Here is a 54732-nt window from a genome sequence, read left to right on the forward strand (position 1 = left end):
GTCTTTTATCGCAGATTTTTGATTCTATTGATTATAATCCTGATTTTCAAGATAATCAAAAACTTTTTTGATAAGTGAGAAATTTGAAATAAACTCTGATGTGATAAATAGTAAGATTTCGAGTATTTTTATATCCCTAAAACTAATAAATAAGACTCATCTGTCTGGAAAAAAGAATGATTCTTTCTTTTAATGGGTCTTCTCCTTTTCTTTCTTTGACACTTTCTTTATTTTCATATGAGTCATTTGAAGAAGAAAATCTCTTTTTGAGAGAAAGGGATGAAAAGGATTTTGATATTTCAACCAATTTTTCAGAAATATCTGCGTATGGATATACAAAAGTTATGGTATAATATAAAACAAATACTTATTTACTTATTCACCATCCATATTTTTTTGCCATATTTTTTTTGCAAAAAAAGGACATAAAATGAATGAGTAAAATATTCTTTTTCTGAAAAAAAGGAGGAAAAAAATGAAAAAAGAATTACTATGTTTGTTTCTATTCGGTTTATGGAATCATTTTGTTCTATTTTTTATTATGTTTTGCTCATTTTGGTTTGAAGATTTTCTATCGTGGAATTTGATTCTTTCACGAACAATTTCGAATTGTACATTTTTTTCTATGTGTTCTATCAACACAACATAGGTAGAAAAGAAAAAAAGCCCGCTATCGGAGTTGAACCGATGACCATCGCATTACAAATGCGATGCTCTAACCTCTGAGCTAAGTGGGCTCACATAAGAAAAAAACTGTTGAAATTCAAAAAATCTCAGATCTGAATTTTGAATTTCGATATTCTTTTCATATGTAAGTGAAACTATATAATTCATAGCTTTTTAGTTTGAAATCCCCTTTTTCAAGAAAAAAATAGTAAATAGTTTATTCATTATGATATGTTTATCATATGTTTCAATATAATGAAATTCAACTGAAGATTCTATATCTAACATATATTAAAATATGTTATATAAAATTTGAAAAGATTGGTCTTAATAAAAAATAAAAAAATAAAGAAGAATAGATAAAGATACAATCTGAGATTCGATTCAATCAATTTTTGAGTTTCATTTGAAAAAAAAAAAATGAATAAATTGAAAAAAAAAGATAAATATAGAACTCTCGACTATTTAATAATCAATGTATAGAACTTTAGACTGTTGAAAATCAATAATTAATTAATAAAATTATTTCTGACTAAAAAACTAAAAAAAATTTAAGAAATGAAAAAAAATAATTGATTTGAAACAAAAAGGAGTTATACTTATATATAAGTATTAAGTAATATATAAATGAATTTAATGAATTATCCGTTATAATTATCCGTGAAATTTCAACACCAAAGAATGAGCCTCAACTTTCAATCAATGAATATAGAGTCAAATCAAAGAATATTAATTCTTGGATCCTTTAATTCAATTTTATAAAGAGAATAGGTTTTTCTAATTTTTCAATTAGATTAAAAAAATGAAATACTCATACAAATCAAATAAAAAATGAAATAGAAAAACAAGGTCAATTTATGAGAAGTACGGAAACGATTATCCTTATAGCTATTCTTGCTATTCTATTAATAGGTTTAATCGTATTATTTTTTTACTATGAATTGTCTCCAGAGATGGAACAAAATGACAAAAACTTTGCTTCAGAAGAAGAGTTAAAAGAAGCAAAGGAGTTACAAATGAAAAATAATTTTTCAGAAGAAGAATCTCAATCAGATTATTCAGATTGTGATAAATATTATTTTATGGACGTTGTCCGTTATCCTTTTGGTGATTTCGATAGGAAATTAGCACACATCGTCGACCAAGTTGACGATTATACGTTTCAGGCCCGCTTCTGCGAGACTGATTCGATAGTGACGTGCTATCTATCTGATAAACTGTTGGATAATAATATCCAACCCTTGGTGGGGGGTCTGGTAAGATTGGAATACTTGGAATACTACACTGGTCTTAGATCAAGGATATATTATATCATTCAAGTGATAAATTCTAAGATCAGAGAAGGACCCCCATGGGTATGGTACATGGTTCGCGCCGAAATAATCGAGGAGGATGAAGAAATGTACGGAGACGAGAGGCTACTCTACGCCATGCTAGAGTCTGAACAACTCGTCCTTTGTAAAGTCAAGGATTATTTTCTCGATACTTTTTTTTATCCTGGAGATATCGTCCTACTTGAAGTAAACGAAACAAATAGGTCGTTTTATTATATTTTTGAAATTATGGATCCTTAGGAATTTTTTTTTTTTTTTATAGAATTTATGAAATCACAAGAAGCAAAATAGTATCATACCTGATATAAGAGAATCTGTGGATAAAATATTACAAATGCAGATAAAAGAGTGATTGAAGAGATCTATTTGATTTTTAAAGAATTATGATTAGTCCATTTGCGTCCCTATTTGAACAGTTTCTATGGATAAAAGAAATGTGTCGCAGTACCGACATAGTTAATATATAATCTCAGTAACCACGACAAAATGAATAATCATCGGTATGTGGTTAACGAATGACGGCAACACAAGCGTATATGGTTGCATAAAACTGTTGAAATTAATGTTTTTGGAAAAAGAAAAAAGTATTAAATGGGTAAATTAATTAAATGGTTAGATGAATGTATTTGGGATTTAGATAGATTAATTGTTTAATTTTTCAAGGAATGTTGGAGAGTGCAATCCATACACTCGATATTTGTGTTGTGTTAAATTATATATATCTTTTTGGATTTTTGTAAAAGGTCAACATATAGCCTATAAATGAGAGGTATGTCCATTTGTAAGAGTATCTTAACCTAATAGCATGAAAATTGATTGAAAATAATTCTTCTCTTCTCTTTCTCTATTTCACTAAATACTAAACAAAATAACATAAGCCTTAAATAGGCCAACAAAAACACATTCTAGTACGTACTGGAAAAATATATATATAATAGTGAAATGGATGACAACAATTAATTTCACACGACGACAATATCATCAATTTGCTACATTGTCCTTTACTAAGGTTAAAGTAGAATGGTCCTGCTGACCAGTGAATAGTAAGAGTGAGACTTATATGGTGCACGGTACACCTGAATTTTACAGACCGCGCTGTGGAGAAAACTGTATCAGATATTTTTCTATAAAAATGACAAGGCAAGGTCCACATATATTTTCCATGCAGTATTTCCGGAGCTGCTGCCCTTTCACGATTGAAAGGAACAAATTGAGATTGTCAGAAGTGGAAGCAAGGTTTTCTTTGTAAATTAGTTAATTTTGTAATCACATATTTTTTACTACTAAGAAAGATCCAGGCAATAGATATCTTTGTACTTAATAATGTTGGGAGGAGCAATTTGAATCATCACTTGTGATAAACAGAGATCATTTGATATCATTCAGGTCATATATTTTATAAAATATCATTAAATTTGATGTATCTTCACTGTGTAATAAATTATTTAAATTTTAATGGTTCTTGATGCATCATTAAATAATACTTAAATTAATTACATGAAATTATTTAAATTTTAATGGCTCTATATGTTATATAACATATGTATTAATTTAGGTGCTTGATAATTGTACCCCAACCAAAATCTCCGAGCGCGTCCCCCAAGTAGTTTAACAGAAAAAACTTTCAATCTTATCTAACTTTCATTTCCAGCGTTAATATCCAAACATATAAAGCTATGTTTATATCATTTTATAATGCTACTCACAAACATTTAAACCTCTATCTGCAAGCATTGAAATTCTAAATCTGTATAATTTTAACTCCTAACTATTTTTGTTTTCAAGCCAAAAACAGAAATATTCCTTTCACCCATTTTTTTTATTTTCTTTCTGATTATTGTCATCCATTTTCTCGACGATCCGTGATCAATTTTGCGAATCTAAAAATATGAATATTTTTTTACCCGATTTTCTCTTTCAAATGAGATCCATGAAAAATAACTTTCGAGTTATATTTGTGTCGTAATTTTTTTTACCACTTTAAATCTCTGTGACTTTCAGTTTTTTTTTTAATTTTACTTCAAAATAATTTAAACCTCTGTTTACAAGCATATAAATCTCATTAATAACACTTTAAATCTCTAGAATATAACATATAAATCACATGTACAAAGAATTTAAACCTCAACAATAATACTTCAAAGCATATAAATGCCAACAATAACACTACATTTACAAATCTCATGTACAAAGCATATAAACCTCATGTACAAAGCCTTAAAAATTTTAATGGCTATAGAGTGAGTTTTAGGAAGATTTAAAAACTTGAAAATTTAAAGTGCTGATGAGTTTTACTTTAAAAAAAATAAATGACTTTAAAATTACTCAAAAGTATTTTTTCATGAACAAAGCATATAAACGTTCGTATTTTTAGATTCGTAAAATTCATCACAGATCGTCGGGAAAATAAATTATAATAATCAGAGAAAAAAAAAGTGGGTCAAAAAAAATATTTCTTTTTTTGACTTGAAGACAAAAGTAGTTGAGAGTTAAAACTATGTAGAAATGCTTTCAGACAAATGTTTATATGCTTGCAAATAACATTTTAAAATGTTATAAACATAGCTATATATGTTTGGATATTAGCGCTAGAAATAAAAGTAAGACAATATTGAAATATTTTTTCTGTTAAACTACTTCGGGAACAAGCTCGGGTATGATGATTCGGAATACTAGAACATTTCTCACAAAAGGCAACACCTTTCGTGATTCCAACTAGAATAAGCCCTAGCATTTTCTCCATTCCAAATAAAAATTTAGTTATTTATTTAGTAATTAAAGTTGAAATTTAAATTGAAGATTTAATGAATGACATGTAGCTGCAACAAGTTGACAGTATGCAAGTCGTCTATCTTAGTTATTTATTTAGTTATTTGATATCCAAGTCGTCTATCTTAGATATTGTTCATTGTTATTTGTATGCGATTGTGTCGTCCTTTTTAATCCAAATAAATTGTTGGAATATACACCATGACAAGTTAACGTGTGTCATAGAAGATCATAATAATATTGGTGAACAAGATAGAAGATTATTAAAGATTTGTTTACCTTCAATGTAATATTTAGGAAAAGAAAAAATGTTATTATGGAAATAGGTTTCTGTTAGGAAATATTCATTTAAAGCAGCTAAGATTAGCCATGAGATTTATATATATAATGGAGTGCTCGCCATAAAATGTGATATACAAAAACACTTTGTAATTTTATTCTGAATTAATAAAACAATGGGAGGGAAGGGAGCTTAGTGAGAGTGATTGTGTTCGTATTTTCTATTATACAATTCTAATATTTTTGTGATAAATCATTGTCCCGAGGCTATAGTCCGACCATCATAAGGAGGCTAATCATTACACTGGTTATCTTTAGGATGGAATATGATACCCCATATTTGTGCTACAATATGTAGGGAGTTGACAGACACATTCTCATCAAAGTTTCTCAGTCGGTGAACCATCATGACAAGAGAGCACGGTATACTACTAAATTGAGGATTCTTATATGCACAGTAAACCGTATGGTCATCGATCTTTAATGATGACCTTGTAACCAATTTTTTTGCGGGTATATATATTGTTTACTGTTTGTGTCAAGATTGAACCGGATTTGAATATTTAGACAGTACTCTCGTTGTATTCAGTCCGACTGTAAATCTAATTTTTGACATACTCGAAAGCAACCACAGCTAGTATATATGTAGGCACACTGTACTATATACACTCAGCTCTAGTATAATTATTTTTTCTAAACGGACACTCAGCCCAAGTATAATTATACTCGATTTTATTGGCAATAAAGAATATATAAACATAAATAATTAAAATCATCATCTGTTGACATCTGTTCAGATATTACGAATATTGCAGGGTACACGTGCAAAAATGAACAATAAAAGAATCGAGTCCGTACAACTTTCAGCGGGGCAGGATACATTGTATTTAATTCAGAGCCATAGACGATCATGTTTGCATTAAATGGGAGATGTTCACGTTTGGCAGTGTGTACCTTTCGTTTTCTCTATACAGTCAGAACATCGTACTTTTTCTTTTCTTTTTCCCCAATTTGTACAGTATCTGGGATACTGTTTGATAATGAAATGTGAGATTGAGTCACGTGAACACTGGTCTCCATGTTTTTCCTATTTTGTTTTGTCGGTTCATAAAAAAAAAAAAAAGTGATCAAATAAACTACAGGGCAGGTCGTTTGCGTTTGATCCTTATCCAGAATGGATTGTACCTCCTGAGAGGCTATTAGTCATGGTTTGTATTCATTTTTCCACTGTTGTGGACAGTGATCAAACAAATAATGGTACCCCATATTTGTGCTACCAACGAGTTTCATGGGTCCAGAAAATTTTTATCAGGTCTTGTACACACTATAATTTTGTAATTCGACCTTTTGTTTTAACCCCATGAAAACCCTCTCCTAGAGTAGAATTTAGCCTTTATAACATGTACCCATAATTTATTGTTGGATATATCCAGCCGGATTCACACCTGTTGTCCCTTGGTTCAGGCAGTACAATTTCTTGTATAACTGTGATATGAAATCACGTGGTCATAAAAAAAAGATTTCAAGCGCACAATTCTATTGTTCTAGGAGATTTTTGGGTACCAGATTTATCCATATTCAATTATCTATTCACTTTCATGATAACTACATATTCTCGGCAGGTGGTTTACGTATACTTGTGTGTCCATCTGTCTCCAACTTGCACTGTAGCTAGCATTTCAAATATTGCTGAATAGGTGTGTTTTGTAACACATATATCAAATAATTACTTATTGTGCCCAGGATAAGATCATAACGTAATTTGATATCAATAATTTTAGATCTAGCATTTATATGAAAATGACCAGTCTTTGCATGGTTTGTTAACGCGGGAGCAATGTGTCTTGGTTTTCTCTTTAATAATTGAAATTTAGGACCACTTCATGGATTTTATGAATATATGGGCCATATCTTAGTTTCAATGATTATCAAAATAAACATTTGAGTACCAACCTTATTCTATTGGATTATCGAGATGAATTGAAGTTGAAAAGAGGTTCCAATTAAAGTATTTAATTTCCTAAATTAACCTAACTTAACCTTCTTTAATTCAATTACCTATTCTATTATCATGGTAGCTATATATTATCTGCAGGTGTTGTACTTGTGTGTGTACATTTCAGTCCATCTTGCACCGTTCCTAGCACCCTATCTAGTATTTCAAATATTGCCGAATAGGTATGTTCTATAAGATAAATATCAAATAATTATTTATTATTTGTACCCAAAGTAGTATCATAACGTAATTTGAGGTCAATAATTTTACAAACTAGATCTAACATATATACCAATGCCAAGTCTTTGCATGGTTTGTTCACATGAGATCAATGTCAAAAAAATTTATCACGTGCCATTGGCAAATAAGCCGAAGGCAATTAATTTTTTTTGAACATAATTCATACTCGTGATACAATACTATTGACAAATCGGAGGCAAATTAACTTCTAGTGACAAAAAATCTTATTAATTGTGTAACACCACAAATTTGTCCTCTTCGTATTATTTGTTACTGTTATTATTTTGGATATGATCAATAAATTTTGGTAATACATAAATACAAAATAATTTGTCTCACGGTATAAATGTTGTACAACACCAACAAATTTTGTGTTACGTGCAGAGTTTTGTGTGATGGTTAAGTTATAAGTGGATTATTTATGAACAAATATTTATATTTTCTTATATTTTCTATTTCAAATTTTCATAATTATCTGCAGGTGATTTTCTTTCGAATAATTGACATTTAGGACCCCATATTAGATCTTATGAATATGGACCATATCTTGGTTTCTGATTATCAAAACACTATATTTTTTAGGTTTTTAATTAACAAATAAGAACATTTACAATTGGATTGATGTCTCTTGGTTTTCTTTTGAATAATTGACATTGAGGACCACTTCTTGTATCTTATGATATGGGCCATATCTTGGTTTCGATGATCATTATAGCACTATCTTTTTTTGGTTTATAATTAACTAGTAATAATATTTACAAGTTCTAGTAGCAAAACTTGTATAATCATTTTAAATAAGTTTAAAACTTGGGCATTAGCAGTAACAATTAATTCATAACAACTCAAAATAACACCTCGCAAGCAGCAGGCTATGGCTGTACCAGTTATATTGTCTAGGACTGTTACTGACTGTCATGAACCATCAGTTTGATATGCTTCTGTATTTTGGCCATAACTTCTACATACGGCACTACAACACAAATACAGTCTTCTAACAGATATAAATGACTTTATTAACAAATTTCCTACCACTAGAGACCGACATGATAGATGAACTGGTCAATGTTCTATCGGTACAAGAAGGTTTTACTTTATATAGAATAATTTATTTATGTAATTTGCCATAATAACCAAAAACATGCATACAGAAAACAATATACAGTATTTGTTTCAACCAACATACAAACAATATAAATTAAATAACATACAACATACAAAAATATATACAACTTCATCATAAACATAAGCAAGAGAACAATGTACTATCCAATTACTTAAATATTCCTTTGTTGTCTTTGTTCAACATAAAAAAAAAAAACATACAATAGGGTGGTGCCTATGTTCAAAACCAAACAACATAAATAGTTCACAACACTAGAAACTAACAAAATTAATTAATAATAATCATAATGAGGGGTCCTTGGTTGATCTGGACCGTAATCCTTGTAAACTAGCACATCTTTTGATTTAGTAAATTAAGTGGGCTATTCGCCTGGTACTAAAAAGACAAACAAGTCGTTTGTATAATTGAGAATGATATATGAACCACAACAGTTAAGTCCTTTGTTTTTTATTTACATTGGAATGTGTGTGCCAATGTTCAGGTGTATGCTACACCTTCTAACTTATAATAGCGCACACTTCTTCTCTCTTGGCCCCGTTTTGCTCTTGAATGTTGCAACCATGAAAATCTACTCTTCTACATTAGATCATATTTTTACAAGCTCAACTATGATACCAAGTTGCGATCCGCACGACCAGCCTGGGGGCATTGAACTTATCGAACAGTTAACAAAAAATGCCCACCTAATCCAAGAGATGGTTTTGGATGAGATACTAAAAAGAAATTAAGAAACTGAATATTTGCACGATTTTATGAAAGGAGAGAGAGAGAGATTTTTTCAGGGACCAAGTGCCAATAGTAGACTATGACAAGGTGAAGCCTTACATAGTGAGAATAGCAAATGGAGAAAATTCTAATATTATCTCTGCAAAGCCAATTGTAGAGCTTCTTACATGGTATTTTTTTTAATTAATTGAGCTGATAATATACTATTAAAGAGTTTAGACAATATTTTGTTCCTTACATTAGCATTATTTATTTTCATTTTTTTATGATTTATTAATTTGGAGAACACTTATTTTGATGTGGAAAATTAGATATATATACCACACACAAACGTCGCTTTTGTTGTTCTTAACAAATTATGTCAGTTTTGTTATAACAATATATTATTGTTATATCTTTTTGCAGCTCTGGTACATCTGGAGGGCAATCTAAGCTGATGCCATCAACCCAAGAAGAGTTGGATAGAAAAACATTTATGTACAATATTTTGATTCCTGTAATCAACAAGTGAGTTGCAATTTTTTCATATACTCCTGTGCGAGCACAAGTGTTTGTGTGTCTGGGTTGTGGGGGAACGTGTGTGTGTGTGAGTGTACAGAGAGATGGAGAAAGTGAGAGAGACAGAGAGGTGAATTTTTACATAGCGCTTAAAATGTGCACCATATTAAAATGTCCTTGAAGGCCAAATTTTACATTATTTTTGGAAAAGTCCTAAAATGATAGTATTTTGTTTTCAAAATATGTGAAATTTTCTCTCCAAGTACTTTTAAATACATGAAGAAACATGCTGAGTAGTTCATATCAACTATGTGAACTTTGAAATCTGAAATCGCAAAAATGAATTCAAAAACAAGCTAATAGTACTTAAGCCTTGATCATACACAATTTACTTTTGTACACTCATATATTATGTGGTTCCTCTAATATTCGTACGGCCCTCTGAGCTTTGACAATTTTGTAATATAAGAAATTGTCTACTAAATTGCAAACCATACGATATATAATCATTCATCCAAAAATCCTCAACAATAAATAAACAAGGGGTTGCGAATCTGGTGATTTTTTATTTTTCAAAACAGTGGCTGTTGGGTTTATTCTTCTTTGAAAGATGACAAGAAAAAAAAAATCGGCAACTCATGAGCTATATAATTCGTGTTTTGCAGATATGTCAAAGGACTAGAAGAAGGAAAAGGCATGTATCTCTATTCTATTATTAAGCACGTTGAGTGTCCGATCCGCCAACGGCTACGATTGAAAGATGAAACTTCGGATTTGATCTCAGCTCTCCAATTACATATTTTGTCTTCTTTTGATTAAATGCATCTATTTTATGTATAGAAGTCTAAATTTAGTTAAAAACATACCCACCACATATGCTGCCACACGATACGTTATAATTAAAATTGAATAAATTCTGAAATTTAGCGATATATTTATCTGTTTCCTTTTTTTGTTTCCATATTTCTCATTTTCAATTGAGAAGACTCCACCTTCCATTTTCTTATTTATTGCTTCATTACTTCTTCGTTTCTATACGGATCACAATGTAAATCATTTTTTTTTATTTGCTTATTTCTCTTTCTTTGTTTCTATACATATTGGTGTGGGCAATTTAGAATATATTTCCAATATAGAATATATCAATATGTGTGTGTGTGTTCTAAATTGAAAACAAAGAAGAATATAAATTGGAACGTGTGTGTGAATATATATTTTTTTTATAATATGTGTGTGTGTGTATATATCCTATACATGCACACGATAACACTTTTTATTTATGTTTTTTGATATCATATTTGTTACGTTAAGAAAATTTTTATAATAGAAAAATAATAATAATAATGAGAATGTTTAAAAAAAAAATATATATATATATATATATTTTGTTGTAGAACTAGGAGTTGAAGATTAAAACTGTCACACCCCGCGGCCACGGGTCGTAACAGTCCCCCGCCGTAAGCATACAACGCCGTGTATGCTTACAAGGCTACTCACATTTCAAACCAAACAACAAGCAATTCAAACAAGTTTCTAATATATATATCAGAGTACACAGTCTGGTCAGCATATAATACAACAAAAGTATCTCATCCGGATACCAACCACGAGGCCTACCCTAAATCTATACAACAAAAGATATCTAGGGTCATATACTGGTAAGCTACTAAGGCTTACTACTCTCGTGCCTCTCCGGAATCAGTCACACCAATACCTGTAAAATAACGGGGAAGGTGGGGGTGAGAATAAATTCTCAGTGCGAATTTGCCACATTTGAATTATTGGACTTGCAATCAAACTCTATATTCAATAATGAAACCCAAACAACAACAATGCAAACAGTTATATAAGAAAACATAAATAACAGAATGCCACTACTCGACAACAGTTAATCAACCTGAAACACAGTTTACGGAATTTCCAAGATGAATCTCAAACACAACATATATTTTGGCTTAACTCGATTCCTAACTCAGTTCAGTAGGGCTTGTAGCAATTACAGATGTTCTTTCGAGCTGAACCTTTATCAAACCCACATCTGTAGGGTTGCTGACACCTACAGATGGCCAACCGCTGGACCCTTTATCTGACACCCATCTGCAACCGCTTGGCTTAACAGTTTATTAAGGTCTGGTTCAAATCATGTAAAGAAAATCCACTTTAGAATCGTTTCCAATATTCGTCATATTCAATCGACCGTTCAAATGCATTAACACGTAGGAAAATGCTACCGAGCCATAGACGTTACACAAGTCAACCACGATTTCCAATCACACATCTCATAACATAATCACCCTCCCTCGTCCCAACCGGTACTGGGAATATCGAGGGCCGTTCACCTAAGGCCATTTAGGATCCTGGGAATCCAAGTCAGCATACAGCCCGACTTGGCAAATTCATTGGATCCAAGTGCTTAACTTCGTAAATCCATTCACATACATTCACATATTCAATCCAATCGTGGTGACTTTCAATCAAAATCAGATCATGATAGATCGATACTACCTATAACCATACCAGCATGCAAATCATTCAATTCAGATCAATTCGAGTTTAATTTGATTGGGCGATGCAGATGCTCTACACAATTCAGTGATGCAATCAATGATATTCAACATGACAAACGAATACACAGTTTAATTCCTGAAAATAAAGTATCAAACAAGTCCAAGAATCCCGCACCTTAGTATGACGAGCGTACCGCTTAATTTAAGGATCGGACGTCTCGTATGGTCTCGCAAGTTCTTGCTCGACCGAGCCTACACCTATATCATACGTATACTTGGTTTAATTCGGGTTCAGTGGTCTATACGTTTACTTAGGGCTTGTACAGTCCTAAATCAGTTCTCATGGTTTGGTATCGATTCTTTTCGGTTCCTTCTTTCTTACCAAAATCTCACCAAACGGTACACAATTCCTTCTAGGCCCTCTAGCCTTATACTATTTCACTTTGGTAACCATCAATCACCGCTTTACTACTTTGGTTCTCGGTTCATTTCAATTTACCGTTTGGTTAACCCTAATTTGGTCAAAATCTCAAATCAGTCGTTAAATGTTCTAGAAATTCACGATCAGGAGGCAACCCTACCGATTACAAGTCTAATTGGTCGGGTTAAGCAAATCAAATCACGATTAGGCCAACTTTCAATTTTGGCACGAAACCCTAGAAATCAGATTTCATAAATCGGAAGAAATCGGGAAAAAGAATGACAAACAAACTAGTAAGAAGTGTAGAGGAACTAGTCCTCGAGCAATTCGAGCACAAATCTCGGGTTTAAAACGAGAATCCGAGAAATCGAGAAAATTCGAGGTTTCGAAAGCAAAAAGGAGAGAAAGAAATACCAAATAGAAGGGTTCTGAGAGATCCTCGGCTGCTTTCTCGGTTCCAAACTCGATTTCTCGCAACAATCGGGAGTCTGAACGAAACGGAAACTCACGGGATCTTTTCCTTCTCTCTTGGACGAATTTCACTTAGAAATGGGGAATGGTGGAAGAGAGAGAGAGAGAGAAGGTTTAATTTGGGTTTTAGGGTTAAAATTACCCTGAATGCGGATTAGCCAATCCGCACTGCGGGTTACCTAATCCGCACTCGAGACTTAGTCGGTTGTCAGCCGAATCCAGGAAAAGTCCGAGCCTACTGCGGATGAACCTGATCCGCACTGCGGTTCACCCTCATCCGCACTCACTACTTAGCCGATTTCAGGAAAATTCAGTGCAATACAGAAATTCATGAGTGCGGCTAAACTCATACGCACTGCGGATCCCTCACCCGCACTCACTACTTAGTCATTTTTTTGGCAAAATTCCAGAAAAAGCCTGAGCCACTGCGGATGGCTTCCACCCGCACTGCGGTCAACCTAATCCGCACTGGGGCTATAAAATTCTGAAATCTCGAAATTTCGACGCGGTTTCAATTCACAATTAACTTACTTATTTAGGGGAACCTTAATTAAGGTTTAAACTTCCATTTTATTAACACAATTAACTTGATTCTTTCTCTTAATTCATTTCAATTTAATTGTAAAAATTTCGTAACGTAACAAAAACAATTATAACATAACATTAGTCTGAAATTTCGAAACAGTCAGACTTAATCAAATCTTGAAATTTATACCTTACATAAATTAAAGATTTATTAAGAAATATGGAGATTTTTATATACATATCTATATATGTATATTCTTCTTTTAGTAATATCAAACAAGTGGAGGGTCTATTTTGAAAAATGTCCAAAATGCATGTAAACAATTCAACCCTCTCTCTCCCTTCGTTGCTCCCTTGTGTGTTTGCTGCCAAAAGAAAGAGAAGGAGAGATCATCTCTTCTCTCTCAAAAATCGACCAAGAAACCTTGAGAAATTGAAGAAAAAAATGGAAATTGTTGAGAATCTCTCATTCTAGTGGCCATCTAGCTTCCCCATTGGTACTCCCTTTCTCTCCTCTCTCATCAAAAATCTGAATTTTATCTCTATTGCTAGGGTTTTGCTCAAATCTGAAATGTTTGTATAAATGATGAGTAATCTATCTCCATTATGCTTCTAGGTTGTTAATTTAGTGATTCTCTTCTCAATTCTATCTTAATCTTGATTTTCTATCTAGGGTTTGGTTCAAATCCGAAAATTAGAGAAATATTTTGATTTGTCTAGTCTAATCCAACAAACAAAGGTATTGATTGGTAAGTTCTTCTCTCACTCTCTTAATATCTGAAATTAATTTGGTGTTGATCTCTTTTCTTTGTTCCCTCTTTTGTGTATGGTGATAGTTAAACAAAGTCATAATATTTTTGAGGAAGTGCTAATATTGTCTCTGAAAGGCTTAATATTTATTGAGTATGGTGATAGTTAAACAAAGTCATAATATTTTTGAGGAAGTGCTAATATTGTCTCTGAAAGGCTTAATATTTATTGAGTATGGTGATAATTAAACAAAGTCATAATATTTTGATGAAGTGCTAATATTGTCTTCGAAAGGCTTAATATTTATTGAGAAAGGCTTGATCACTTATTCCAAAATGGATTATCTTAAGGAAAGTATATAGAAAATAATATCACTCAAGTAAGCATATCAATCGTCGAACAAATATTGAATTAAGTATATATGTTAATATAGGTGTAGGCTCGGTTGAGCAAGATTTTGCGGGATCTTTCGAGACGTCCGAACTATAAGTGCGAGATACGCTTTTCATAATCAGGTGCGGGGTTTCTGGACTTGTTTGATATTTTATATTCAGAATTAAACTGTGTTTCGATTGACATGTTGATTATTGATTGAATTGCATTATCGGATTGTGTTGCATATGCATTGCATTGCCCAAATAAGTGAAACTTGAATTGTTTTATCTGATTGATTTGCATGCTGGTATGGTTATTAATTGTGTTGATCTGAATGATCTGATTTTGGAATTAAAGTCACCGTGCTTCATATCACCATTGGTTGGTGGATATGGTATTATTGTTATCCACCGTGATGACGTTACCCAGGGGGTGAAATCGAATTTGTCAAAGTCTCTGCAGAGACTTTGATGCCCAGTGTTCTAAAGCTTTAGATCGTCTGGCCCTCGGCAGTTCCCAGTACCGGTTGGGACGAGGGGTAAGTGAGTTTGTATTATGATTGTGGTTATATGTGACTTGTGCATCAGAGGCATTACCCAGGGGGTAATGCATTTGGATGGTCAATTTGCTTTATATGGATTTTCTGGATGTGAATTGAAACCAGACTTTTAATTAAACGGTTAGGCCTGTAATTACAGATGAGTGTCATGAGAAAAGGTTTTACCTGGCGCAGCCGTCTGTAGGTGTCTGTAACCCTACAGATGAGAGGGAACGAATTGGGGTCCAGATTGGTGGAACATTTGTAGTTACTACCAGATATTCTGAAACCGAGTTAAACCAAATATTGTGTGATTGAATTTCATCTTGACAATTCTGAATTGTGATTTCATTTGGATGTATGTTGTTGGATTTATGCATTCTTGTTTATATATGGTTATAAACTGATAGGAGCTTTATTTGTGTTTTATTTTTGAATATAATCTGTGATTGCAAGTCCAGGAACGATTTGTGGCAATTTATCGCACTGAGAATTTATTTCTCATCCCCTCTTTTGGGTAAATTTTTCAGGTGCTGGTTCGGCTGATCCGGGAGAGGCACGAGGTCGGTAGGCCCTGGTTTCACCGCTGCCTAGCTTGTCTGGTATTGTGACATTAGAGATTATGTATATAGTTATGTTTTGGTTATATATATATATTCTCTATGTCATTTTGTGATGCGTATCCATCGAGATACGGGTTTTGTATACTGTAACCTGACCAGCTGGGATTTGTGATCTGTTTATGTTATTTATTGGTTTTGTTTGTGCGTTATGTTTTACTTTCTATCATATCGTAATTGCCTAGTAGGTATACGGGCAACCGTATGCCTACGGCAGGAGCATCTGTCATGCCTCGTGGGCCTCGGGGTGTGACAATATTATATGTTGATTTTGAATTGTTGTACGATATTTGATATTAGATTCGAATCAAGCTATTATTTGATATCATTGGTACTTAAAAATATAAAATCATCACATCATCAAATTGTTATTAGAGATCACGATTAAAGTTAATTAAAAATACATAATCATATAAATTTTCTATTAACATGTGTTTTAATTTTTAGATAATTATTATTTTCATTGATATATTTGATTCTTATAATATGTTCCCGTTGCAACGCACAGGTATGATACTGGTATATATCCTATACATACACACGATAACACTTTTTATTTATATTTGTTGATATCATATTATATGTCGATATTGAATTGTTGTACGATAATTGATTTTAGATTTGAATCGAGCTATTATTTGATATCATTGGAACTTAAAAATAAAGAATCATCACATCATCAAATTCTTATTAGAGATCACAATTGAAGTTAATTAAAAATACATAATCATATAAATTTTCTATTAACATGTGTCTTAATTTTTAAATAATTATTATTTTCATTGATATATTTTTTTTCTTATAATATTTCTCCGTTGCAACGCACGGGTATGATACTAGTCTTCTTTTTATTAAGCCAGAGATCACCACCCCATCTGGCCTTACTTGTAGACCTGTCCTCACAAGTTACTATAAAAGCCGGCATTTTCGCGAGCGCCCCTTCAACCTCTACAACAAGTATACAAGCCTTGATGCAGCCATCCTCTGCTCTGATTGCTGTCAGAGTATGTACACTCAGCTTCTCTGTGGTTTGATACAACGGGATGAAGTACTTCGTGTTGGTGCCATTTTTGCATCGGCTTTCCAGCCGACACCATCTGTTGCACTTGTTAATCAGAGCCAAGTGGAGAGCTCTCAGGGGTGTAACACTTCATCCCAACCAGCACCATATGTTGCACTTAGTAGTCAGGTAGGGACATCTCAACCAGCACTATCTGGAAGCTGCTAAAGAAGAGTCGGAACTATATTAGCAACATCATTGCTCAGGATGCGAAGTGAGAAATTATGTAGAAGTGTAATGTGAGAAATTATGTGTAAAAGGATATTGTTAGAAATTATTTTTTTGTATAAGATGTAATATTTAGCAATTTTATTTGAAAAAGTGAGAAATTATGTAGAAGTGTAATGTGAGAAATTATGTGTAAAAGGGTATTGTGAGAAATATATATATATATTTTTTTTGTATAAGATCTAATATTTAGCAATTTTATGTGAAAAATTATGTCATGTTTTGAGAAGGGGTAATTTGAAGTTATTTTGTGAACAAATTATGTCATGTCTTGTCATTGCCAAAATTATATATATATATATTTTATCATAGTTGTTGATTTATTTGCAAGTTTTAATGTTTTCGAATGAATTATATGTTAGTGGTCTTTTTCTCATAGTTGCATGCATAATGTTGGTATTTGATACTGCAATAATTGGATTATATTATGTTGAATTAAAACATGATGACTGCAATTTAAAAACCAAATGATTGGATCATCTATTTGACAACCATCATCATTTGCTACAAGTTCATGCCTCACAAATTGTTTATTGTTGTGCTACCAAAGTATTTTTTTTGTTGAGAATTTACAAGTAAATTTATTATGGCAATCAAGCAAAAGCAAACAAAAAGATACAAATATTCCACCTTTTAAATCATATTTTAATTAAATGAAAGTTTTTCATCAATTCAAATGATATTCCATCACATATCATTACATTTAGATCACATGTCATTTAAACAATACCACCAAAATTGAAAAAAAAAAACAAAAACAAATATGATGTCACTAACATCAACTCCTACAACACTAACTTTGCAAGCCAGCCTCCAGCTACTTAATTTGCTCAATCCAAACTTACAGCAATATGATGACACCATTCTATTTCAGTGAGAAACCTATGCAAACAACATTATTACATTAGAATTTGTAGTACTGATTTCTAAAGTAATTTCAATAGAAATTTATACCACTGATACATTCAAAACTCAGAAATTTATACCACTATGTAAACAATTTTATCCCAATTGATTACATTAAAAATTTAACATGAAAGGATTTGTAATATGGGTTATCAAAAGAAAAGCATAAAAAAGGTAATAATTACACAAATGCATTCCTTATTTTATCATTATTCTCATTTTATAGTAGCAATAACATTCATAACATTAAAAAGGTAATAATGAACATACAATATACTGACTTCCGCTATTCAAAGGGATCACAATAATAGAACCGGAAAGAAAACAAAGTACCTGTACCAGTAATGATAGGTTTTTCTTTATGAAATCCAGAATGTCAAAATTGAACACCTAAAGGTATTAAGGTGATTTGAGACCTTCTCGTCATCATCCTAGAATATTTATGACTGAAAATAAAGAAACTGTGCTATATATTGGGTGCTCAGTCAAAAATAGGTGGCTCAAAACAAACCCAAATGAAAAAGATCAAAACCAAAAAGAAGCACCACAAGGTATAGGACAATATGCAATTCAGATTGGGCATTTAGATCATTTGAGTTACAACAAATTCTTTGGTTGGCTGGTCAGAAAAAGAGTATTGATTGCACATAACTGCTACTGTTACCACACCACCTTCTTTGAATAATACCCCTTCTATGTGCTGCTTTTAATTTGGTGAGAAATTTCTAATTTGAGTTTCGATGCGAGAATTGGATCAATGATTTCAGAGGGGAAACCTCATCTGTGAAAGCTATGGAAAGAGACTTAAAAAAGTTAGAGAGAACGAGGGAGAGGAAGAGAGTGCTTACCGAAAATGGAGAGCTTTGAAAGGGCAAAGGAGGCGGCTGGAGGCGCTCCTTTCTTTCATGCACTGGCCAGCAGCCACTGTGCCTCAAATCTAGTAGCCAACGACTGGAGGAAGGAGGAGGCAAGGCGATGCAAGAAGGAAGGAGGCGATGGGAGGAAGGAAGTGTTGAAAATTAATTCAAAATTATTTTTACATAATCTCTGCATAGGTTTAGTTTAGTTAGAAGCAGTTTTTAGACGTATGAAAACTGCAATGACTATTTAGGCATTGGTTATTTTAAGCATAGTTATTTTAGGATTAGTTAGAATAGTGGTTAGTTATTTTTAGCATGTTGTGTAGTGGGTGCTTAATTTAGGGAAGTTGTGGGTGGTTATTTTAGGAACATTGTATTGCTTTAAATACTGCAGAACTCTATATAATTGAGTAAGAGAGAAAGGAAATAAAGCATTGTTTCTATTCAGAAAAATATTCTTCTCTCTTCAATCCTTTGCATACTGGCACAAAGCAGTGCAGTATTGCTGAGTTTATCCCAACAAAATGGTATCAGAGCCGATGGTTCGGTGGGCAAGCAATTGAAGGCAGAGTCAATTTGCAAGCGATGGTAGAGTCAATTGGTGCGCAACCTTGGAGAATTGCAGCAGCAACAATTGCTAAAGAAGCATTGACAACCTTGAAGATGACATTTCAAGGAAGTTCTCGAGTTGTGACAATCAAACGACAAATCCTACACGGAGATTTGTTGCATATGAAAATAGAAGAATCGATGCAGATTTTTCTAGTGAAGAGTCACATTCGTTGTCAACCAAATTCAAGCATATGGAGACAACACCTTAGAGCAAACCATGGTGGAAAAGGTGCTGAGAAGCGTAGCACCAAAATTTGATCACGTGGTGGCAGCAATTGAAGAATTAAAGGATCTTTTAACCTATCCTTTGATGAACTGATGGGATCACTGCAGACCCATGAAGCAAAGTTCAGATCAAAGGAGAAAGGAGATGAAAGGGCATTCTACAGAAAGGGGGAGTCCTCTCAAGGCAGAGGTGGACGTGGCCATTGTAGATTTGGCAAGTTCTTGTTTCAGCACGACATAGAAGATGTCAAGTGCTTCCACTACAAAAGATACGGCTATGTACAAGCCGATTGTTTCAGAAAACAAAGGGAAGAACAGCAAGCATTCTATAAAGAAGAAAAGAAAGAGCAACCCATGCTTTTCATGGCATATACAGCAGGTAGAAGGCAAAGATCCACAATCTTTGAAGAAATGGCAGAAAATGAAAAACTAGCATCAAGCATTGCAAGAAGAAATACTAGCAGCAAGAACAATGGAGATCAAGAGTGCAAGTTCAGAAGAACATAAGGCTGAAATTCTGATTAAGGCATTGGCAAGAGGAATGTTTGAAGAATTCAAAGCATTGGCATAATCAATTTTGAATTAAGGAGGAGTGTTGAAAATTAATTCAAAATTATTTTTAGATAATCTCTGCATAGGTTTATTTTAGTTAGAAGCAGCTTTAGACGTATGAAAACTGCAATGACTATTTAGGCATTGGTTATTTTAAGCATAGTTATTTTAGGATTAGTTAGAATAGTGGTTAGTTATTTTTAGCATGTTGTCTAGTGGGTGCTTAATTTAGGAAAGTTGTGGGTGGTTATTTTAGGAACATTGTATTGTTTTAAATACTGCAGAACTCTATGTAATTGAGTAAGACAGAAAGGCAATGTATACATATGGAGGAAGGGTATAATTGGAAATACAGAAATACGTATTTCAAAATAGTATTTTTCAGTTAATTTTTAATCAAAATAGTATAAAAATTGAGTATAAATGGCATTTTTACAATTTCAATGTTTTATAGTGGCATTCTCACAATTTTAAAGTTTATAGTGGCATTTTCACATTTTGAAGATTTTGTAGTGGAAATCTCACAATTTTGCCTATATTATATGTTGAAGTACTTGTGTATGTATATATTAATTGTTGGTTCAGAGATGGATATGGAATGAGCGCATACATGTTTATCTTTGTTTTGCTAATTGTGTTTTAAAAATGGCTAGGCTAGCCTGTAATATGAAAATTAATTGTAAAAAATAATAATAATTATGTACACATCACCATCGACCCAGAAATTAATGACCCGCTAGAATTTTAGGATTTGCCAACGTCAACATAGACAAAACAAATGGTGCAAGACACTATTGTAATCGGCTATTGAAATTGAGTAGATAGTGTTAATCACATTTGCAGTCGGTTAGTGAAACGAAAGTGATAGCGTTGAGTTCCACCAAAATATTTTTTTTTTCTCCACAGCGTTGTCTGCATCCTGCTGGTGTACCTTGCACCATAAGTCTCAATCTAACTATTCACTGGTGTCCCCATGCTTACCCTGGCCAGGACCATTATACTTTAACCTTAGTAAAGGACAATATAGCTAATTAATGATGTTGTCGTTGTGTCAGATTAATTATTGCCATCCATTTGACTATTATATACTTCTAAACTTGGCAGCAAGGTTACGATTTTGCCATCCATTTGACTATTATATATTTCTAAACTTGACAGCAAGGCAATTCTGTTACGATTTTGTCCGTTAAACTCACACACCAGTTAAAGTTAAATAGTAATTATAGAGAAGAGTTCACAAGATAACAATCAACTAAAATTTTCTATTCAAATTTTGTTGACTTTCAATCAACAATCCGTACATACAAATTTAAAGTAAACAAGAATTAAAAGTTGTCTTAAAATAAAGAAATGCTATTAATTTAAACTTTATTAAATCAAGAAATTAAGTCTTAACTCCAATCACAAAAATCCGCGCAATCAAACTATTAAATTTCTTAATTGCTTCAAGATATTGAAGACCGCCCACGCATGCACACTCTTAGATTAACATCCAATTTAATTATGCAGGCTCTTAGCTAGTTTTCAAGACTGACCGCCAATACAAATATCCATACAATCAATAAAATTTTAGTTCAACAAAAGTCTTAAATTTAATAAAAGTCCATGTCATTAAATTATGTGGATCAAATTTTAAGGTACATATATAACTCTTTGATTGGCTTGAATCTGGTGTAGCCATTGTTTACGTCCAAATCTGAATTGGACATTTGTTCAATACGCACCACTTCAAAAATCGAATACTAGAATCTGTGTTTTATGCGTGTATATTTGCTCACATCGCCGTGATTTGTTAATCACCGACGATGATTCATTTTCTCGTGGTTTGTGAGATTGTTAACTATGTTATTACCATGATACATTTGTTTTATGCATGCAAATTTTCCAAATGAGGACTCAAATTGACTAAAGCACACTCAGACAATTTGGTATCCAACATGAAGCTCACTTTTTTGCGGTTATTTACTGTAGCATCATGTTATTTGAAAACATATTTGTTAAGAACTAATTTATTTCTAATAATATATGGGGTATAGTGTAAAATATCATCATGTTATCTTTGACTCAAAAGGTTTCTTATAAATTTGGCTTCAGCGTGATTCGATCCTCGTTACTTGGCTGAATGCCAAAAGGCTTTGCCACTGTGCTACATAAGTTTTTGCGATAAACGCTAGTATCTATCATATATAACATATACTTAAGGTTAAGCCTTAGTTTTTTTTAACAAATATGTTGAAGTTATGATTATGATTAATTATATTATAACTAGATAATAAAAACTAGTATATATAATAGATGTATCATATCCTATATTTTTCAAAATTGCCCTATCGCCGTATCCATGTCGTATCCGATATGATATCCATACCCGTATCCATGCAATATAGGCATAAACTAATAAATTTTTTATGTGCCTTTATAATCATAGTAGCAGTTTTAATGGAAAAATAAATTAGTCAACGGCGGTTTTACATGGAAAAACTGCGAAAATATTCTATACATTTTGAGAACTTTCTCGAGAGATAAATTCAAATGTTACAGTCGGTATGAAATATTATTCCCAAAAGCTCATGTTTTAAACTCATAATCAGGCCATATTTAGTTGTAGAGTAAGAGTTGAGTTAATCCGAAGTAAGTTACTTAACCTCTCCAAGTAGATTAATTTACTCTACATTTACTCCAAATAGAGTAAAGCCAACTATCATAGACATAGATTCATTTTTTAACATCTTACTCCTTCATATTAATTAATTTAATCTATAACTGAAACTACTGAACAAAATGTAAAATATAACTAGTAGGATGGAGTAAGCAATTTTATTCCCATGAAGGTGATACTCCATAACCTTACATGACCCGTAGGCATTGAAACATTTACTTCCATGTCTGCGTTCATGAAAAATAATTAAAAATAGCTAAACAAAATAATTCTTCTCTTCTCTTTCTCTATTTCACTAAATACGAAACAAAATAACATAAGCCTTAAATAGACCAACAAAAACACTTTCTAGTACGTACTGGAAAAAAATATATATAATAGTGAAATGGATGACAACAATTAATTTCACACGACGACAATATCATCAATTTGCTACATTGTCCTTTACTAAGGTTAAAGTAGAATGGTCCTGCTGACCAGTGAATAGTAAGAGTGAGACTTATATGGTGCACGGTACACCTGCATTTTACAGGCCGCGCTGTGGAGAAAACAGTATCAGATATTTTTCTATAAAAATGACAAGGCAAGGTCCACATATATTTTCCATGCAATAATTCCGGAGCTGCTGCCCTTTCACGATTGAAAGGAACAAATTGAGATTGTCAGAAGTGGAAGCAAGGTTTTCTTTGTAAATTAGTTAATTTTGTAATCACATATTTTTTACAACTAAGAAAGATCCAGGCAATAGATATGTTTGTACTTAATAATGTTGGGAGGAGCAATTTGAATCATCACTTGTGATAACTAATTATAAACAGAGATCATTTGATATCATTCAGGTCATATATTTTATAAAATATCATTAAATTTGATGTATCTTCACTGTGTAATAAATTATTTAAATTTTAATGGTTCTTGATGCATCATTAAATAATACTTAAATTAATTACATGAAATTATTTAAATTTTAATGGCTCTATATGTTATATAACATATGTATTAATTTAGGTGCTTGATAATTGTATCCCAACCAAAATCTCCGAGCGCGTCCCCCAAGTAGTTAAACAGAAAAAACTTTCAATCTTATCTAACTTTCATTTCCAGCGTTAATATCCAAACATATAAAGCTATGTTTATATCATTTTACAATGCTACTCACAAACATTTAAACCTCTATCTGCAAGCATTGAAATTCTAAATCTGTATAATTTTAACTCCTAACTATTTTTGTTTTCAAGCCAAAAACAGAAATATTCCTTTCACCCATTTTTTTTATTTTCTTTCAGATTATTCTCATCCATTTTCTCGACGATCCTTGATCAATTTTGTGAATCTAAAAATATGAATGTTTCTTACCCGATTTTCTCTTTCAAATGAGATCCATGAAGAATAACTTTCGAGTTATATTTGTGTCGTAATTTTTTTTACCACTTTAAATCTCTGTGACTTTCAGTTTTTTTTTTTAATTTTACTTCAAAATAATTTAAACCTCTGTTTACAAGCATATAACTCTCATTAATAACACTTTAAATCTCTAGAATAGAACATATAAATCACATGTACAAAGAATTTAAATCTCAACAATAATACTTCAAAGCATATAAATGTCAACAATAACACTACATTTACAAATCTCATGTACAAAGCATATAAACCTCATGTACAAAGCCTTAAAAATTTTAATGGCTATAGAGTGAGTTTTAGGAAGATTTAAAAACTTGAAAATTTAAAGTACTGATTAGTTTTACTTTAAAATAAATAAATGACTTTAAAATTACTGAAAAGTATTTTTTCATGAACAAAGCATATAAACGTTCGTATTTTTAGATTCGTAAAATTCATCACAGATCGTCGGGAAAATAAATTATAATAATCAGAGAAAAAAAAAGTGGGTGAAAAAAAATATTTCTTTTTTTGACTTGAAGACAAAAGTAGTTGAGAGTTAAAACTATGTAGAAATGCTTTCAGACAAATGTTTATATGCTTGTGAATAACATTTTAAAATGTTATAATCATAGCTATATATGTTTGGATATTAGCGCTGGAAATAAAAGTTAGACAATATTGAAATATTTTTTCTGTTAAACTACTTCGGGAACAAGCTCGGGTATGATGATTCGGAATACTAGAACATTTCTCACAAAAGGCAACACCTTTCGTGATTCCAAAAGGCAGCACCTTTCGTGATTCCAACTAGAATAAGCCCTAGCATTTTCTCCATTCCAAATAAAAATTTAGTTATTTATTTAGTAATTAAAGTTGAAATTTAAATTGAAGATTTAATGAATGACATGTAGCTGCAACAAGTTGACAGTATGTAAGTCGTCTATCTTAGTTATTTATTTAGTTATTTGATATCCAAGTCGTCTATCTTAGATATTGTTCATTGTTATTTGTATGCGATTGTGTCGTCCTTTTTAATCCAAATAAATTGTTGGAATATACACCATTTCAAGTTAACGTGTGTCATAGAAGATCATAATAATATTGGTGAACAAGATAGAAGATTACTAAAGATTTGTTTACCTTCAATGTAATATTTAGGAAAAGAAAAAATGTTATTATGAAATAGGTTTCTGTTAGGAAATATTCATTTAAAGCAGCTAAGATTAGCCATGAGATTTATATATATAATGGAGTGCTCTCCATAAAATGTGATATACAAAAACACTTTGTAATTTTATTCTGAATTAATAAAACAATGGGAGGGAAGGGAGCTTAGGGAGAGTGATTGTGTTCGTATTTTCTATTATACAATTCTAATATTTTTGTGATAAATCATTGTCCCGAGGCTATAGTCCGACCATCATAAGGAGGCTAATCATTACACTGGTTATCTTTAGGATGGAATATGGAACCCCATATTTGTGCTACAATATGTAGGGAGTTGACAGACACATTCTCATCAAAGTTTCTCAGTCGGTGAACCATCATGACAAGAGAGCACGGTATACTACTAAATTGAGGCTTCTTATATGCACAGTAAACCGTATGGTCATCGATCTTTAATGATGACCTTGTAACCAAATTTTTTACGGGTATATATATTGTTTAGTGTTTGTGTCAAGATTGAACCGGATTTGGATATTTAGACAGTACTCTCGTTGTATTCAGTCCGACTGTAAATCTAATTTTTGACATACACGAAAGCAACCACAACTAGTATATATGTAGGCACTGTATACACTCAGCTCTAGTATAATTATTTTTTCTAAACGGACACTCAGCCCAAGTATAATTATACTCGATTTTATTGGCAATAAAGAATATATAAACATAAATAATTAAAATCATCATCTGTTCAGATATTACGAATACTGCAGGGTACACGTGCAAAAATGAACAATAAAAGAATCGAGTCCGTACAACTTTCAGCGGGGCAGGAAACAATGTATTTAATTCAGAGCCATAGACGATCATGTTTGCATTAAATGGGAGATGTTCACGTTTGGCAGTATGTACCTTTCGTTTTCTCTATACAGTCAGAACATCGTACTTTTTTTTTTCTTTTTCCCCAATTTGTACAGTATCTGGGATACTGTTTGATAATGAAATGTGAGATTGAGTCACGTGAACACTGGTCTCCATGTTTTTCCTATTTTGTTTTGTCGGTTCATAAAAAAAAAAGAAAAAGTGATCAAATAAACTACAGGGCAGGTCGTTTGCGTTTGATCCTTATCCAGAATGGATTGTACCTCCTGAGAGGCTATTAGTCATGGTTTGTATTCATTTTTCCACTGTTGTGGACAGTGATCAAACAAATAATGGTACCCTATATTTGTGCTACCAACGAGTTTCATGGGTCAAGAAAATTTTTATCAGGTCTTGTACAGTCAATAATTTTGTAATTCGACCTTTTGTTTTAACCCCATGAAAACCCTCTCCTAGAGTAGAATTTAGCCTTTATAACATGTACCCATAATTTATTGTTGGATATATCCAGCCGGATTCACACCTGTTGTCCCTTGGTTCAGGCAGTACAATTTCTTGTATAACTGTGATATGAAATCACATGGTCATAAAAAAAAGATTGCAAGCGCACAATTCTATTGTTCTAGGAGATTTTTGGGTACCAGATTTATCCATATTCAATTATCTATTCACTTTCATGATAACTACATATTCTCGGCAGGTGGTTTACGTATACTTGTGTGTCCATCTGTCTCCAACTTGCACTGTAGCTAGCATTTCAAATATTGCTGAATAGGTGTGTTTTTTAACACATATATCAAATAATTACTTATTGTGCCCAGGATAAGATCATAACGTAATTTGATATCAATAATTTTAGATCTAGCATTTATATGAAAATGACCAGTCTTTGCATGGTTTGTTAACGCGGGAGCAATGTGTCTTGGTTTTCTCTTTAATAATTGAAATTTAGGACCACTTCATGGATTTTATGAATATATGGGCCATATCTTAGTTTCAAGGATTATCAAAATAAACATTTGAGTACCAACCTTATTCTATTGGATTATCGAGATGAATTGAAGTTGAAAAGAGGTTCCAATTAAAGTATTTAATTTCCTAAATTAACCTAACTTAACCTTCTTTAATTCAATTACCTATTCTATTATCATGGTAGCTATATATTCTCTGCAGGTGTTTTACTTGTGTGTGTACATTTCAGTCCATCTTGCACCGTTCCTAGCACCCTATCTAGTCTTTCAAATATTGCCGAATAGGTATGTTCTATAAGATAAATATCAAATAATTATTTATTATTTGTACCCAAAGTAGTATCATAACGTAATTTGAGGTCAATAATTTTACAAACTAGATCTAACATATATACCAATGCCAAGTCTTTGCATGGTTTGTTCACATGAGATCAATGTCAAACAAATTTATCACGTGCCATTGGCAAATAAGCCGAAGGCAATTAATTTTTTTTGAACATAATTCATACTCGATCGTGATACAATACTATTGACAAATCGGAGGCAAATTAACTTCTAGTGACAAAAAATCTTATTAATTGTGTAACACCACAAATTTGTCCTCTTCGTATTATTTGTTACTGTTATTATTTTGGATATGATCAATAAATTTTGGTAATACATAAATACAAAATAATTTGTCTCACGGTATAAATGTTGTACAACACCAACAAATTTTGTGTTACGTGCAGAGTTTTGTGTGATGGTTAAGTTATAAGTGGATTATTTATGAACAAATATTTATATTTTCTTTTATTTTCTATTTCAAATTTTCATAATTCTCTGCTGGTGATTTTGTTTCGAATAATTGACATTTAGGACCCCATATTAGATCTTATGAATATGGGCCATATCTTGGTTTCTGATTATCAAAACACTATATTTTTTTAGGTTTTTAATTAAAAAATAAGAACATTTACAATTGGATTAATGTCTCTTGGTTTTCTTTTGAATAATTGACATTGAGGACCACTTCTTGTATCTTATGATATGGGCCATATCTTGGTTTCGATGATCATCATAGCACTATCTTTTTTTGGTTTATAATTAACTATTAATTCTAGTTGTAACAAAACTTGTATAATCATTTTAAATAAGTTTAAAACTTGGGCATTAGCAGTAACAATTAATTCATAACAACTCAAAATAACACCTCCCAAGCAGCAGGCTATGGCTGTACCAGTTATATTGTCTTGGACTGTTACTGACTGTCATGAACCAGCTATGGATGATCATCATAGCACTATCTACTTGTATAATCTGTATTTTGGCCATAACTTCTACATACGGCACTACAACACAAATACAGTCTTCTAACAGATATAAATGACTCTATTAACAAATTTCCTACCACTAGAGACCGACATGATAGATGAACTGGTCAATGTTCTATCGGTACAAGAAGGTCTTACTTTATATAGAATAATTTATTTATGTAATTTGCCATAATAACCAAAAACATGCATACAGAAAACAACATACAGTATTTTTTTTCAACCAACATACAAACAATATAAATTAAATAACATACAACATACAAAAATATATACAACTTCATCATAAACATAAGCAAGAGATCAATGTACTACCCAATTACTTGAATATTCCTTTGTTGTCTGTGTTCAACATAAAAAGAAAAAAAAAATACAATCGGGAGATGCCTATATTCAAAACAAAACAACATAAATAGTTCACAACACTAGAAACTAACAAAATTAATTAATAATAATCATAATGACGGCTCCTTGGTTGATCTGGACCGTAATCCTTGTAAACTACCACCTCTTTTGATTTAGTAAATTAAGCGGGCTATTTGCCTGGTACTAAAAAGACAAACAAGTCGTTCGTATAATTGAGAATGATATATGAACCACAACAGTTAAGTCCTTTGTTTTTTATTTACATTGGAATGTGTGTGCCAATGTTCAGGTGTATGCTACACCTTCTAGCGCACACTTCCTCTCTCTTGGCCCCGTTTTGCTCTTGAATGTTGCAACCATGAAAATCTACTCTTCTACATTAGATCATATGTTTACAAGCTCAGCTATGATACCAAGTTGCGATCCGCACGACAAGCCTGGGGGCATTGAACTTATCGAACAGTTAACAAAAAATACCCACCTAATCCAAGAGATGGTTTTGGATGAGATACTAAAAAGAAATTCAGAAACTGAATATTTGCATGATTTTATGAAAGGAGAGAGGGAGAAAGATTTGTTCAGGGAGCAAGTGCCAATAGTAGACTATGACAAGGTGAAGCCTTACATATTGAGAATAGCAAATGGAGAAAATTCTAATATTATCTCTGCAAAGCCAATTGTAGAGCTTCTTACAAGGTATTTTTTTTAATTAATTGAGCTGATAATATAATATTAAAGAGTTTAGACAATATTTTGTTCCTTACATTAGCATTATTTATTTTCATTTTTGTATGATTTATTTATTTGGAGAACACTTATTTTGATGTGGAGAATTAGATATATATACCACACACAAACGTCGCTTTTGTTGTTCTTAACAAATTATATCAGTTTTGTTATAACAATAATATATCTTTTTGCAGCTCTGATACAATAAATAAACATTCATCCTAAAATCCTCAACAATAAATAAACAAGGGGTTGCGAATCTGGAGATTTTTTTTTTTTTCAAAACAGTGGCTGTTGGGTTTATTCTTTTTTGAAAGATGACAAGAAAAAAAAATCGGCAACTCATGAGCTATATAATTTGTGTTTTGCAGATATGTCAAAGGACTAGAAGAAGGAAAAGGCATGTATCTTCTCTTTATTAAGCCAGAGATCACCACCCCATCTGGCCTTACTTGTAGACCTGTCCTCACAAGTTACTATAAAAGCCGGCATTTTCGCGAGCGCCCCTTCAACCTCTACAACAAGTATACAAGCCCTGATGCAGCCATCCTCTGCTCTGATTGCTGTCAGAGTATGTACACTCAGCTTCTCTGTGGTCTGATACAACGGGATGAAGTACTTCGTGTTGGTGCCATTTTTGCATCGGCTTTCCAGCCGACACCATCTGTTGCACCTGTTAATCAGAGCCAAGTGGAGAGCTCTCAGGGGTGTAACACTTCATCCCAACCAGCACTATTTGTTGCACTTAGTAGTCAGGTAGGGACATCTCAACTAGCACTATCTGGAAGCTGCTAAAGAAGAGTCGAAACTCTATTAGCAACATCATTGCTCAGGATGCGAAGTGAGAAATTATGTCGAAGTGTAATGTGAGAAATTATGTGTAAAAGGATATTGTGAGAAATTATTTTTTTGTATAAGATGTAATATTTAGCAATTTTATTTGAAAAAGTGAGAAATTATGTAGAAGTGTAATGTGAGAAATTATGTGTAAAAGGGTACTGTGAGAAATATATATATATTTTTTTTGTAAAAGATGTAATATTTAGCAATTTTATGTGAAAAATTATGTCATGTTTTGAGAAGGGGTAATTTGAAGTTATTTTGTGAACAAATTATGTCATGTCTTGTCATTGCCAAAATTATATTTATATTTTTTATCATAGTTGTTGATTTGTTTGCAAGTTTTAATGTTTTCGAATGAATTATATGTTAGTGGTCTTTTTCTCATAGTTGCATGCATAATGTTGGTATTTGATACTGCAATAATTGGATTATATTATGTTGAATTAAAATATGATGACTGCAATTTAAAAACCAAATGATTGGATCATCTATTTGACAACCATCATCATTTGCTACAAGTTCATGCCACGCAAATTGTTTACTGTTGTGCTACCAAAGTATTTTTTTTGTTGAGAATTTACAAGTAAATTTATTATGGCAATCAAGCAAACGCAAACAAAAAGATACAAATATTGCACCTTTTAAATCATATTTTAATTAAATGAAAGCTTTTACATCAATTCAAATGATATTTCATCACATATCATTACATTTAGATCACATGTCATTAAAACAATACCACCAAAATTGAAAAAAAAAACAAAAAACAAATATGATGTCACTAACATCAGCTCCTACAACACTAACTTTGCAAGCCAGCCTCCAGCTACTTAATTTGCTCAATCCAAACTTACAGCAATATGATGACACCATTCTATTTCAGTGAGAAACCTGTGCAAACAATATTATTACATTAGAATTTGTAGTACTGATTTCTAAAGTAATTTCAATAGAAATTTATACCACTGATACATTCAAAACTCAGAAATTTATACCACTATGTAAATAATTTTATCCCAATTGATTACATTAAAAATTTAACATGAAAGGATTTGTAATATGGGTTATCAAAAGAAAAGCATAAAAAAGGTAATAATTACACAAATGCATTCCTTATTTTATCATTATTCTCATTTTATAGTAGCAATAACATTCATAACATTAAAAAGGTAATAATGAACATACAATATACTGACTTCCGCTATTCAAAGGGATCACAATAATAGAACCGGAAAGAAAACAAAGTACCTGTACCAGTAATGATAGGTTTTTCTTTATGAAATCCAGAATGTCAAAATTGAACACCTAAAGGTATTAAGGGGATTTGAGACCTCGTCATCATCCTAGAATATTTATGACTGAAAATAAAGAAACTGTGCTATATATTGGGTGCTCAGTCAAAAATAGGTGGCTCAAAACAAACCTAAAAAAAAAGATCAAAACCAAAAAGAAGCACCACAAGGTACAGGACAATATGCAATTCAGATTGGGCATTTAGATCATTTGAGTTACAACAAATTCTTTGGTTGGCTGGTCAGAAAAAGAGTACTGATTGCACATAACTACTACTGTTACCACACCACCTTCTTTGAATAATACCCCTTCTATGTGCTGCTTTTAATTTGGTGAGAAATTTCTAATTTGAGTTTCGATGCGAGAATTGGATCAATGATTTCAGAGGGCAAACCTCATCTGTGAAAGCTATGGAAAGAGATTTAAAAAAGTTAGAGAGAACGAAGGATAGGAAGAGAGTGCTTACCGAAAATGGAGAGCTTTGAAAGGGCAAGGGAGGCGGCTGGAGGCGCTCCTTGTTTTCATGCACTGGCCAGCAGCCACTGTGCCTCAAATCTAGTAGCCAACGACTGGAGGAAGGAGGAGGCAAGGCGATGCAGGAAGGAAGGAGGCGATGGGAGGAAGGAGGGAGGAGGCGATGGGAGAAAGGAAGGAGGCGATGGGAGGCGAGGCGATTTCACCTCTTCCCTATTAGAGAGCGACTGGAGGAAGGAAGGCGATGGGATTATTTTGATTTTTTTTTTAATAAAAGGCAATGTATACATTACGGAGGAAGGGTATAATCGGAAATACAGAAATACGTATTTCAAAATAGTATTTTTCAGTTAATTTTTAATCAAAATAGTATAAATGGCATTTTTATAATTTCAATGTTTGATAGTGGCATTCTCACAATTTTAAAGTTTATAGTGGCATTTTCACATTTTGAAGATTTTGTAGTGACAATCTCACAATTTTCCTTATATTATATGTTGGAGTACTTGTGTATGTATATATTAATTGTTGGTTCAGAGATGGATATGGAATGAGCGCATACATGTTTATCTTTGTTTTGCTAGTTGTGTTTTAAAAATGGCTAGGCTAGCCTATAATATGAAAATTAATAGTAAAAAATAATAATAATTATATACACATCACCATCGACCCAGAAATTAATGACCCGCTAGAATTTTAGGATTTGCCAACGTCAACATAGACAAAACAAATGGTGCAAGACACTATTGTAATCGGCTATTGAAATTTAGTAGATAGTGTTAATCACATTTGCAGTCGGTTAGTGAAACGAAAGTGATAGTGTTGAGTTCGTCAAACCCAATGGCCAAAGGTGCGCAGTGTTAGATATGTGTTCTAAAAGTTATCTTATGTTGACCACTTTTACATGTTATGTTTATGAATTGGATGCTACATGCATTTTGTTCCATGAAATTTATGTTTATCTATAGAAGTGTTCAAGAAGATGCTCTTGGTCTTGAACCATAGAACTCTATATGATGTCAAACATAAATCTCTAAAATGTTCACAAACTTGGTTATTAGCATGGAAAACTAATATACCATGATAAGTTTGTCGTGTTGATTAAAGTATATTGTAGTTCTATAAATGTTGATAAAGGCTTATCGTTTAATAACATGAGTATATGAAAGGTTTCATATATTGAACAGACCTAACGAATGAAAATATTATATGGGTTATGTTAGTGTCATTAATATTTTCATTGTGTCTTGGAATTCTAAGATATGAGATGTATTTCTTTTTCACATGAGAAGTATACAATGTAATTAGTATTAAAAGCTGCTTATCATAAGTGGTGACAAAAATATTAGTTCCTTGTATATAACTTGTGCGGGAGAAAGTTATATGTCAAAAGTATCATTGCCCCTCATTTATAATGAGTGGTGATATTTTATGGTAATGGGCCCCTTGGTAAAGTAGAATTATAATGCATGCAATATAACTGAAGTATAGTTATATATTTATAATTTACTTAAGAGACCAAGAAACGAATATAATACAAAGATGACACAGTCCGACTTTGTATATTATTCATAATATCATGTGGCAAGGAATGGACACAAGTAATGTTATTTGTAACGTTACTTTAAAGGATCATGTATTGTAAAAAAGGATACTTTACATCTATGTTATTTGGGTAACTATAATGTATAGCTAGAATACCGCTTATAGTTTATGGTAATAAAATGTTTTATGCCATTGCCAACATAACACAGATCCTCCATATAGGTCACACCAACTGAACGAGAAACAAGAAGGATATTTTATTTATATGATGTATATTGTTTCATATGACATGAAATAATATATATGTGATAAATAAATATCATGACTGCTTAGAACGAAGATAAATTTATGAGAAGTGTGCATATATATTATTTGGTATAATATGGTGTATATTATATATTATAATATACATGACACATAATTAATAATGTGCAAAACATTGTTATAACATAAGTTTATTAAAACCCAAAATGAATATGAGTTGAGATTGGCAATGTAGCAGTTACTGTAGCGCGCACTGTATCAGTTACTGTAGCAGCGGCTAGGGTTGTCTCTTTTAATAAAGAGAGTTATACTAGGAAGGTTACACAATAAAAACCCTAGTATATTTGTATATAAGGAGAGGTAGAGAAGGTATTCGATAAGTGAGAAGAAAGAAATTTTCTGAAAATTTATTTCCTTCTCTTCCTCTCCCTCCTAGCCGCCATCCCTGTTTCTCTCATATTATTAGTTTCTCTAGTGAGAAATTATTAGAAGAACAAGAACGGTTATTAACTAGGTTCTAAGTTTAGATTAGATTAAGACCTCTAGCAAGGTCTTTCTAATCCTTATTTAGTTCAAGATGAACACTAGGAGGCCGTTTCGACAAACAAAGGTATCCAAGAGATCTAAAAGAGAATTCGACTTCTCTCTATTTACCAAATTGACATTTGGTAGAGGTATATCCAAATCACCTTTAGTAAATAGATTTGTGATTAATGAATGAGTAGATATCCATTTGCATGCATTTGAATTGCTTTAATATAATTAGCATAATAAAGTAGATCTGTAGATGCTTGTAAGAAAGTTAAAATTTAAGAATTTATTGCCTTGCCGCATCATGAAATCCTTCACGCAGCCGATGGTATATTGAATAACGTCATTTGTTTTGATCCGATAGCATAGATGTATACATTTTCTATTAGGGCGATATGCATCGGTTCGAAACTCGATGGCCGAACCCAATTTCAACCGATATAAAAGGATTTTTTTTGTAGTAGTGACTCGAGTAAAACATTACGTCTTTTTGAAGCTCCTTCTTCTCCAATCGTCTTACCCCTCGCCTTATACTTGCCGTTTAAAAAAAATGCCTCAGAGAAATACATGTACTCTTATTTACAAATAAAACCTTGTTTCCACTTGTCACAATCTTAATTTGTTCCTTCCACTCGTGAAAGGGACGCGGCTTCGGAATTATTGCATTGAATATCCGATACAGTATCTTTTATGTTACTTAAACTTCCACCAAAATATATATTTTTTTCTCCACAGCGTTGTCTGCATCCTGCAGGTGTACCTTGCACCATAAGTCTCAATCTAACTATTCACTGGTGTCCCCAAGCTTACCCTGGCCAGGACCATTATACTTTAACCTTAGTAAAGGACAATATAGCTAATTAATGATGTTGTCGTTGTGTCAGATTAATTATTGCCATCCATTTGACTATTATATATTTCTAAACTTGACAGCAAGGCAATTCTGTTACGATTTTGTCCGTTAAACTCACACACCAGTTAAAGTTAAATAGTAATTATAGAGAAGAGTTCACAAGATAACAATCAACTAAAATTTTCTATTCAAATTTTGTTGCCTTTCAATCAACAATCCGTACATACAAATTTAAAGTAAACAAGAATTAAAAGTTGTCTTAAAATAAAAAATGCTATTAATTTAAACTTTAGTAAATCAAGAAATTAAGTCTTAACTCCAATCACAAAAATCCGCGCAATCAAACTATTAAATTTCTTAATCGCTTCAAGATATTGAAGACCGCCCATGCATGCACACTCTTAGATTAACATCCAATTTAATTATGCAGGCTCTTAGCTAGTTTTCAAGACTGACCGCCAATACAAATATCCATACAATCAATAAAATTTTAGTTCAACAAAAGTCTTAAATTTAATAAAAGTCCATGTCATTAAATTATGTGGATCAAATTTTAAGGTACATATATAACTCTTTGATCGGCTTGAATCTGGTGTAGCCATTGTTTATGTCCAAATCTGAATTGGACATTTGTTCAATACGCACCACTTCAAAAATCGAATACTAGAATCTGTTATTACTATGATACATTTGTTTTATGCATGCAAATTTTCCAAATGAGGACTCAAATTGACTAAAGCACACTCAGACAATTTGGTATCCGACTTGAAGCTCACTTTTTTTGCGGTTATTTACTGTAGTATCATGTTATTTGAAAACATATTTGTTAAGAACTAATTTATTTCTAATAATATATGGGGTATAGTGTAAATTATCATCATGTTATCGTTGACTCAAAAGGTTTCTTATAAATTTGGCTTCAGCGTTAATTATTCGATCCTCGTTACTTGGCTGAATGTCAAAAGGCTTTGCCACTGTGCTACATAAGTTTTTGCGATAAACGCTAGTATCTATCATATATAATATATACTTAAGGTTAGGCCTTAGTTTGTTTTTTAACAAATATGTTGAAGTTATGATTATGATTAATTATATTATAACTAGATAATAAAAACTAGTATATATAATAGATGTATCGTATCCTATATTTTTTAAAATTGTCGTATCGCCGTATCCATGTCGTATCCGATATGATATCCATACCTGTATCCATGCAATATAGGCATAAACTGATAAATTTTTTATGTGCCTTTATAATCATAGTAGCAGTTTTAATGGAAAAATAAATTAGTTAGCGGCGGTTTTACATGGAAAAACTGCGAAAATATTCTATACATTTTGAGAACTTTCTCGAGAGATAAATTCAAATGTTACAGTCGGTATGAAATATTATTCCCAAAAGCTCATGTTTTAAATTCATAATCAGGCCATATTTAGTTGTAGAGTAAGAGTTGAGTTAATCCGAAGTAAGTTACTTAACCTCTCCAAGTAGATTAATTTACTCTACATTTACTCCAAGTAGAGTAAAGCCAACTATCATAGACATAGATTCATTTTTTAACATCTTACTCCTTCATATTAATTAATTTAATCTATAACTGAAACTACTGAACAAAATGTAAAATATAACTAGTAGGATGGACTAAGCAATTTTATTCCCATTAACATGACACTCCATAACCTAACATGACCCATAGGCATTGAAACATTTACTTCCATGTCTGCGTTCATGAAAAATAATTAAAAATAGCTCCAAAAAAGTTGCGTCATATCGGATATCTATATCTGTGAGTGTGAGTGTGATTAGTCCATTTGCGTCCCTATTTGAACAGTTTGTTTGGATAAAAGAAATGTGTCGCAGTACCGACATAGTTCATATATAATCTCAGTAACCACGACAAAATGAATAACCATCGGTATGTGGTTAACGAACGACGGCAACACAAGTGCATATGGATGCATAAAACTGTTAAAATTAATGTTTTTGGAAAAAGAAAAAATTATTAAATAGGTAAATTAATTAAATGGTTAGATGAATGTATTTGGGATTTAGATAGATTAATTGTTTAATTTTTCAAGGGATGCTGGGGAGTGCAATCCATACACTCGGTGTTGTGTTGAATTATATATATCTTTTTGGGTTTTTGTAAAAGGTCAACATATAACCTATAAATGAGAGGTATGTCCATTTGTAAGAGTATCTTAACCTAATAGCATGAAAATTTATTGAAAATAATTCTTCTCTTCTCTTTCTCTATTTCACTAAATACTAAACAAAATAACATAAGCCTTAAATAGGCCAACAAAAACACATTCTAGTACGTACTGGAAAAAAATATATATAATAGTGAAATGGATGACAACAATTAATTTCACACGACGACAATATCATCAATTTGCTACATTGTCCTTTACTAAGGTTAAAGTAGAATGGTCCTGCTGACCAGTGAATAGTAAGAGTGAGACTTATATGGTGCACGGTACACCTGCATTTTACAGACCGCGCTGTGGAGAAAACTGTATCAGATATTTTTCTATAAAAATGACAAGGCAAGGTCCACATATATTTTCCATGCAATAATTCCGGAGCTGCTGCCCTTTCACATATTTTTTACTACTGAGAAAGGTCCAGGCAATAGATATGTTTGTACTTAATAATGTTGGGAGGAGCAATTTGAATCATCACTTGTGATAACTAATTATAAACAGAGATCATTTCATATCATTCAGGTCATATATTTTATAAAATATCATTAAATTTGATGTATCTTCACTGTGTAATAAATTATTTAAATTTTAATGGTTCTTGATGCATCATGAAATAATATATAAATTAATTACATGAAATTATTTAAATTTTACTCTATATGTTATATAACATATGTATTAATTTAGGTGCTTGATAATTGTAGCCCAACCAAAATCTCCAAGCGCGTCCCCCAAGTAGTTTAACAGAAAAAACTTTCAATGTTATCTAACTTTCATTTCCAGCGTTAATATCCAAACATATAAAGCTCTGTTTATATCATTTTACAATGCTACTCGCAAATATTTAAACATCTTTCTGCAAGCATTGAAATTCTAAATCTGTATAATTTTAACTCATAACTATTTTTGTTTTCAAGCCAAAAACAAAAATATTCCTTTCACCCACTTTTTTTTATTTTCTTTCTAATTATTCTCATCCATTTTCTCGACGATCCGTGATGAATTTTGCGAATCTAAAAATATAAATGTTTTTTACCCGATTTTCTCTTTCAAATGAGATCCATGAAGAATAACTTTCGAGTTATATTTGTGTCGTAAATTTTTTTATCACTTTAAATCTCTGTGACTTTCAGTTTTTTTTTTTTTAATTTTAGTTCAAAATAATTTAAACCTATGTTTACAAGCATATAAATCTCATTAATAACACTTTAAATCGCTAGAATATAACATATAAACCTCATGTACAAAGCCTTCAAAATTTTAATGGCTGTAGAGTGAGTTTGAAGAAGATTTAAAAACTTGAAAATTTAAAGTGCTGATGAGTTTTACTTTAAAAAAAATAAATGACTTTAAAATTACTCAAAAGTATTTTTTCATGGACAAAGCATATAAACGTTCATATTTTTAGATTTGTAAAATTCATCACAGATCGTCGGAAAAATAAATTATAATAATCAGAGAAAAAAAAGTGGGTGAAAAAAAATATTTCTTTTTTTGACTTGAAGACAAAAGTAGTTGAGAGTTAAAACTATGTAGAAATGCTTTCAGACAAATGTTTATATGCTTGCGAATAACATTTTAAAATGTTATAAACATAGCTATAAATGTTTGGATATTAGCGCTAGAAATTAAAGTTAGACAATATTGAAAAAAAAAATTTGTTAAACTACATCGGGGACAAGCTCGGGTATGATGGTTCGGAATACTAGAACATTTCTCACAAAAGGCAACACCTTTCGTACATCTTACATACATTAATGTCTTATCCAACTAGAATAAGCCCTAGCATTTTCTCCATTACAAATAAAAATTTAGTTATTTATTTAGTAATTAAAGTTAAAATTTAAATTGAAGATTTAATGAATGACATGTAGCTGCAACAAGTTGACAGTATGCAAGTCGTCTATCTTAGTTATTTATTTAGTTATTTGAAATCCAAGTCGTCTATCTTAGATATTGTTCATTCTTATTTGTATGCGATTGTGTCGTCCTTTTTAATCCAAATAAATTTTTGGATTATACACCACGACAAGTTAACGTGTGTCATAGAAGATCATAATAATATTGGTGAACAAGATAGAAGATTACTAAAGATTTGTTGTAATATTTAGGAAAAAAAAAATGTTATTATGGAAATAGGTTTCTGATAGGAAATATTCATTTAAAGCAGCTAAGATTAGCCATGAGATTTATATATATAATGGAGTGCTCTCCATAAAATGTGATATACAAAAACACTTTGTAATTTTATTCTGAATTAATAAAACAATGGGAGGGAAGGGAGCTTAGTGAGAGTGATTGTGTTCGTATTTTCTATTATACAATTCTAATATTTTTGTGATAAATCATTGTCCCGAGGCTATAGTCCGACCATCATAAGGAGGCTAATCATTACACTGGTTATCTTTAGGATGGAATATGATACCCCATATTTGTGCTACAATATGTAGGGAGTTGACAGACACATTCTCATCAAAGTTTCTCAGTCGGTGAACCATCATGACAAGAGAGCACGGTATACTACTAAATTGAGGATTCTTATATGCACAGTAAACCGTATGGTCATCGATCTTTAATGATGACCTTGTAACCAATTTTTTTACGGGTATATATATTGTTTAGTGTTTGTGTCAAGATTGAACCGGATTTGGATATTTAGACAGTACTCTCGTTGTATTCAGTCCGACTGTAAATCTAATTTTTGACATACACGAAAGCAACCACAACTAGTATATATGTAGGCACTGTATACACTCAGCTCTAGTATAATTATTTTTTCTAAACGGACACTCAGCCCAAGTATAATTATACTCGATTTTATTGGCAATAAAGAATATATAAACATAAATAATTAAAATCATCATCTGTTCAGATATTACGAATACTGCAGGGTACACGTGCAAAAATGAACAATAAAAGAATCGAGTCCGTACAACTTTCAGCGGGGCAGGAAACAATGTATTTAATTCAGAGCCATAGACGATCATGTTTGCATTAAATGGGAGATGTTCACGTTTGGCAGTATGTACCTTTCGTTTTCTCTATACAGTCAGAACATCGTACTTTTTTTTTTCTTTTTCCCCAATTTGTACAGTATCTGGGATACTGTTTGATAATGAAATGTGAGATTGAGTCACGTGAACACTGGTCTCCATGTTTTTCCTATTTTGTTTTGTCGGTTCATAAAAAAAAAAAAAAAGTGATCAAATAAACTACAGGGCAGGTCGATGGCGTTTGATCCTTATCCAGAATGGATTGTACCTCCTGAGAGGCTATTAGTCATGGTATGTATTCATTTTTCCACTATTGTGGACAGTGATCAAACAAATAATGGTACCCCATATTTGTGCTACCAACGAGTTTCATGGATCAAGAAAAATTTTATCAGGTCTTGTACACTCTATAATTTTGTAATTCGACCTTTTGTTTTAACCCCATGAAAACCCTCTCCTAGAGTAGAATTTAGCCTTTATAACATGTACCCATAATTTATTGTTGGATATATCCAGCCGGATTCACACCTGTTGTCCCTTGGTTCAGGCAGTACAATTTCTTGTATAACTGTGATATGAAATTACGTGGTCATAAAAAAAAGATTGCAAGCGCACAATTCTATTGTTCTAGGTGATTTTTGGGTACCAGATTTATCCATATTCAATTATCTATTCACTTTCATGATAACTACATATTCTCGGCAGGTGGTTTACGTTTACTTGTGTGTCCATCTGACTCCAACTTGCACTGTAGCGAGCACTCTATCTAATATTTCAAATATTGCCGAATAGGTGTGTTTTGTAACACATATATCAAATAAGAGGAGGGTTCAAATGCACCCAAATTTTTGTGCACCCAAATGCACCATATCTTTCAAATCCTTTTTCTCCGTTTTCAAAGTCCAAATAATCAATCCGAACCATTAGATGCGATCTGTATATAAAGATGTGCTTGGAGACCAAATTTTACATTTTTTGGAATTTTTTTACTATTTATTAAACCACTTTGAAAATCGCTGATCCAATGGTCCAGAAAATGTAAAATCAGCGATTTTCAAAGTTGATTAATAATTAGTAAAAAAATTCCAAAAAATGTAAAATTTGGTCTCCAAGCACATCTTAATATATAGATCGCATCTAATGGTTCGGATTGACTATTTGAACTTTGAAAACGGAGAAAAATAATTTGAAAGATAGAGTGCATTTGGGTGCACAAAAATTTGGGTGCATTTGAACCCTCCTCATCAAATAATTACTTATTGTGCCGAAGATAAGATCAATAATTTTACAAGTTTGATCCTGCATTTATATGAATGGTTTGTTAACGTGGGATCAATGTGTCTTGGTTTTCTCTTTAATAATTGACATTTGGCCGGACCACTTCTTGGATTTTATGAATATATGGGCCATATCTTAGTTTTAATGATCATCAAAATAAACATTTGAGTACCAACTTTATTCTATTTGATTATCGAGATCGATGAATTCAAGTTGAAAAGAGGTTCCAATTAAAGTATTTAATTTCCTAAATTAACCTAACTTATTCTATTATCATGATCGCTATATATTCTCTGCAGGTGGTATACTTGTGTGTGTACATTTGAGTCCATCTAGCACTGTGCCTAGCACTCTATCTAGTCTTTCAAATATTGCCGAATAGATGTGTTCTATAACATAAATATCAAATAATTATTTATTAATTGTACCCAAAGTAGTATCATAACGTAATTTGATGTGATCAATAATTTTAGAAACTAGATCTAACATATATACCAATGCCAAGTCTTTGCAAGGTTTGTTCACATGAGATCGATGTCTCTTGGTTTTCTTTCGAATAATTGACATTTAGGACCACATCTTGAATCTTGTGAATATGAGCCATATCTTGGTTTCTGATTATCAAAGCACTATATTTTGTCGGTTTTTAATTAACTAATATTTACATTTAGAATTGGATTGATGTCTCTTTGTTTTCTTTCAAATAATTGACATTGAGGATGAACTGGTGAATGTTCTATTGGTACAGAAGAAGGTTTTACTTTATATAGAAGAATTTATTTATGTAATTGGCCATAATAACCTAAAACATGCATACAGATCGATGTTGGAACCTTATTGTTACACATAAATAATTCAATTCTATATGCCACTATTGATCTATCTATGCCAAAATGGCCATCATGCAAAATTCATCAATTCTTAGGGAGCAGACGCAATACCTGACTCCATTAGCGTAAATTATGCAAAGCTTCTCTCAAAAGCGGTTGATGAACTTGTAAGATAGCGGCAAAAAAAACTTCGTGCCGATGTAGAGGATAAAGCGTCGGCAGCCTCCTTAGTGGTAGGATAAAGCCTTCCAAAGTTACAAGACTGCCCTTGTGAGATTGTATTCACAATTCCTTAATGATCTCACATCTCTATTCTTTAATGAGAAGAAGTAGAGAAGGCCACAGAATTAACTAGATGACTGCTAGAAAATTTGGTTTGGGGACCAATCTATTTATAGAGATGTAGAGTCGGCATATTTCCAAGCCCTAATCCTAACCCTAACCCTAACCCTAAACCAATTTTCTGCCACATGCCCACTTAAAAAAAACGTGCAACTTCATCAAAATCCTGCAGCAGCTGAAAATTTGGTTTCCTTAATTGCAAATTTCAGAATCAGTCCATCAATGATTTTATTTTTGCCTAATTTATTCTACACATTTGTGGAGCACATCCTAATGAATGTATTGATTGTCTATTTCCTTATTTGATCACTTTAATTGACAATCATATATGACAGTAAACAATGCATAATTAGATTACATATATGCTCAATGTTGGCATTAAGTCCAACGAGGTTAGCAATAAATCCAACAATCGAAACCAACATACAGTATTTTTTTCAACCAACAGACAAACAATATAAATTAAATAACATACAACATCATCATAAACATAAGGAAGAGATTAATGTACTATCTAATTACTTAAATATTCATTTGTTGTCTGTGTTCAAGATAAAAAAAAAATCATACAATAGGGAGATGCCTATGTTCAAAACCAAGCAACATAAATAGTTCACAACACTAGAATCTACCAAAATTAATTAATGATAATCATAATGAGGGGTCTTCGGTTGATCTGGACCGTAATCCGTGTAAACTACCACCTCTATTGATTTAGTAAATTAAGAGGGCTATTCGCCTGGTACTAAAAAGACAAACAAGTCGTTCGTATAATTGAGCATGATATATGAACCACAACAGTTAATTCCTTTGTTTTTTATTCCCATTGGAATGTGTGTGCCAATGTTCAGGTGCATGGTACACCTTCTAACTTATAATAGCGCACACTTCCTCTCTCTTGGCCCCGTTTTGCTCTTGAATGTTGCAACCATGAAAATCTACTCTTCTACATTAGATCATATGTTTACAAGCTCAGCTATGATACCAAGTTGCGATCCGCACGACCAGCCTGGGGGCATTGAACTTATCGAACAGTTAACAAAAAATGCCCACCTAATCCAAGAGATGGTTTTGGATGAGATACTAAAAAGAAATTCAGAAACTGAATATTTGCACGATTTTATGAAAGGAGAGAGAGAGAAAGATTTGTTCAGGGACCAAGTGCCAATAGTAGACTATGACAAGGTGAAGCCTTACATAGTGAGAATAGCAAATGGAGAAAATTCTAATATTATCTCTGCAAAGCCAATTGTAGAGCTTCTTACAAGGTATTTTTTTTAATTAATTGAGCTGAAAAAAAAAAAGATAATATAATATTAAAGAGTTTACACAATATTTTGTTCCTTATATTAGCATTATTTATTTTCATTTTTGTATGATTTATTTATTTGGAGAACACTTATTTTGATGTGGAGAATTAGATATATGTACCACACACAAACGTCGCTTTTGTTGTTCTTAACAAATTAGATCAGTTTTGTTATAACAATATATTATTGTTATATCTTTTTGCAGCTCTGGTACATCTGGAGGGCAATCTAAGCTGATGCCATCAACCATAGAAGAGTTGGATAGAAAAACATTTATGTACAATATTTTGATTCCTGTAATCAATAAGTGAGTTGCAAATTTTTCATATACTCCTGTGGGAGCGTGAGTGGGGGGGAGGGGGGTCTACGGAGAGAGATGGAGAGAGAGAGAGAGACAGAGAGAGAGGATGGCAAGGCTCATAGCACTCTAAAATGTCCTTGGAGACCAAATTTTACATTATTTTTGCAAAAGTCCTGAAATGGTAGTATTTTGTTTTCAAAATATGTGAAATTTCTCTCCAAGTACTTTTAATACATGAAGAAACATGCTAAGTAGTTCATATCAACTATGTGAACTTCGAAATCGCAAAAATGAAAGCTAAAACAAGCTAATAGTACTAAAGCCTTGATCATGCACAATTTATTTTTTGTATACTCACATATTATGTGGTTCCTCTAATATTCGGCAAACCATACCATATATAAGAAATTCTCTACTAAATTTTTGTATACTAATGCCTCTGAGCTTTGGCAATTTTGTAATATAAGAAATTCTCTACTAAATTGTAAACCATACCATATATAATCATTCATCCATAAATCCTTAACAATAAATAAACAAGGGGTTGCGAATCTGGTGATTTTTTTTTTCAAAACGGTGGCTGTTGGGTTTATTCTTTTTTGAAATATGACAAGAAAAAAAAATCGGCAACTCATGAGCTATATAATTTGTGTTTTGCAGATATGTCAAAGGACTAGAAGAAGGAAAAGGCATGTATCTTCTCTTTATTAAGCCAGAGATCACCACCCCATCTGGCCTTACTTGTAGACCTGTCCTCACAAGTTACTATAAAAGCCGGCATTTTCGCGAGCGCCCCTTCAACCTCTACAACAAGTATACAAGCCCTGATCCAGCCATTCTCTGCTCTGACAACTGTCAGAGTATGTACACTCAGCTTCTCACTGGTCTGATACAACGGGATGAAGTACTTCGTGTTGGTGCCATTTTTGCATCGGCTTTCCTTCGTGCCATAAAGTTCTTAGAAGATCACTGGCAAGAGCTATGCTACGATATTAGAACCGGTGTCATTAGCTCTCGTGTTACAGACACAAGCTGTATTGAATCGGTAATTTCAAATGATTTGTAGCAGCCTTTAAACTAGATGAAGATCTAATAAAATAATTTTGTTAAATAATCATCAGATAGCCTATTTAAATTTAATTCTTTGCACTCAATCATGTATCAGGTAGTAGGGAAAATATTGACGGGACCAAATGCAGAGCTGGCTGATGCAATAGAGTCGGAGTGCAAAAAACATCCCTGGGAAGGAATAATCAAGAGGCTATGGCCTAAGACCAAGTTCATCGAAGTGATCGTGACGGGGTCAATGATGCAATATGTCCCGCTCCTAGAGTTCTACGGAGGTGGTTTACCTCTTGTTTCGACCATGTATGCATCATCAGAGTGTTTTTTTGGGATCAATTTGAGGCCATTGGACAAGCCGTGTGATGTAGCATACACACTATTACCTAATATGTGTTACTATGAGTTTATAAGGCTAAAGGATGAAGAAGATGATGCCGGTGGCAGAGACAGCAACACCATAGTCGGTGCTCCGGCGGAGGAGGTTGTCCCATTGGTGGATGTGGAATTGGGATGCTACTACGAGCTAGTAGTGACTACTTTCACAGGTTAGTTCAACATCATTTGGTTTGCGGTTGCCATATATCCTCTCTATTTTCGCGTCCCAAAGTTGAGCTATTAATTATTTTCTTTAAGTTTTTTTTAACTAAATAGAAAGTAAAGCATTGAACTTTTATATTTAATAAAGTATTTGAACAGTGATTCCCAAAATTGATTCACTGTCGATTGTGAATTTTGATATAAATAAATTAGAAAGGCATCAAAAATATATAAGATTACATGTTATTGACATATTTTTGATGTCACAATACAAATCTAAACATACATCTAAACTATTACGATTTGATATATTGAAAGCTTATCCAATATACAGTCCGAATCAGCGATGTCAGCATCTTTATCACCTCAATCCCAAGATAGCTTAATTAATGATGTGTACCATAAAAAGAGCAAGGTGAGAAGCTTGATCGGAACCCAAAAACTACGAGGTTTTTGTAACCATAGAAATTATTAAAATAAAATGTGCACAAGTAGAAATAGCACCTTGATTCCAACTAGGACTGGGCAAAAGATCTCGAACTCGTAACTCGCTCATTTGCAGCTCGTTTTAATTCACTTATTTACAACTCGAGTTGGTCAACTCATTTAATAAATAAGCTGAGTTCAAGTTCTCCCCAACTCGCTCATTTATAACTCGAGTTACATAAAGTTACATAGTATTGGTCACAATAAATTCCAAAATAATCAAACCTGAATCTCTAGACTGTTATTTGTGCTTTGAGATTCGTGCAAAATATGTTTGAACTTGTGTTGTAATACTATCACTGGTTAGACGAGTTATAAACGAGTTGTGAGTCAACTCGAGTTGATAATGAGCTGAGTTCGAGTTGGCTCTACAACTCGTTATTATCATCTCAACTCGAGTTGGCTCGCTCGTTTATTAAACGAGCCGAGTTCGAATTAGGGGTAACTCGCTCAAACTCGGCTCATTTACAGCCCTAATTCCAACACATTTTAGAAAGGCCGGGAGCAATGATCCTGATCCTACCCCAATTTGTTTGAGTCTAAAGATTTGGTTGTTGATTTCTACATCTCCACTTATTTTAGAAGCAAATTTAACGGAACGGCACAATTGGTCCCAGTCGTATTAAATATGTTGCCATCAAAGTACTCTTTTTATTTTCGTACATTTTATTTTTGTAATTTTTATGGATAAATAATTCTAGAAACTAGTAAACAAGGATAAATAATTCTCAATGTACTTTTTTTATTGATTTGATATATTGAAAGCTTATCTAATATGGCATGGACTGACTAATTAAAGGACACGTCCTTTTTCAATATACAGTGAAAATCAGCGATGTCAGCATCTTTATCACCTCAATCCCAGGATAGCTTAATTAATGGTGTGTACCATAAAAAGGGCAACGAGACAAGCTTGGTCAGAACCCAAAAACCACGAGGTTTTTGTATCCATAGAAATTATTAAAATAAAATGTGCACAAGTAGAAGTAGCACCTTGATTCCAGCACATTTTAGAATGGCCGGGAGCAATGATCCATAACATACCCCAACTTGTTTCACGCTAAAGACTTGTTAAAAGCAAAATTAATGGAACGGCACAATTGGTCCCGGTCGTTTCAAATATTTTGCAATCAAAGTACTATTTATTTTTTCGTATATCTTATTTTAGTAATTTTTATGGATAAATAATTCTAAAAACTAGTAAACAAGGAGAAAAGAGAAAAATAAAATACCGATATCCTCTTAATGTGTTTTTCGTTATACCAATATCCTTTTAAAGCTGGTTCTCCTCTATTGCATGCATATTTCTATCTTCACAAAAGAATATATATCTACCAGATAAGTACTCTATCGTATCAAGCTTTTACTATCCACTTTTAGAATAATGAGGTACATATATACTATTACCTTTTGCATAGGTTGCTGGAAAATATCGAGCTAGTGTTTGGCGTTCTTTGAATTGAGTAGTCACGCCTGCACCGTTATCTTTGCTGGAAAATATCATACATGCGTGCACCGTTAACTTTGCATGAATATTTCAATGAGAAAACATACAAAAGAAGAAGTACAATGCAGAAAATAAGGTCGAAGTTTATGATAGTTTATTTAGCAATATATTGAACATAATGATTCAAGTTGATATTGGAAACTAAAATATAATGCAATATATAAAATATAAAAATTACGGAAAAATTTATACATCTGCATGTTTTGTCGTTCAAAATTACAACATTATGATTTTTTAATTAGTCGATTCTTACTTACATTGTAAAAATTATTAATTATGATTACATATTTCGTCGTTCAAAATTCTTCATGTTTCGGAAATTAATTTGAAAAATTAAAAGCTGAGCATAACAACCGCATCAAGTATTTGGATTTTTTATGAATGAGATTTTTTGTGGTTGTTTACCGTGTAGCATAGTGAAATGAATCACTAAGGAACCGCTTTCACCGTGAAGCGCAGTGAAACAAAACGCTAAAAAACTGCTCTAAATATGTGATTCCTTAATGAAATCATCAAATGACAATATATTTTGTGTTGTTTGTTCTATGGAAAAAATATTAAATAAATTCACCATTTTTTACAATTCTTAAAAAATATTTATTATTTTCTAAAAATTAAAGTTTTGGACCAAAAGACTCCCAACTTCAGTTAGGTTTTGTCGAGGCCATGAGCGGACTCCTCATACCAGTGTCTATATCCTTTATATCCGGCAGTATCTGTTGTAGGCATTTCATATCACAAGATAATACAAGGGAAATTAACAAAAAATAAAAATATTACCTTGCCATAGCTTCAAAACAAAATATAGCTAGATCCATAATTTTAGAACCTAATGTACTTTAGGCTTTCAAATACCTCAATTAAAATGATATATATCCTCATGACAACACCTCTAGTTTTTTTTTTTTTTTTACCCTGAGAGGTATACAATAACCTAATGTAATTAGAACAACAACCCACTTCTAAATAGTTAAAACAACAGAAATATCACAAAATGTGATCAACAAACTCGTAAAAAACAAGAATTAAATTTAAGGCCACCCGCTTTTTTAATTAATTAAATTATCTCAATGTAATATCTTCGTTCTTCAATCTGTAGAGGAACAAAATCTATCTCAGGCGGCAGCCAAAATTGCACAGCTTCTTTAATCTCCTGAGTCCAACCACGAACCTGTCCAGGTCAATCTCAACAAAGGAATGATCACTAACAATATATTTTTATCAGATTTCAAGATTAGTTGATTCCAAAACATAACTCATTTCTTTCTCTTCACATTATAGAGCAAACGGAAAAGCAATAATTAGTGAAAAAGATGTTTTGTTTACATTTTGAAAGGACTCCACAAATGACCGTATATATATCAGCCCAAACTTTTCGATTAGCATAAAATATAGTTGACAATGATCCAACAAAAACCAACTTGTTGGCTATATGGATATGAGATGAATAAGTGGCAATGTTTTTATCTTTCCCATAGATTTGACATTTGATATCTCTATGGCAACCCTGCCAAGCAACAAATCTAGGCAAAACCAAACTGCTTGACCATCTCCTATTTGGTACGCAATGCCTACTTCTCCTAATCCCCTCAAATTTGTAAGTTCCTTCCAATATGAAGATAATGCATGCAGTGGAGTATGAGGATAATATTGTATTAGAATCAATTTATTTTTAATTTCTATAACCATTGGACAAAAATGGTTTAAATCATCTGAACCAAATTTAATACCCCAAAAAACCATGTTGCTCTTTCATATGCACTTCCTTCCCGTCAATAGTGCGCATTTTCTTTTTTTCTCCTTAAAACTCCTTGCCATAAAAATCTACATCGATCCTATCTATTTGCATATCCACCGTACAAGGCATCTCATAGAGAGAAAGTATGTACGTATAAAAGAAAAAAAAAAAAAGGGGGACATATTTAGTAAAGTGATTCTGGCTCCTGTAGAATACCATGCCCCTTCAAATTTGTAGTTACGTCCTACTTTATCCATTATGCCTAAACCCTAAACCATAAATACCCTATACCTCCCGATTGAGAACATCGCCTCTATATATATTTAATGTTTCATTAAAGTTATTAAACCATATAAAGTCTCAAAACCAATGAGAGCTCATTAAATGGCTTGAATATTACTTGGGGATAGTGGCGTTCAAACAGTTCGGATTGTTATGTTTTCAATTAAATTAAAAAGTTTATTTTAAATAGATTGGTTTCTCCGTTTAACTGGATTGGTTCGGAAAAATTAAAATTATTTTGATTTAAAATTAATCATTCTCCTTAGATAGTTCGAAACCGACTAAACCAGACCTTCAAAATTATAGTGGCACAAGTATAGTTTATATTTTGTTTGGTTCAATCATTGATTCCTTCCATTTTGGTCTGAATATTTTATAACATCTACATGTTTTGTATGGAATTGAATAATATTTGTAATGTTGTCATGATATTTATTTCTATGAAATTAATACTGAATTAATGTTATCATTTTGTTTTATTTTTATAAATTTAATCTCTTTATTTGGTTCAATCAAACAAACTGAAAATAAATACAGTTTAAATGTTTTGGTTCTTTTTAGGTATGATGTTGGTTCGGTTGTATTTTTAAAGACCAAAAAAAGTTTTGTTCGCCCATTTTATTTTGGTTTCAACTGAACCGTACATGACGATGTTGATAAAAACATGATTGTATCATCGTAATGAAAATAGACATGTCCTTTGTTATTCTCTGGACTCAATCACATCAACATCTACTCCTCGGTAGACTATTTTAAATTTATAGGGAGGCATGTCTCCTTGTCCAATGCCTATTTTACATCTAAAATAACTAGATAATTTACCATCCTAATTGATGCTATTTTCAGAACCAGGTAACAATTACATAATCCATTTAATCAAAGTGATATGAAATCCTCCACTAAATAAAAACTCATGTGAACAGCGGGCTTAGTGCAGTGGCACAACTCATCCTCTTTAGATAAGATGCATGTTCAATTCTCAAAAAGATAATAGCATCTAAAATATTTTGAGTTTTACCGGAGCCCTTTAATGAAAACAAGAGAGTAGTAACTCATGGTATTTACTGCCAATTTATCCTATCATAAGTTTTCTCAAATTCAATTTTGAAAAAAAAAAAATACTGTACTATTTATGCAGTTTTACATGAAGCAAAATTTCATGATCTTCAAATACATTGTCGAGATCTACAATGTTTATAAATGCAGCTTGCATATGATAATTCAAGATCTTAGAAATTGTTCAATATATAACTACAATTGATTTCCACTTACAATTGACTGGAGGTTCATATCTAAGCCACCACTAGATACCAGCTTAATCATTAATTTCTAAATTTGATACACCTAAACTCAAGATAGTCATTTATTCAGTTCATCACGTTCCCATTCGTAGAGCAAGCCTTTCACTATAGAGTAAGAGATAAATCATGTACTTAGAACGTCAAATCTCTCTTTAATTGGACACTTCTTGTGAAAATAACTAATTGACATCTCGGTGCAAAAAAATTTACTCTAGAGTAAGAGAAAATAAAATTATAATTATGAACATTTAAGCCGGCATCCAATGTTTATATGGTGCTACCAGGTCGATTGGCAGTATAAATTAAGATTGGGCATACGTAAAATGCATAGTGTGTGGCATTTGAACTTCGAACTTGAGTCTTCACGATATCAAAATAGAATTCTAGCCACTACATACTCATATTGAGCTATCTATGAAGGAGACTGGACCATATGAACTCTTTTTTAAAAAAAATCAATTAAGTTACAATATTCATGATTAAAAGATTTTAGAATCATAAGGGTGGCTAAGCATTCCTCGCTTCGCACTAGATTAACCTTTTGTGCTACATGAAAAGCATAGTATGGTGTTGTTAAGCGACTAATTTATGAGTTGATTCCTTAATTTGGTTAAAATATTGTGAGGTATATGTAATACAAGAGTGTTAATTCTAAGAAGTGTATAATCTAGTACATAATCAGCCAATGGCAAGTGACCACACAATGACATCTGTGACATCTTGACCCCCGAACTTTACTAAAAAAAATAGTAGAGGAGAGTACAAAGAGTTAATTTATTTATTTTTTGAAAAACAAATATACCTTCAACGACATATTGACATTGCTTGTTAATTATAAATTAAGGAGTGTCAAACATCTACAGCAAAGAGTCATGTTTTGGCCATGTTCAAATTAATGCTATTTTCAGAACTAGGTAATAATTGCATAATCCATTTAACCAAAGTGATATGAAATCCTCTACTAAGTAATAACTCATGTGAACCGTGGACTTAGTGCAGTGGCAAAATTCTCGAGAAGATAATAGCATCTAATTAAAAGATCTGGAGTTGTACCGGAACCCATCTATGAAGGAGACTGAGCCATATGAACACTTTAAAAAAAAAAAAAAAAGTTACAATATTTATGATTAAAAGTTTTTAAATCACAAGGGTGGCTAAGAATTCCTCGTTTGGCACTAGATTCACCCTTTTGTCCTACCCAAAAAGCATAGTATGGTTTTGTTAAGCGACTAATTTATGAGTTCATTCCTTAACTTGGTTAACATATTGTGTGATATATGTAATACAAGAGTGCTAATTCTTAAAAGTAAATAATTTAGTACTATAAAATAGAGGAGAGTAATGAATTAGCCAATGGTCTAGTGCCAATGGCAATGACCTCTGTAAGAAAGGTCGCAGGATCAAAACCAAGATGACCCGAAATTAAAATAATTGGGTATCCTGACCCCCTAACTTTACTAAAAAAAATGAAGTAGAGGAGAGTCCAGAGAGTTAATTTATTTATTTTTTGAAAAAACAAATATACTTTCCATGACATATTGACATTGCTTGTTAACTATAAATTAAGGCGTGTCAACCATCTACTGACAAGAGTCATGTTTTGGAAATATTCAGGTCTTTACCGGTACCGAGTTGGTGACATCCTAAAGGTGACAGGATTCTACAATGCTGCACCACAATTCAAATTCGTCCGTCGTCGCGATGTCGTGCTGAGCATCGACACGGATAAGACCACTGAAGCTGACCTCCTCAAATCCATCTCTGCTACCAAACCTCTCCTCTCGCAACTCTCTCTCTTTCTTTCTGACTTCACCTCTTTTGCTGACACTTCCACCCTCCCTGGACACTACGTACTCTTTTGGGAATTGATCCCTTCCACCTGCACTGGTACCTCCAAAGAACTAGAGATCCTTCTCGATACTAAAGTGCTGGAGGAATGTTGTGCTGTAGTCGAGAGCGGCTTGGACTCGATATATCGGCGTGGCAGGAGTCGAGACAGATCGATTGGGCCGCTAGAAATACGGGTGGTTGGTAATGGAGCATTTGATGCTTTGATGGACTTTTGTTTGTCAAGAGGCTCGTCTGTCAACCAGTACAAAACCCCACGTTGCATCAACTCGGGTGATGCCGTCTCTGTGTTAGATGAGAAGGTCATCGGGAAGTTTTTCAGTCAGAAAGCGCCGCATTGGGATTCGTACTAGTAGAGGAGAAGGTTGTTTAAGAAGCCGAAAATGATGCCTCCTTGAAATTGCATATTGTTATATATTTAATTTGTTGGAAATCGATGGAAATATAATATTATTGCTTGTACAGTTTACATCGACCATCTTTCGTCACATTGACAAATTGTTGGATTTGATATAAATTAATTGTTACTCCATATTTTATGTATGTAATAGTAAGATAATGTTTCCATTGGAAACGAAGTGTCGTGATGTAATTTGATGCTATAAATTAAGGTTGATTTGCAAATGAAATTGCGTCATCCACCTTCTTTGATTCTATTTATCCATGTTGTTCTTATGTATAGGTTGATTAGTCCATATTGGTGCCTCATGAAATACATATCGAGTACAAATAACAAAATAAAACACCTTGAAAGTTCAATAGGGTTAAAATCCACCAGGCTTCAATACTGGAGTTCATCTCTGCAATTATTTCTAGTAACATAACAAAAATTTCTAAACCGTCAATTGAATTAAAGTAATGTAACAATTTTTTTTTTATGTTTGACAATTTTCAAACAACTCTTAGCATTGTAGCTTTGTAGTTGGACTGTACGTAGTATTTTTTTTCCTTTTTGAAAAAAAAATAGTTTCTTAGAAAGCGTGTAATAGACCCGGTCCATACACTCAACAGGAATAAATTTAGTAAAAGTAATCAGTCCGAAAGAATGTGTAATGGAAAGCAGTCCTTTTTCAACCATTAAAGAATGTGTAACTCCCGATTTCAGATCATTAAAGAATGTTTAACTCCCGATTTTTCTTTGGTGTTCTCTAT

At 32.4% G+C, this 54732-nt stretch overlaps 1 protein-coding gene, 1 long non-coding RNA gene and 1 other non-coding gene across 3 annotated transcripts; 2 read left to right on the top strand and 1 right to left on the bottom strand.

Annotated features, from left to right (window-relative positions):
* Nucleotides 1-664: 664 nt before the first annotated feature.
* On the bottom strand, nt 665-737 carry TRNAT-UGU (transfer RNA threonine (anticodon UGU)). Its single transcript has one exon. It is a non-coding gene; the product is annotated as a tRNA-Thr (tRNA).
* Nucleotides 738-9193: 8456 nt separating this feature from the next.
* On the top strand, nt 9194-10319 carry LOC144554116 (uncharacterized). Its single transcript, XR_013511542.1, has 3 exons — nt 9194-9303; nt 9539-9640; nt 10297-10319. It is a non-coding gene; the product is annotated as an uncharacterized LOC144554116 (long non-coding RNA).
* A 33798-nt stretch (nt 10320-44117) lies between these two features.
* Nucleotides 44118-53933, top strand: LOC144553732 (indole-3-acetic acid-amido synthetase GH3.17-like). Its single transcript, XM_078301936.1, has 5 exons — nt 44118-44473; nt 44721-44822; nt 45477-45861; nt 45982-46426; nt 53347-53933. Exons 1-5 carry the CDS (start codon nt 44136-44138, stop codon nt 53931-53933), a joined length of 1857 nt encoding a protein of 618 aa, XP_078158062.1. The 5' UTR covers nt 44118-44135.
* The last annotated feature ends 799 nt before the right edge of the window (nt 53934-54732 follow it).

The sequence above is a fragment of the Carex rostrata genome, chromosome 5 (assembly GCF_964058835.1).
Source record: "Carex rostrata chromosome 5, lpCarRost1.2, whole genome shotgun sequence".
Lineage (NCBI taxonomy): Eukaryota > Viridiplantae > Streptophyta > Magnoliopsida > Poales > Cyperaceae > Carex > Carex rostrata.

What these genes read in the sequence shown, in the direction of transcription:
- LOC144553732 (XM_078301936.1), top strand. Translation starts at nt 44,136, where the DNA reads ATGAAAATCTACTCTTCTACATTAGATCATATGTTTACAAGCTCAGCT. An exon ending in ACACAAGCTGTATTGAATCG is followed by an intron (nt 45,862 to 45,981) that starts GTAATTTCAAAT and finishes ATCATGTATCAG; the next exon opens with GTAGTAGGGAAAATATTGAC. An exon ending in AGTAGTGACTACTTTCACAG is followed by an intron (nt 46,427 to 53,346) that starts GTTAGTTCAACA and finishes GGAAATATTCAG; the next exon opens with GTCTTTACCGGTACCGAGTT.